Genomic DNA, 59942 nt, shown 5'->3' with positions numbered 1-59942 from the left:
TTAAGTATTTAAATTCTTAAAATAGGAAAAAATATACTTTTCATTAATGTTAGTGTATCAAGTATAAATTTTAGTTGCTTGTTTTAAAAAAGGTTTATATTTTTGACACCAAACCATATATATTAAATTCAGTATAATATACTTAAATTATGATAATTTCCAAGCACGAAAGCTAACAATGGCAATAAGATAGACAAACAAGAAAAAAGCACAACGCAACAAGGGCACCCAGACATGCGTATTGCACAACTAATGCATGTTATTATGCATGGGATGGTGGGCAAGCATGACAAGACACGACATAATACGACTTGGGACAACAATGCATGCTTAATACTACCTCCGCCCACGAATATCTGCAACATTTGCCAAATTTGGATGCTTGGAGTATCTGCAACAAAGTTTTTTCTTTCCTTTTTTGGTAATATTTAACTATTAATTACCCACTATTACTCACTTTTTAGTTAGTGGTCCCCTCCACCACCTATTACCCACTACCTAAAACCCACTACAAATACCAAATATACCCTTATTTTTCAACACTTAAATGTTTAGTTTATATATATCATCATATGAGTAATTTTGTATTTTTACCTTTCTCTCTCATTAATTAAACCCACCAAAACTCAATTAACACTCCCCTAAAAGTTTTACCTAGGAGTCCACCCATTTGTACTTTGTTGCAGATATTCGTGGACGGAGGTAGTATAATAAAATTTGGCCTATGCACATAAGCACGAAACAAAACATTGCAGTGACACATGGGCTTAGAATGGACCATGTCTAGTTCACCCATTTGAAAAAATTTGGCGCACACAACATATAGCTACGGGTGCAAATGAATCGATACATACATCCTTACGATCACAACTCGTTTGTATTACACTAAGAACAATATAGATATATTATTGTTAATTATTAATGTTAATATCTTATAAATAACGATTATAAAATAAGCTTATACATACTATATGCCACTTTTTGTGCATCTGAGAAGTGTTTTGCTAACAAAAATATGAAAAGATAAATTTTAACATAGAGTTTAGTACAAAATTAATAATAAACTTTTTCATAGGTATATACAGTTTATATAATGGTGTTAATGTTAATTATGAAATTTTGTCAAAAATTACCCAACATTTAGTTTTTCAGCTAACAATAAGCAAACCTATCAATCTTGAATAATTCAATATTTCGACCCCTCTCTATTTGAAATTGTGAAGAAAAAAAAAAAGAAAAATTAACATGAATAATCCAAACAGCAAGGTGTCTTCCCACTTTAATCCCAACTATAATTTAACCTTGAATAATCCTAATTATACACTAACCTTTCCCTAATTAATCTTTATCATTAAAATACTTGTTTAGCCGGTAAACTTCATAAAATTCTTGCTTTATTTTTTCTGTTTCCTGTCTTCTTTCTTTAATTCTTTATATCTAATCATGGATTATACCTCCATTAATCATTTTCAAGCTCTTTAACTCTTTTTTTTTTTCTCGTTTATTCTTAGATAATCCTTCCTGTTTCCCTTAATTATTTTTTTCTCTTATTTTATCTTCTCTGAACACAGCTTTTCTGGACGTTTTCCCAAAGTAAGCCACATTTGGTAAATATTTACCAAAATGGTTGCGTGGCAAAAGTATTTATCAAACTAAGCTTCTAGGCTAAAACGTTGTCTCTGTCGTCTGATATTTTCTAAAAAAAAAATTCAACTTAAAAACGCTGTCTGAGACAACGATTTAAGTTGTTGACTTTTTTTAAAAAAAAATTGTTTCTGGTAATTACAGATATTATAAATTGTAAAGGAAAAAAAAAAGTAGACACATAAAACGCAGTCCCAGACAGCGTTTTATGTTGTACATAAAGCGCTGTCAGAGACAGCGTTTTATGTACTCAGACGGCGTTTTATGTTGTCAAGGACAGCGTTTCTCTGCAAGTCTGCATTGCACCAGCAGTTTGCAGCCTTTTCTCCAATTTCTGACCCAACACACCACCCCTTGCCTTGATCTGGCCACCACAGTCAACCACCACCACCACCACCAACCCCTAACATCGACCACCACCTTTCGCCAGTTTCGACCACCCTTATGCATTTCAAAACAATCCAACTACCCCCAACAACACTTCAACCACATCCACCACCAGCCCCAACCTTCCCACCACCGTCGACCATCACCCCCTGCTTTGATCTAGCCACCACAGTCAACCACCACCCCCACCACCAACCCCTACCATCGACCACCACCTTTCGCCAGTTTCGACCACCCTTATGCACTTCAGAACAGTCCAACTAGCCCCAACAACACTTCAACCACCTCCACCACCATCCCCAACCTTCCCACCACCGTCGACCACCACCCACCACAACCAACAACACTAAACCACCATGAAGCACCACATTAGCCACCACGGCCATCGCTTCTACCCCGTTTCTGATTATGGATCTCAAATGTTTGTTTGTTGATACAAATCGGCCTAGAAGGATCTGTTTTGACTGACATAAGTCTGGTTTGGATAAATAAGGAATCTAAACATCAAACCACGTACAGATTCATTCAACAAACATGTATTATATTGATAACATAATCGTTATATACAACATTTTAGAAAATGTTTGTCTGCAACAAATAAATCATACAATACTATCCCTACTCATCAACTGGGGATAAAGGTTGACTATCGTCCCTCCGTCTACGACGTCAAATGTAATGAGACATGGTGGTGAATGGGTCTCAGCGCGGTGGGGGAGTGAGCTAGCTGGACGATGTGTCCTCCTAAGTCCCGGGGGCGCAGTAGTGTGGATGATGTACTCCTCTCCGTCTGTGGATGTCGTATGATCACCTGCACCGCTACTCTAGCCGGGGTAGAACTGTGCCTGGAAGGGGAATGCACTATCCTGACCGTCCCGCTGGTGGATGAGATGACCGTGTCTCTGTAAGGAAGTCAGGAACATATCTCGCATCCGCTCGACCTTGACTCTGGTGGGTCCGTCTGCAAGGGCAATTGGGAGTGCATCATACATGGACACCATATCCGCCGCCTGTAGTAATCATCGATCAGTCAATTACATGATGTATTAAAAAATAAAAAATGAGGACAATAAGTACAATAAAAGAAACTTACATATCCGCGAATGACGTCATGTGCTGGCTGGTAATGGATGGACGGTGGTGCGTAGCTGGGGTTGATGAAACGGCGTGTAATACGCCTGTACCACACCATGTACGGATCGTGAGGATCCATATCACCCTGCATCGGGTCACCGCCGACGACGAACTCCAGTCGTTGTTGCCATGGCTTAAGGAAACGCCAATGCTCCAATGCCCAGTTCGTCTCCGCCTTTCCTCGGCGGTCAATGCCGTGAAGGCGTACACTAGTGTCACATTACTGGGGAATAGTCTGGTGAAGTTGGAACTTTCGCATGACGCGGTCGGGTAGGTGAACCTCCATAACCTCGAAACAAATCATGGGGACTCTGGCACGCCACTCTGCCTGATGCTACAGTAGATGTGCAGGCAAAGCATCTACCAACTGAGGTTCATACGGATCCCAGGTGATCTGCAATAACACATCAAAATGAATATTATGATTAAGGTAGTCCACATACGGTATACAAAGTACATAATTGTTTACAAATATCTAAAAGGTTTCCACCTGCTGCTCAGTGAGTTCTCGGGTATCTCACTGAACCAAGGTTCTCGGGTATCTCACTGAACCAAGGTATGTGAGTTCTAACTAAGGGCTCGCCAACTTCCATCTGTGCAGGTTCATCATCCTCCTCTCTGTTATCATCCTCATTATCCATTTCCGCATACACATCATACACCGACAATTCATTATTCACAATATCATCAAAATGATTTGTCTTTTCTCGAGACGGTAATGCTTGAACATCATCCTGCATAGGCGAATAGCTATGCAATTACATCGGGGAAGATGCCACGGTGTTCGATGACGACGGACCAGGTTGGCCGAACATTGTCACACATCCCCCCGCATGTGCCGGTGAAGCTATATGAGAACTTAACGGCAAGTGAAATTGGTCGTCCTGCAGCATTCGAGTGAAAGTTCCCATCCCATATTCATTCGATGGAATGTGGTTTGAGGACACTTGGAAGGACGCGCTGTTGTAATCAGAAACATATGTAGATTGTTGTTCTGCCCCAGTACTTTGTTAGGTATATATAGGCACCATTTCTACATATATCTCATTGGGAACACCCTTCATTGCAACAATGCTCCTCAAAGCTTTCAAATGTCTGTTCGTAGAGACAGGTAACACTTGAACCCCATGACCAGTATCAAACCTCATTTTAATGTCCAGTTCAACATTCATTGGGTTTGAACCAATATTACTATGAACTTCGTTCATCAAATCATTGACTGTCATGTTCGGTTCAAGTGTTAGTGGTTCCATATTCCCTCCGATATACTCAACATTTGATCCATCGCAAAGAATTTCACCTCCCCACCGGCAAAACAACACTACATTTTGTCCAGTCATATTCTATATAACAACCAAAACACATTTTACTTAAGGCCGTGAAATCATCCCTAAATCACCACGATCAATATAAAAAAGTTTATATTTATAAAATAACTACTAAGAACCCCTAAATAACCATTATTACCTAACAATGTAGGTCATTACAATAGTTCAAACACTAAGAATTATCAACCATTTTCAACAATTTTCAACATAACCAACAACAACAATTCATCATTATCCAAACTATTATCAACGCTAACAATATCAACACTAACAATTCAACAATTACCAACACTAACAATTACCAACACTAACAATTCAACATTATTAACACTTACAACTCAACATCATCAATATTTTAACCCAATTACAAAAAATTAGAAATCACCAACATAAACCCTAGAATTTAAAAAACATACATAGTTGAATGAATACCTATTTCGAGGTGAGGGGAGTGTAGGTTTAGTAGGCTTTGGAGGGCGACGGTGGAGGTGGCGGCGACGCTCTTGACGAAGGAGCACAAGTATGAGAGAGAGAGGGATTAAGTTATGGAGTTTGGGAAATAAGGGGTTTGCGAATGAATGAGGAAGATAATGAAATACGTTGTGGGCTGTGAAAAAAAAACGACAGAAACGCTGTCTGAGACAACGTTTATTATTGAGCGTTAAACGCTGTCTCAGACAGCGTCTTTCCATATATATATATATATATATATTTTATAAAACCTTTTTTTTTTATATATATAAGGCAATTACAGTTTTTTTTTTTTAAAAAAAAGTCAACAACAAAAGTCGTTGTCTCAGACAGCGTTTTTAGACTGAATTTTTTTTTTAAAAAAACCAGGCATAAAACGGTGTTCGAGACAGAGTTTTAGCCTGGAAGCTTAGTTTGGTAAATACTTTTGCCACGCAACCATTTTGGTATATATTTTGCTAATTAAGCTTACTTTGGGAAAACGTCCCAACTTTTCTAGATGCAACTCCTTTAGCCTTTTATTTCTACAAGATCTTACACGTTGAGATACATTGTGAAATGTCATTCACAACATTTCGGCAATCATCAAAGTAGTCAGACAAGGAGAAAATGTTGGATCGAATTTTATGAATGCTCATTTTAGCCGTTACGTATTTCAAATTATGAATTCCTCTTATTATCTGTGCTTCTAAACTTTGAAGAAGAAAAATTAGATCCTTTTTTTTTTTGTTTAAGAAAGGAGATTATGGGTTAGTTATTTTTGCAATCGTATATAATGTATAACAATTAGTGGACTTAGAAGTAAGAAAAACTAAATTAATGCATAATTCAAACCAATTAGTACTACATCTTACCACTATAGCAATAGATTAAATCCGTAATCACCACATTTAAGATTTTCTCGCTACAAATGGAACACTTAATTGATGGAACTCGTAAATGACAACAAACTAGTATGGGAAGTAAATAACAATTGCTAATTATAATGGATAGCATGTGGCAATTGCTAACATCACCATAATTTCCAACTACATAAGGGTTAACAATGGCAGAGCAAATTGTCGAAGGATGGATTTTTTTTTATAGGGGTTTGAGTTGAGGAGATAGAGAGGAATATCTTTTACTAAGGTAACCCACTAATGTTATTTTATTTTTTACCAGTTCTTTGGGTTGCCTATATTGTTAGATTAATTTGGGAAGGGTTAGTGTATAATTAGGATTATTCAAGGTTAAATAATAGTTGGGATTAAAATGGGAAGACACTTTATAATTCGGATTATTCATGAATATGTTAATTTTAAATTGGAAAATTTGTCAAAAAAAGCCTGTTAAATGCACCATTTTGTGAAAAAAAAACCTTTTAAAAGCTTTCTCGTAAAAGAAAACCCGAAGTTAATTTTTTTTGCAAAATAAAACTCAATTGTGAAATTTTGTTGTTGAAGAAAACCTAATGCCTCTAATTCACTTAATTAAGTTCTAATTTCTTCTAATTATCCTCTAAGTCTCACTTAACCATTTATTAATTAATTTAACTTATAAATAAATAAAAAGATCCAAAAACCACCACCCCCACCCCCACCACCACCCCACCACCGGTCAGCCACCCTTTCCCCCTCCCCTGGCAGCAGCCCCCACCCCTGGCGACCCACGTCCCCCCTCCCTAAACCATGGCACCAGCCCCCTTCTTCTTCTTCTTCTTCTTCTTCTTCTTCTTCTTCTTCTTCTTCTTCTTCTTCTTCTTCTTCTTCTTCTTCTTCTTCTTCTTCTTCAATCTCTCTCTTTTTCTCTCTCCTCAACCTTCAACCCCAATCCCCCAATCCTCCAATTACGCACCACTCAGCCACAAAACCACCATATCTGTAAGAACAGACCTCAAGTAGAGAGAAGATAAGTGCATAAGAACACCCCGACGGTTTTTTACTTCTTTTGCGGCGGAGAAGACATGAAATTGGGTTATGCGACGATAATTATAGCGATTGGGGGCTGCTGCCAGGGTTAGGGACGGGGGAGCGTTGCAACGGGGGAAAGGGGAAAGGGAGGGGGATCGGCCGGCGGTGAAGCTGGGTCGCCGGGGATGGGGGTTGCTGCGCAAGGGGAGGGGAAAGGGTGGCTGACTTGTGGTGGGGTGGTGGTTTTCTATTTCTTTTAATTTATAAATTAATTTAATTATTAAATAGTTAATTAAGAGTTATAGAGTAATTAGAAGGAATTAGATGTTAATTAAGTGAATTAGTGCTACTAGGTTGTTTTAAACAAAAAAAATTTAACTTCAGGTTTTTTTTTTTTTTTTTTTTTTTTTTTTACGATAAAGCTTTTAAAAGGTTTTTTTTTTCGCAAAATGGTGCATATAAAAGGTTTTTTTTTGACAAATTTTCCTTTTAAATTTGATGTTTACTTGAAGACAAAACTTTATCATTAATGTAAAGTAGGAATAATGAGATGACTTTAAAACCATATCTCAACCTACATTAAATTTCATAAAAATCATTTATATTACCAAATACTTCCAACTATATAAACCAAAAAAGGAATATATCTTCAATTATCATCGATATCATCTACAATCGATAAAAAAAAATGGAAACAAAGTCAATAAATTAATATTATGCATGTTTTAGATGATTTCGGTATCAAATTTAATTAATACGAAGTAGCTAGTTGTACATTGATGGGTACAACCAATGGCCCAACTTTTAATCTTAACCCAAAGTTGTTATAAAGCCCTTAAACAATTATGATAAAGGCCAACCCAATCACCAACTCCTTATGACCTCACCTTATAAATGTAAAAAATTCTCCTTTGCCCAAATTTATTTGACAATTTTTTAAAAAAAATATTCTCGCTGCTCCAAAAATAGCAACATACATATATCAGTTTCACACTTTCATTCAAAATCAATAATCCCCCAAAAACCACAAAGAATTTTAAATTGTAGTTTCAATGAATACGAAAGAGAAAGAGGTAAATTACCAAATAATAGGAGGTTTTGCTAAGTGTGGCCGTAATAAAATTGTCAATTATTGTTGCGGCAAAAGTGGTGGTATCGCCACCACTAATTCACCATAGAACTAAAGTGGAAAAGACTTTGTTGACAAAAAAACACCACCACGAGTACACTACATTTTCTATCACATTTAACTTAATTACTACTTTATGCATGTAGAAGATTGAGACCTCATTAATGGTAAAGAAAGAGAGTAAGAGAGAAAATGAAATATGAATGATGAGGTAAGAGAATATATAAATTTGTTCAATATGTCAAATGGAAAAATAAATTTACTCATTCATTGTAAATAAGGATATCTTCAAATTTGATCATTCATGTAAATGAGCAAATAGTGTTAAGCCAATCAAAAAAGATCCAAAATTTCAATTTCTTCTATCAAAGATTCCAAGCAATTTCTCTCACTCTCTCAAAGCAAATTTGCAATGTATAAACAGTTGACATATTTTCTCAATTTTTATAAATGAGTAAATTGTTTTTGTTCTTTTGCAAAAATGAACAAATTTATTTTGCCCATTTGCAAAAATTTTAACCGTTAGTTTACATTAACTAATATAAATTTTTCTCATTAGTGACAAACGAAAAAAAAAAAAAAAAATCTTAAATGACATTTTTCCACAACTTCATATGTGTAAAACAAAAGAAAAAAAAAATCAAATATTTTTAAGAATCGATTGTTTAGAATTTGCTCATTTATCTATATGATAGAAGAATAAAACCTTAAGTGTAATTCTTAGACTTGGCCAGTAGCTTTGTCCTATTTTATGAAAGATATACTCTTTGTATTTTCAATTTTAATATAAATATTTTTCATCATATATGGGAAAGAAAGTCTACGAATTATGTTTCTTTTTTTGGGAGAAAGAGGGGCAATGGGTAAGCCCCAAAGAAAAAGAAACACACATCAACAAAAAACAAGCGGAAAAAAAAAAAACTAAACAACCATGCTACGAAACTACCCAACTCCCTCCTATCCAAACCTTAAACTCAATCCAAGGTCTGAACAAGTCAAGGTCTTGTAAGAGCACTCCCAGCAGTGAATGAAAAAGCCCTCACGAGTGAAAGTTGAGGTGTAAAAAAAAAAAACCGTACACTACAACAATGAGGGGAATTCCTCTCATGGTTGAGGAGAATTAAAAACGCTCAAAACTTGAGGGGAAATAAGGATGAACAATGACTTTGTGGGGCCCACGAGCTAATGATGCCAACTGCTTCAACTTGCAGAGAAAGCAGCCAAAACGACGCGTTTTGTGCTTCCTCAGGCCAAAACGACGTCGTTTGGTTGCCTTCTCAGCAAAAAAAATTTAAATTGCCTGGCAACTGGCGCGCGTCAAAGCAACCAATGAGATTGCGACACGCGTCAGTGCCATTTAATTGAGCCAATCAAATTTTTTTCTCTTTTTCCCAACGGTTATATTCAATAAAACGGTAATATTGCCGTTAAAAATATAAAAAAAAAAAAAAAAAAATTCACCAACGGCCAGAAAATTTTATTCTCTATAAATAGACATGCATTTTGATATATTTTGATATACTTTCAAAAACCCAAAAAATCTCCTATATTCACTAATTTTCCAATCCTCACTTCTTCTTATTATTATAATTATTAATTACAGTTTTCTTAAAAAAAATTATTATTATTATTATTATAATTATAATTATAATAATAATAATAATAATAATAATAATAATTATTATTATTGTTATTATTATTATTATTATTATTATTATTATCATTATTGCTGTTGTAGCTGTTTTTATTTTCTGAAAATATAATTTAGTTATTGTTCTTTTAGTAATTGTTGATTTTTTTACTAATTATTGTTTAAAGCTTTATTACTTTTCTACTTTATCAACTTATGGATCCTAACAACCCTGATTTTCTAATCATTTCTCTGATTTGGGTGATGATTATGTCACTGATCCTCGATTTCAGCTTTTCCTACAAAGGCTTGGAAATACTTCTTTGCAAAATTCAACACAACAAACACCTCATCAAACTCCTTTCCAAAACACTACCTATGAACCACATTCACCTCTTGTTTATCAAGGGATCATCTCAATTAGATGATGAAATGGAAGAAACTGTTCCAGACACTCCTCAATACTCTCCACTTCCTTCAAGAGTGTCCGTGAATCAAAGCCAACCACTTAAAAAAGCAAGTTGAATGTGGTATGTTGCGGAGGATGAAGCTTTAATTGGTTTGTATCTTCAATTCAGTGAGGATGCAATTGTTTGTACAAACCAAAAAGCAGCTGCGCTATGGCGAAAAATATTTGCAGCATATGATCAAGCGCAAGCTGAGAAACCCCACATCCTACCGCCAAGACCTTTGAGGAGTTTAGAAAGCCGTTGGAGAAGGATGGCAACTGATTTAATACAATGGAGTAGTTGCTATGACGAAGCTGGTAGGGCAACTGGAAGTGGTTACAACGAAGCATACCGAATTAATAATGCAAGTAAGTTATTCTATATTTCCTCCAAGCCTACTCCACATAATTTTAATTGTCACCATGGTTGGGAAATGGTTAAAAATGACCCGAAGTGGAGGACAAAACTAAGATGGGCATTGTCAAGAGAGGAAAGATTAGCTTGTGGTGATGCTGTCGAAGATGACAGTAGTGGAAGTGAGAAGCGGTGTAGAACTGATGATGAAGATGTTGTTCCTGTTACCGGTTTCAATTCTGGGGGTCTTCCTTGACCTGATGGCGTTAAAAAGGCAAAGTCCAGGCGTAATAAGGGAAAAGGAGTGGCTGTTGAAGTCTCAAACATTACTGTCTCAAACATTACTGAGCAAATGCAGCAGAATAATGCAACGAGGGAAATCGAGGCACAAATGCGGTTGAAGAAGTTGGATTTCGAAATGGAAAGGGAAAGAAGGAAGCAAAAACAAGTAGAGCTTCACCAAAAACAAGTCGAAATTCAAGAGAGAAGGCTCAACTATGAAATGCTGCAAGATCTAATGGCAAAGGGACCGGACCTAACTCCTGATGATGAAGAGGCTTACAAGGAAGAATTACGTGCACTACTCTATGGTAGAAGGAACATGTAATTTAGATCAGCTTAATGTGTTTGCTACTGTTTTATTTAATTAATGTTCAATGTAGTCCTTTCACTAGGCGAAAAAACAAATTCCCCACCGGTTCAAACCCCTCCTTTCCCACCGGTTTTGAACCGGCTTATATTTGGGGGGTGCTAAAACCCCATAGATTTCGCACCGGTTCAAAACCGGTGGGAAAAAGGACTTTTAGCACCGGTTTTTTCTTAGAACCGGTGCCAAAAGTCCCCAAAAAAATTTTAAAAAAAACTTTTAGCACCGGTTCTTTTTAAAAACCGGTGCCAAAAATGCCCTAAAAAAATAAATTTTTTTTTTTTTTTTGCATTTTTTTCACTAAAATTGATATATAAAAACTAACATATATATAAAGTTACAAAATTTACTTCTAATACTCCAAAAACCTGTTCTAATGAAGCATATAAACAGCAAACATCTAACTAAATTAAATAGCCCAAACTAAGCAGCTCAACAGGCTACAAAAATAACAAAACACAGCGCAACACCAAAGCAGCAGAGCAAGCACATCAACTCAGCATCACAGCACCCCAGAAACCGCAACACAGCACTACAAAAGGAAGCAGACAGCAACATAGCAACACCAACACAGGAAAACTCGACATCACAGCACAGCAGAAACGGCAGCTCACAGCAGCTCTTAGCAAGTTAGCAACAGCAGCTGAGCAGACACAGCCCGACAGCTAACATCAACAGAACATAAACAACTACACAGGAGCATTGATCTTCAGTCCTGAACTCTTGCTGAAGAGCAAGATGCTTTCATCCTTTACCTCTAACTGTTCAGCAGTTGATGCTATTCTGATAGTGAGAATAGTCAATCAATCTGCCTTGTAAAATAGGTAAGAATCCAACTTAACAAAAGAATCAGAGCTCTGACCAATGCCCCACAATATAAATAGGAAGATTATCTCAGTACTAGAGTATGATTGCATGAAATTCAGAATTATGGAAATTATTATGAAAAGACTGCAGTAACATGCAGTTTACCAGAAAATCTAGACAGGAATTGACATACATACCGCATAAATTTGGAAAATTCGATGGCCTGATATAGATACTCCCCGAATTTACTGAAATCAGGGGGAACAAAAGTCAAATAGCTTTCAAAATCTTGAATAATCATTGAAGTTTTTACATTTATGGATAGCTCATATCACCATAGATGTGAATCAGATTTCAATTTAGCAAACAACAACCACTTATAGCAATAAGACAGCTCACCAAGGTGAAGAAAAGAAGCAACACTATAAGGGGTATGCTTATTTCAGCACAACTGCCATCATATTGACATTTCTAGGTCTTTTAAGATATATACAAGTAATCTTGTCTGTAGATTGTTAAAATTGCTTCATTGTAACCTTGATTCACATTCAAGAAATACAGAAAAATATCATACACTAGAACACAGACCGTTTATGGTACTGTTCATGAAAACCCTTGTCCTCTTCAATACTTGGTCTATGTTGTACCTAGAACTAGAAGATACCCAATTTTGTCAAACACCACAAAGTCAAAACAAAAGGGGAAAAATGCTGACAAGATTCTGACATCCTGAAACAATATCTTCACAAGCATTTAGATATAGCTTTTAAATTATTAGGACACAAATTTGAAAAAAATAATATCTTCTTTGTAGTTTCATTTCTAGGAAATACCTAGAAAAGCTGATCGTTTCTATTAAACATACAACCAAGTGAAGCGCAGTCAATTCGCAAAAGTTACTTATAATTGAGCTATGTTAGATCAATTGAGTAGATGTATATATATACCTTTAAAATTTTAAAACATACATTTATAATACAGCATGAGTGTTACTGAAACTCGTTCAAGAGGATTAACTTGTATAGACATGGTATATTAATGTCAGAACACCAATTGTTACCCACCCTTACAGATGTATTTATGATAATAACAAAGATAAACTGTAGCTTAGTGATCTCTTCAAGCAATATATGAAGATACATTAGGCACGTACACATGTAAAAAAGCATGAATTAAAGACCATAAGATCACACATAATTTTCCAAAAACAGCAGGTGTACAAGAATTAGACCTTCTCCGGTGGGAGATCAATTCCCAAATTTCCACGAGAGAGGATAATGCCATCAGCTTCTTGTAGAATCTCATCAAAATGGGTCAATCCCTTTACAAAGAAAGATAAAAATGCACATATCAAGCTGATCAACTGAGAGAACACAGAACTTCAAATATAAAAAATAATAAAAGAGAAATTTCATGTCTTACTTCAATATTTTTAATTTTTGCAAAAATTTGAGTCTGCTGTAGATCACAATGATTAGAAAGGAACTCCCGAGCCTACATAGAAAGTAACAAAAGCATATTTTGGACTAGTTGTGAAGTCACTCTAAAATAAAATATCAAATACACTTGTTTTCAAGACAAGTATTGCCAAAACCCTGAAGTCTGAACTAGAAGTGTCTTTACCTCACGGATATCTTCAGCATGGCGGGTATATGACAAAGTGAGGAAATCAATATTATTCCGAGCACCCCATGTTTTTATCACCTGAGTCAATCGTTCAATGAGAATATGTAGTAGAAGATATATTATGAAACGAAACGCATAAGGACTAGAGAAAAAAGTTCATTTTATTATGCCTGTTACAGTTGAAGACAAACAACATGCATCTTGATTTAACATTGAATCAAACTTTCATATTATATTTTCGTTTCCTTGGCTGCCTTTTCTACTGACAAGAACAAAAACTTTGCACTGAATGGTGAAGCAAGAATTACTACCTCTTTATCCTTTTCTGTCAGGGTTGGTCGATCTATATAAATTTGGGAGACATGCAAAGTGTACAGAGGCCCAGACAATGTAGCTGAATTCTTGATGAGGCAGACCACATCTTCTCCTTTCAATTCAGACACCTGCAGTGCAGATACAGAACCCATTATCTCCACTTGATGCTATTCCCAATTAAAAAACAATTTTCAACGGCCAACTAACCAATACACATTTCAAACTTTAGGTAACAGAAGATTGAATAGGCAGCACCTATTAAAGACATAAGATTTATGCTCTTGATTGGCTTTTACTTCTTAGTTGCACCAAGTATTGAACTCTAAAACAAGGCTAGAATTAATATCTTTCCTTGAAAATTCATACAAGATCAGCTTATTGGGAGTACATATGTGTTATTCATAACATAACAAAATTTTGCAGATACTATGAGAATTACATACATGACTAAATGTCTACATACTTCAAAACTCCACTACCTATATCCCTAACAAGACCCCAAAATCTGGACAAACAACCCAATTATGAAATGTCTGCAAGCAGATGTTTTCTAGGTATTGACGGACCAGGATTAGTTATCACTATGGGAAATGAACTCACGACTAAACAAATTCACGAGTAAATCCATGAAAAATCAATCCAATAACACAACCATATTCGACAACCCTAAAACAACAATAACAAAATCAACCAACAATTCATCAATCGCAAAGAAGATCAAAATCAAGAACAGCTAAAAAAAACAAAATTAAAACCGAAAGGAAGCGAAATCGAAGCAAACCAGGAGCAGGTTCAATGGAGGTGAGAAAGCTCAGATTCGACTTCAATGGAGAATATAGAGCACGATTCAATGGAGGCGGAGGTGCTGCTTCAATGGAGTGAGAAGGCGGAGGTGCAGCTTCAATGGAGTGAGAAAGCTAGGGCAATTCGGGATTGTGGGTGGAGAACGAAGGCGAATACGAGAGGGAAAGTAAAAGTACAGAAGAAAGAAAGAAAGAAAGAAGAAAAGCAGCCCGGTTTTTTTTTTTTTTTTTATATTTCGTAATTCGCACCGGTTTGAACTGGTGCGAAAAATATGATTTCCCACCAGTTTATTAGGAACCGGTGGGAAAAATATTTTCCCCAACCCCGCCCATTTCTTTTCCCACCGGTTTTCAAGAACCGGTGCGAAAAGTGCGCTGCGCAATTCATTCTTTCTACTAGTGTTTTTATTTTAATTAATGTTAAGATGTACGCCTTTTTATTTACATTAATGTGAAATGAATTATGTTTCTTATAACATTAATTATGCAGTAAATTATTTACTTTATGAAATTTGTTTTTAATAATAATCACATGTACTGGTTAATGACAAATATACAACTCCCAATAAAATCTTCACAGCTTTATGTTGAAGAGTCATATCAACTGAACACAAGTAATGATAATGATATAGATTATTGAAGAGTCAAATCAACTGTTCAAGTGTCATAGATCACATGCATCAATAATTCAATTGCAATTCACATGCATCAATAATTCAATTGCAATTCACATGCATCAATTTCATTGCAGAGATTGCATTGAAGTGTCATATGTACTATATATACATGCATGACACATCAATTTCATTGCAGAGATTGCAATGATACATGAATTTCAATTCAGAGTTACTCACATGCAAAATCAGAGCAACTCACATGCATTGATAGTCACTTGGACTATATATACATGCATGTGTTATTCAAAACGGAAAGAATCCCAAACAAACCAACTATCAAACCATAACCAAAACATGTCTTTCATTTCCTCCACCTCAAGCTCTAGTTCTTCTGATTTCTCAAATAACGTTGAATTTGATCGGTTAGTTGATGATTATGCTGCTAACCACCTACCTCAAATTTTAATTCCCCAACACTCATCACAAGAATCCCAGCTTAATAATGATATAGCAAATGTCCCGGAGTCTTAAAGGGATAGGGAAAGAGAAAAAGGGCATGTGCAACTATATAACGATTATTTTCCGAGTAATGCAGTGTATTACGACAACCAATTTTGCCGTAGATTTCGTATGCGAAGATCTTTGTTCTGTCGCATTATGAATAAAGTGGTTGAAGGGGATCAATTCTTCCAACAACGTCGGAATGCAGCTGGAAAACTTGGTTTATCATCGTTGCAGAAATGCACCGCTGCAATAAGAATGTTACGTATGGCGTAGCCCCTGATGTCGTGGATGAATATCTACATATCGGCCAAACAACCTCAAGGAATGCATTGCAACATTTTTGTCAGGGGGTTATTTCACAATTTGAAAGTGAATATCTACGTAAACCTATGAAGATTTAAGGAGAATCCTTCATCAAAATGAATTGCGTGGGTTTCTAGGCATGAATGGTAGTATAGACTGCATGCATTGGGAGTGGAAGAATTGTCCTACAGCTTGGAAAGCACAATATGCTGGTCGTAGCAAGACTGCAACCCTCATTCTTGAAGCCGTTGCTGATCAGGATTTATGGATTTGACATGCGTTCTTTGGAATGCCTGGCTCATGTAATGATCTTAATGTCCTTTACCGTTCACCGGTGTTTGATGATGTTTTACAAGGTCGTGCACCACCAATAAATTTTTGGGTAAACGGACATCAATATGAGTTGGCCTACTACTTGGCAGATGGGATTTATCCGAAATGGCCAACTTTTATACAAGGTATTACACATCCTTAAGTTCAAAAAGACAAGTTGTTTGCTGATCAACAAGCAGCAATTCGGAAAGACGTTGAACGGGTTTTCAGAGTTTTACAAGCTAGGTTTGCTATACTACTACAACTAGCACTGGCCTTCGACGAAGATATTCTTTGTGACATTATGAAAGCCTGTATAATAATGCACAACATGATTGTCGAGGATGAACGACACAACTACACACGGGCAGATGTTTTGAGATGATACTACGAAGAAGATCGACCACAACGTACAGCAGCGCGGTCGGGACTGAGCACAAGTGCCACGGTGAATAACAACGAGCCATTTGAATTCAACGTCGGGCGGCCACCCAACATTAATTTCAACGCGTATTTTCAGAGGAGGATTGCCCTTCATGATAGAGAAATTCATTCGTCTCTCAACCAAGATTTAGTAGAGCACATATGGCAGAACTTTCGTCATAATACAGTCGAATAAGCAAAGTTGTAGAATGTAATCGTATCGTTTTTAAGTTTAATACTCGTCCTCGTGTATTATTTTAGCTCAAACCGCTTTTATTAAGTTTGTAATCGTACTGTTATTTAATATCCGATGTATTTGTATTGCCGTTTATGTGTTCATTTCAAAAATCTGCTTCTTATGTAATCGTTTAAGTTTAAGAAAACATCTTTCGTAGAATCTATAATTGCTGTAATTTTTTTTTTCTTATTATATTCTAATAAGAACGTTAAATAAAAAATTATATTGAAAATGTTCTATTTATTAATTTTAACCGTCATTAAATAAATAAAAAAATAACAAAAAAATAAAAAATTACCAAAATAATTAAAAAATTATTAAAAATTATTACATTATAATTAAAACGTAATTATAAAAAAAAAAATTACATATTTTTAATTGTATTGGAAAGTTAAATATGTAGTATAAACATTAAAAAAAAAGGATAAAAAAAGGTGATGTGTATTTATAGTGGGGTATAGTAATAGTGGAGGATAAAGTGATGAGGAGTTTTTTTTTTAGAGCATTGGTGTAGTAAAAAAAACCTCTCATGAGAGGAATTGGATGGAAAGAGAGAGAAAGTGGGTAGAGAGAGATTGAGGGGTTTGTTTTCTCCTCACTCCTGATAATGGTCTAATGCCATATAAATCCACCAATAAAATAGCATGAAGAAAAAAAGATCAATACATAATAACATGATGATTACATATACTGATATACTTAATAATATGAAGAAAATAAACTAACATAGAGAATATAACTTTGGGGTAAAGACATGATAAGATACTTAGTAACACAATTGCAATAGATAACTAATTCTTCTAAAAAAATTAACTCATCATCACCTAACAATTTTATTATTTTTTTTACGGGATAACCTAGCAATTGAATTACCTTCATGCACTATCGTAACTTTTCGACACAAGCACCTCATATAAATTAACGATTCCACCCTTTGTAATTCACTTGAATCAAAGCATTACCATAATATAGATTGAAATTAATCAAGTATGTTTGAATTTCAATTCTTGTAGGCATTTTTATTTATTTGCACTCTTATTATTATACCACTTTCCTTTAACTTTTGTTTTTCTATTACACATTCCTCATTTATGACTCAAAATTATTGTCCTCATCATCAAACCATAAATCCCATCACTTGAAATAACACTTCACCCATCACTTGAAATAACACTTCATGATCACTCATGTTAGCATCTTCATCAACCCCAATTCTTAAAGTTTCAAATCCCGATTTAACCCAATCTGAAGAAGCTCAAGACTTTAACTTGTATGAAAAAAAATAACATGACCCAAATTTGAAATAGTCTCTACTTGACCGAGCCGAGTCCAATCAATCAATAATCAATAACTATATACTAAAAGACACACCAGCAATGACACGTGTCGATTTCTGGTGTGTTCTTAGTATATTTTTTTTAATAATTAATTACTAAATTTTATTTAAGGAAGTTATTTATAAAAAAAAAAGTTTGTTTTTTTGTCAACTATACAAATGAGCAATAATATTTACCATTTTTATGTTGATACTCAATTAATTACGGAATAATAAGGAAATATATAATTTTTTTCAAGAAGATGTATTTTTGGTGGAATATTTTTTAAGAATATGATCTTGATCAAATATTCCATGTTACTTCAATTTTGTTCAAGATATTAAACAATTTTTATATTTTATGCTATAAATAAATTAATTTGTCAAGGTAATTAAAATAACGTATCGTGCATGGTACGGGACCTAACCTAGTTTAATACTAAAACAGACACCACAAGTGACACATGCCACATCTTGGTGTTGTATTTTCCCTCAAAAACTCCCCATCCTTTATAGTCAAAATCTTTTTTTTTTTTTGGAATATTTGTATAATACTACTATAATAATTTTTTTCCATATATTTTATATTTTCTTTATAATAAATGTATTCTTTTTTTAGTTAGTGTCCTTTATAGTTCTATGCACATTTATCTAAAATATTATTCCAATTTTTTTAATCATCTTGTAAACAGAGTATTATAAGATTTTGTCAAAAAAGTTAATAATAAAAGATTCATATAATTGATATTAAAGAAATAACTTTAAAACATCACTTAATTTTTTTTTCAAATCCCTCTTATATTTGATTTCAATCAAGTACGAAGAATGTTGATGCAGTCTTCTGTTTCATATCTGATCTTTAGCTTCCATCATCTATGAGCAGTCATCTCTATTTGTCACTTTGACTTGAGGTGATGAAGGTGCGATTTTTATCTGAGAAAAAAAAAATGAAAATTTTGTTTGTTAGCTAACACCATGATGCTCCTAGCCCAGCTCGTGTGATATTCTGGATTCACCACTTAAGTGTTATCTGGTTTGAGGCCAGCAATCAGAGTTTGAGTTGTTATATATGATCGTAGTCCATAACACTCTGCTATTCAACCTTGGTTGATGCGTCTTGATAGATTGGAAGCCAAGCACCAGCAACAATAAAACATAAACATCAAGGCTTTTCAGATTTTCTAGCCTTTGAAGTCATGAGACCAAATTTTTATTGGCCAAGTTGTAATGTTTGAATTCAGAACTATTTTTCTATTATTTACAAAATGGAATCTTTGCAATATTAGAGTTTTATCATGGAGCATGAAGGAGTAGTAATGAAACTAAACAACCAGGAGTATATATGAAACTAAACAACCAAAAGGACTGAAGGAGTATTAGCCAATGATGCAAAAAAAAGAATCAGTTATAGCTTTAATCATAGGCTTCAGCATCCATTGGAAATTCCTGTCTTCGCTTCCGCGAATATTGGCTACAGGCCTACAGCTTGAACATAATTGAAAGCTATTTTTTTAACTTGAGTCGTGGAAATAAAGCCTTCACATTGTATGATTTTGTTGATGACCTCAGTAGCACTATATATATCTTCAGGGGTACCAGTCATTTCAAGTGGGATTAAAGGAGTTGGCATGTGAATAAGAATGTGGATATTGACTCGGAAAAAATGGCAAATATGGGTGATATTCAGTCCACCTGACCCTATAGCATTTTGGCCTGCATGGATGTCATTGAAATTCTATGTGCTCTCAACTTAAATTGACTTAGTATTGCAGATATATTTAGTGCACCACCTCCAAAGGTCACTGCAATTCAACGCCGTTTCTTATATCTAAGGCTTTGAGATATGCTAACGGGTCTTTTGTCAATGTCGCTGTCAATTCCTATAGGTATATATCTTTATTTGTATTTGGAGGGGTAAAAATAAAAATAATAATAATTAGAGAGTGCATTACAAATTAATGGTGATTTTCAGTATGATTCTGATGAATATTGAAGAGGATTACTATAATTAGTGCTACTGTGTGTAAGGGAGGGATGAAGTCGATTTAGGGTCTGTTCTGATTTACTGAAAACAACTAAACTGAACTGATTGGGACTGAATTGAACTGAATGGAATAGAGCTTAAATGAATTATTTATGAGAGAAGGAAATTAGGAACTGAACTGAACTGAACTGATTGAAGCTGAACTGAAATTAAGCTGAACAGAACATGACCATTGGAGTTTAATTTTGTAATGGTTGTTGTGTACATTAATAGTAGGATTGATAGGTTTCACTTTAAGAATGTCAAAGATGATTGTCGAAGAAATTAAAAATGGAAAAATCGTTTAAACGAAAATGGGGTGAAACGGATCAAAACTTAGTACTGAGTAAAAGGGGAAAGAAAAATGTTGGTAAATTATGTTGTAAGGATGAACATTCAGACTATGTAACTAGTGGCAGAGTTAAGTAACTTAAGTTCAAAGCGATGAAGTAATTTGACCCTATTAATTATTTTTAAAAATAAAATAAAATAAAATTTTGTGTAATATAAATAGTTTCATGTAATTATTAATACATAAATAATTTTAATGTAATTTGACTCATGTAATCGAATAAAGTTATTATGCAATTGCATTTATATGATTAAAATGAATAAATTTATTTATATATATGTAATCGTGGAGGCAATGAGAACGAAATTTCAAGAACGGCTGGATAGATACTTTGTTAATCTAGCTTGGAGTGATTGCTATCCGGGTCTTTTGTCACGCACTTGTCCAAAAGAAAATTTGACTACGTACCTATTTTACTGTGTGTCAAGGATGCTTTAAACGCTCCTAAAAGCTTTAAACACTCCTAAAAAAAGGAAGTTAAGTTTTACCGTTTTGAAGAGATGTGGTTGCGAGATGATAATTATGCTAATATTGTGTCTGATGCGTGGGAAAGTGGGGGTGGTTTGTGCTCTAAAATTGTCTTTACTTTAACAAGATTGAGTGCTTGGAGTAGGGATGAATTTGGGGATTTTGTTAAAGTGATGAAAGATTGTAGAGGAAAGATGGAGAGTCTCATGAAAGAGGTTCAATCAGAGGAGGTGATTGCTCAAATGCGGGCCTTAGATGACCGTATGGATGAATTGGAAGGAATGGAAGAAATGTATTGGAAGCAAAGGAGCCGTTAAGAGTTTTTGAAAAATAGTGATAAAAATTCCACCTTCTTCCATATGAAAGCAAAGCAGAGATCAAAAAGGAACAACATTAATAAGATAAAAAATGTGGATGGGAGCATATTCATTGATGAGGATCGGATTTCCAAAATGTTTGTGGATTACTTTGAGGATCTTTTTGCTTCTAATAGTCATGTAGAGGTGGACCCGGTTATTAACAAAGTGGAGGAGGTTGTCATCGAAAGACAACGCAACACTCTAGCAACTCCTTTCACCGCAGATGAAGTTCGGGTTGCTCTCTTTCAAATGCACCCTACCAAAGCTCCCGACCCCGATGGTATGTCAGCTATTTTCTTTCAAAAATTTTGGAAAATAGTTAAGATTGATGTTGTTGGGAAAGTGCGTGATATTCTCAATAATAATGGTGACATAGGTTCTATAAATCAGACTCATATTGTGTTAATTCCGAAACAAAATTTGTGAGTCTCCAATTGATTATAGACTTATTCGTTTGTGTAATGTGATGTACAAAATTGTCACCAAAGTGCTTGCTAATCGGTTGAAAGTAGTTCTTCCCTCTATGATTCATGAGTCTCACAAAGTGACTTTGTTCCGGGAAGATTAATCACGCATACGTTGGTTGCATACGAATGTTTTCATTATCTCAGAAAAAAAAAAAAAAAGAAGGGGAAGAAAGGCTACTTGGGGCTTTAAGTGGATATGAGCAAAGCCTATGATCAGGTTGAATGAAGTTTTTTTTTTTTTTGAGAAAATGATGTTAAAATTGGGCTTGATGGATAAATTTGTGGGAAGGATTATGCATTGTGTCAGTACCGCATCTTTTGATGTACTAGTGAATGGGCAACCGTCAAGAACCTTTAAGCCAAGTCGGGGGCTGAACAAGGTGATCCGCTATCTCCTCTCCTGTTTATTATATGTACGGAAGGTTTGTCGGCTTTGCTTAGAGATGCTGAAAATAGACGACTCATTCATGGTGTTAAAATTGGTCGGAATGTTACTCCGATTTCCCATTTGTTTTTTGCGGATGATAGTCTATTGTTTGTGCAAGCCACTGAGGATGAGGTTGACAAAGTGCTTAACATTCTTTCTACTTATAAAGTTGCTTCTGGTCAGAAACTGAATATGGACAAATTTGAGGTGTCCTTTAGCCGAAACATAGAGCAAGAACGGAAAAACATTTTTCAGATGAAGTTATCTTTTAAGGCTGTCGAAGGACATGATAAATACTTAGGACTACCAACATATATTGTTAGTTCTAAAAAACAGAGTTTCCAAAATATTCAGGATAGAATTTGGAAGAAACTAAAGGGGTGGAAAGAAAAATATTTGTCTCAAGCACGTTGTGAAGTTTTGATCAAGTCAATAGCCCAAGCAATTCCGACATATGCAATACAATGTTTCTCTATCCCTCTGAGTATCTTAAATAAGTTGAAAAATTGTGCCGAAATTTCTTTTGGGGCCAAAGAGGGGATGAAAGAAAGATGAGTTGGATGGCTTTGGGAAAAAAATGTATATTCCGAAAAAGCAAGGTGGTGTTGGTTTTCAGAATATGAAGAATTTTAATAGAGCTCTTCTTGTGAAGCAAGCATGGCACATCCTTACAAAAGATGATTCTTTAATGGTGAGAGTTCTTAAGGGAAAGTATTTCCCTAAGACTACGTTCTTGGATGCTACGATTGCCTCTAACTCAATCTACACTTGGGTGCGCGGGATATTCTTTTGAAAGGACTTAGGAAAACTGCAAGAAATGGGGCGACAATTGATATATGGAGGGATCCTCGGGTCCCTAATATTCCTGATTTTCGTGTAGCAAGTGCTGGTGGTTAGAGTCGAGTGAGGTCGAGACAAGGATTGTGCGTGACCTCTGGGATGGCAGAAATTGGAATATACAAACTCTCACCAACCTTTTCTCTCCGTTAGAAGTGCAAGAAATTTGTAATATCCCTATCCTTCTCTTTGATAGTCCGAATGTATGGACTTGGTATTTTACAAAGGATGAAATTTTTCTGTGAAGACCGCATATAATCTGATATAATTAATTATATTAAAAAATAAAACTTATCATGCATGACACGGGGCGTAAACTAGTCTTGTGACTCAATTGACACCTCTACCCCATTTCCATATCTCTTCTTTTCAGCAAATCCACTATTTTCTTCCATATAGCAATATATGTCTCATATAATCAACTGTGTTTTTTAGTTTTATTTTTGTCAACTAGACTTTATGGTCAAGAAAAAGCTTTCCAAATGGGATTCAGTACTAGGCTATGTTAATTGACTCAAATACCCCTTGATACAGTCAGCCTAAGCCAACCTCTTAAACAAGTTGCAAAGCAAACCATAGAGGATTAAGTGATATTTGTTTTAGCGAATTAAGTAAGCTATTTGAGTATTTCCGTTTCAATGTAATTGCTTGATTGTCCTAATGTTGTGCATCTCTACTGCATATGTTCATTTCCTGCTTCAGATCAACGTTGGCTGCAAAGTAAAGAGAAGTGTTTGTTTTTTGATTAATTTTTTTTTTTTTTTTTTTGGGGGGGGGGGGGGGGGAGGTGCGTGTGTGTGTGTAAATTAGCAGATAAACTAGTGTGCTGATAAAAAGCCAACAGATTTGCTATACTAATCGATATAAGCTCAAGGAGAGCAGGAGGTAGTAAAGACATGGGTAGTGAGAATAAGTGAAGCTTTAAACATACAGAATTTTATTCCAAAATATGTACTTGGATTTATGCAATGACATAATCTCATCACCCAAAAATAAAAATCAGTTCTGAATAGTTGGATACAATCTGGCTTTCACTATTACAGAGTAACTAATCGAAAGAAAACTGTATTAGGACAATGGATTTTGGACCCTCATCAGTGGTTTGATTGACGCGATGATTATATAGCATATGATGTCAAATTATTCCTTAAATTAAGACGTCTAAGCGGGATGATTTAACTGAAAGCAGGAAGTACACGAAAAACCTTGAATCATGCCTCAAAGACTCACAAATCACAATAATCATATTTCAGAACTGTGGATCAATGCTGATTCTAATACAGTACATACAAGAAATAGCTTCAAAAATCAAAACATTTAGTAGTGCTGAAAAGAATATGGACTTATTAATGATTCTTCTAATTCTCGAAATCTACGATACACTGTCTCTGTCTGGCTTTGTGGTAGTGGCAGTCTTCGTACCTCAGTCATATACCTGAAATTCCAAGTTTGACATGATAGATCAGAATTAATGAAGAAAGTTGGCAGTCTTGGCAAAAGATTAGTATACAAGTTTCATCTAACTGTAAGCATAATAGTTAGTAAGCAGCCTTTCACTCTATTTAGACGAGTCATGAAGTGCAGCAAAGCCTGTTATCCTAAAAGGCAAAGTCGCCATATTTCTATTCGAACATCAATGTTGCTATCCAACAAGAATAAATCCCAAGATAATAAGAAACAAATAGAATACATCGAGGGAACACTGGCACCAGCTGCAAAAGGAGAATCAGTGCATTTAGTCAAGGTAAGTTCAGCATGAGTGGGCTATGCTTACATTTCTTTTCCAAATATCTACATTCTTTGCAGGGTTTTCTTGAGCACAAGGTAAGTTTCCAATAATTTCCTTATCTTGTGCCCAACACCATTTGGACGTTAAAATATGCTTCAAGTTTGAGCAAGATCACTACTTGTAATTGCTTATAAGAAGCCAACAAGCCACATCACTGAGTTTAGGCAATGCACAAAAAAGATCACAAAAGACAAGACAATAATGCCACAAGTCTACAAGGACAGGTTTGTCAGAAGAACATTTGAATGGAGGAGAGCAAGACACAAGGAAATCAATGTTTAAGGGGTAGCAAATCAGACTAAGGCCTTCCTGTAGACCAATTATGGTTGAACTAAAGTTCAATAGTAACCAAACAATATTCTTAAAACAGAAATGAAATCTAATTCCAACTCTGCATAAAACCAAAAGAGGAAAAGGCTCTGGCAATTGACAAGGAGCTTCCAAAGATGGTCAACATCCCAGTCATTCCTCACATATCTCACCTTGTCACAAAGGTATCAGGTTCCAAAAATAACAAAGAACACCGGACCCACCACCCTCTAGATACCATATGGTCAAACCAAATTCCCACGGTGGTACAAACTTACTCAAAGCCACAATATGTAACACAACATCCAATGTCTGCCAACAGTCATTTGATAGAATAAAAAAAATTAAAAAAAGGATTGGTACCATCTTTCTTTTCTGAGTAGCAAGCAGACTAAGAGAAAAAAAATTACTCACAGACAAAATGTAGAAAATTATATAGAAAGAGAAGTACCTTAGTGCATGTAATCTAACTAACCCAAATTTTATAGAAAAATAAAAAAAAAAAAAAAAAAAAAAAAAAAGGAATTGCTACCTATTTGCAGCACTGGTGATCTTATCTCGGACCCCTTGGTTACCACCAGCAGTTTGATCAGGTAGGTATGTTCCTAAGACTAGCGAAGCTCCAACAGAACTTGTACCAATTGTCTGTGCAAAAATAGACATAGCCCATTCTCGAAGCACCACTAGAACTGAACGAAGAAGCCGTAGCTTGAGCATTGGTGATGTTAAAATTGCTCCATTAGATAGCAAGTGATCATAAGTGTTAAGGACAGGCTCTGCAGCACCTTTGCAGGCACCAAGGAGAGCTCGCGGAATCTCATCATCTCCAACACACTCAACTCCAGAAGTAGATCTCTCCTGAGAAAAAAACAGAAGTTCAAATTAGTTGATCCACAGCTTCAAAAAATACAGTTATTGTAAGCAACATTACTAAAGGTCATTCATGTAAACATCAATACCAGTGCAGCCTTCTCCAAATGGAGACATAATGTATCTAACGGCAACATAGCTCCATCTCCAGGATATAGACGAGGACCAACCCTCTTCAAAACTGAAGAAGCTTCGGCTATACCACCCCTTGAAAGAGACTGGTCAATAAGTCTGGCCCAAGTTTCTCTAATAATATTGCTGTCAGTATCACCAGAATAGCTTGCAAAATACAACATTTCAAGACAAACCTGTGGATCATATACAGAGCCAAAACCAACTTAAGATTGAATAACAAAGCATAAAGGAGAGAAATTAAGTTATGCAGTGAAATTTCCAAAATGTCTTTAAAGTAAAAGACATTTTGATTTGAATCAAAGAAAAATGCTACTCCCTTGTCCCCCAATTTATTGCTTGATGAAGAAACTTTGAAATAAATAAGTAAACTTTCACCTCAAAGTTTAAGCAAAGGATCAAATTGGCATTAAGGATAAGGATTTAAGAACATTCAAAATCATAATTTAGCCAGAAAATTATAGCTTTCGGTTAGTAGTTAATATGAACAAATCAGATGCATTTTCGTATACTTTACTGAAGGGGTGGTCAGGAGAAATGGAGAATCTCAGGATATACTTGCTCCTGAAAATTCTACGTCAGTTTGATAGTGCCAAGAAAGAAGCCCCACAAGATTCTTAACATACTTCTCCAATAGTTCTTCCTACAACAGCATGCAATCTTAGGGTTTTTATTTTACTCAAATCGATTCTAAATATGAAGGATCCCTCCCCATCAAAGTGGAATTTCATCAGAAAAATTGTGTAACCCTAGAAATCAAAAGTACTTGTACTTGAGTGGATACAATTTTATGTTAAGAAATTTAGAAAAAATGCTCCAGCTAAATAATTATTCAAGCCCTACACTATAGTACTATACCAAAGAAGAAAAATAACAGTGAAGAGACCACAGGAATGATTTTCCAATGCTAACATTACTTAAGAGAGCACAACTACTTTTTGTGCATGGTGGCATGCTATGCCATAAGACATCAAATTCCAAAGGAAAAATCTTAACCACTTTTCTTTGACAGCATTATAATATAACTTCAAAAACTCAAAATTCTTCCAAAATAGAAAATCTTAAAAGCATATCCCTAAACAAAGTATTCCTCACAACTATTTATCAACTATCAGTCGCATCAAGAAACTTTATTGAAAACAAGTGTCAAGTATCTAAAAACTGTACTTCTCACGGTACCCATGTATTCATAGCATATCCAACAACAAAAATTTGTGGCAGCTTTCAAGAGATAACTATGCCTCACAATCATATATAGAAAGGTAGAATGAAACATACTCCAAGACAAGCATTATGTATTAAATTCTATATGTTCAGGGGAGGGAGAAAGGAGGGGGGGGGGTGGGGAGAGAGAGGGGAGTATCAGCAAATGAGAGAGAGGAGAGATCTACCTCCCAAAGTTCATAAGGAACAGCATAGTCATTATACAGCTGAGTGATACTCTTCAATTCTAATGATAACTCTTTCACCTTCTCCCTCATGGTGCTGGCCAAATTAACTTCACGTCTTTCAGGAGTCTCTTCATTCTCACCAGACTCTGATGTTCCAGTGTGTGATTCTAACCGTGAGGCAATAGCCTCCAGTTCTTCTCTGATCTTTATCTGAAAGCGCACTACAGCAAGCTTTCCCTCAAGTAAATCAAGCAATCCATCATCATAGACACCTTTTGCAGAACTCGCATAACCATCACTATTGCTTGCATTTTTTGCTTGTAAAACAGCATTATTTAAGTACTGACACCTGACATGACAATGTGCAAAAACTAACCATGTATACTTTGATTGGCATATCAAGAAATAGTAAGCAATCAAGAAAAGATAATGTTATGGTAGTAGAATGGCTAGAGCCTCCCTCTTCATTATGTCATCCCGCTCTATAGGGTCCAACAAAGGATGTTTTGTTTGGTTTTATTTTTAAAGTTGTTTAATGGGAGGGATATGTGTTAAAATACAGAATTAGAGCACTAACCTCTGCTCCAAGCTGGGGACATCTCTATCCTCTATGGAACGCCTTTCTGCCAGCTTCAACAACACATGAGCTGCAAGCAAATGCTGGCGTTTCATGATGTAATAACGTGCCAGGAGATCTAGATATTTGGCTTGATTAAAAGAATTACGGACACCCGTATGACCCATTGCTGAAGTAGGGTATGTAGTTGATGAAGCAGTATGTACCTGTAAGTTAGAAGACCGCACCCACTACCCGTGAAAAAAAAAAAAAAAAAAAATATATATATATATATATATATATATATATATATATATATATATATATATATATATATATATATATAGGAACAAGAATTTTAAAAACTAAAATAGAAGATCACACCCACTGTACATTGTCATACAACAAAGAAGAAGATCAAACTAAATGATTAAAGGTCCAAAAATTATCCATTGAAGGCAATACCAAAAGCAGGAATTGACACCAAGAAAAACCGAGGAACAAAAATGAAAGTAGAAGTTTCAAATGTACCTCATCTTTGTATTCAGAGGCTGCATGCTGCAAAAAAGGAATCAAATCAGGACCTCCGAATTCCAAAAGCTCATTCTCCAGACCCAGATCAACCATAGTTCGGTAGAGATACTCATGAAATATTCTATCAGATGACTGGACAGCGAGCTGAACAATTTGACATATATACTTCTTTCTAGAGGACTGATCAAGAACAGATCTTGCAGATGCAGATTTAGTGGGAGAACCAAATGCTTCTCCTTTCAGGTTACGTAAAGCACCAGTAACAATTTCATAGCATTGTTCACGCTGAGCAAGAGCACGTTCTCGAATTGCTGGATCTATTTGATCATTAGATGCATTCCCAGCAGGATCAAGAACCTGAGCCTTTTGCAAAGGCAAGTGCACAACAGCTTCATAGAATCTGCAACTCCTTGATTGTTAGCAAGTACACTTGATTAAGACACGTACGGAACAGAATTTTGGTATAAGCTTACCTCAGGTCCTCAAATCTTTTACATATTGTGCGTAAGTCTGCAGACTCAGGGACCTGACTCAAAAAATTAAAGGCCTCCCTAGCAAGAGCTTCCCTCTCTTCAGCATCAGAAGATATAGCAGCTCTCTCAAGACATTCCACAGCTAAGTAAAATTTATGATCAGACTCCTTATAGTAACTTGAGCAACCTTCCCGCAGTTTCCCACTAATATCATCCACAGTCCCCCTACCATCACGACCAGTATAATACTGTGGGAATAGAGAAGCAAAAGAACAAGATTAATTAATGCAGAAGGAAGACACAACGAAACTGAGTTGGTACTCATTTTTTAATGTCCTCAAGCAGTATTACCTCCATCAAGGCAGAGACAAGCCTAGTTGGTAGCATATCACCTTCCTCAGAGCAAACAAGCTGATGAAAAGTCATTTGAGTTAATGCACGCCTTAAGTCAGCGTCAAAACCTTGAATTAACCGTGACACATGATGCAATGAAAGCAGTTGTAGCAGAAAAAGAGCTTCACTGGATCTGAGAAGCAGCTGCCGAAGGCATTCAATTGCTCTTACCTGCAGGGTACAGGTAAAAAAAAAAAAAAAAAAAAAAAAAAAAAAAAAAAAAAAAAAAAAACTCAGATAAGAATCATTATTTTATGGTTAAGAAGGGAAAAACAGCAAAAGCAGACCTCCTCAGCAGCAAGTTCTGCAGAATTGTAAGGTAGCCGCTGTCTTCTATTAGATGCAAGTCCATCAGCAGGCTCCATATTACGAGAATAACCCCCAAATAAATGTCCTGTCATGCTTCTGTCACCACCCCCTAGCGTTGAACCACTTGAATATAAAATCGAGCCTGTCAAATCCCCAAGGCCAGCAACACGTGCATACATTCCTCTCCTTTGATTCTTACGTAATCTAAAAAATTTCTCTAAGGAACGGATTTTGTTTTCAAGAACTTGCATAGCTGAAACAGATAGTCTGCACACTATAACACCATTTTCAGATTGATCAGAGTCTGAACCACCTTTTATAACCATAACAGGAAGCTGCCACAGTGGAAAAAGCAACCTTGCCGTGCACAAGCACAACCCTTCATAGGCACCTGAAAATACAGGCTCAGCCTCCTGAACTACCTGCCCCATACTAAACCCACCAGCAGCTGTTCTTGTGTTTGACAATGCATTACTACCTTCTAGTTGGGGCATTCCCACAAATCTAGGGTCCTCATATGCCTCAGCAGCTTTTTCAGTAATAATATTGCCTGTAATATTTTCTGTATCAACTATTTTTGCAGCCAGCATCAAGCACATTGCAGCAGCTTCTCCTGCCCCAAAACGATTAAAAAAGTCTTCTAAAACTGCTCTTGGTGAGTTGGATTCCAGCAACCTTCTAAGGATGTCAACTGGCCTATTAAAAACTAACTCCATCATGCCCATGGTACTGAATACAACAATCCGCCTCCTTGGTAAAATATGCTGAGTCGAAAGGTCACCTCTGGCCCATAATTTTGCAGACGCTTTCTCCAGCGACTCACCTGAGCTACCCAAACCAAAGAACTCAACTTCTGAATAAAGAGACTGCACCATTAATGCAGTGTCTGGTAAGGGTAAAACATCTGCTACAAACAACATTCTGCCTTCTACAGGCAGAGAAGAGACAGTTTCCCGCAAAGCACGAGAACTCCTGACACTAGTTGCCATATTCCCTGAAGGAGAAGACTGAGCAGTGTAATCTTTGCAAACAATAAGAAGAGAGGATGCATTTGGAGGCGAGGAATCAGAAAGCACAAGAGTTCCAGCAGAATGATATGCTGTTTCAACTTTCAGAGAGAGATCCTCACTCTGAGCATGACCAATAAGAGGAACAGAGCCAAAACCAAGTGCACCAGTGACCCCCAGAGGAGGAGAAGGTCTGATTGAAACAAATTTCAAACAACTTGGCCTATGATGGTTACCAGAATATTCATGCAGACCTCCAACTGAACCATTAAACCCACAAGAACCAGTAGAAAAATACATTCTTCTCCCATCAGATAATACAGCAACGAGGTGAAGAGATTTTGACTCTAGTGAAGATAAAGGTGAAATGCAAACTATAGAGGGTTTTGCAGATCCACTGGCAGCTCTTGCCCCTGTTGACTGTCTACCTCCATAATTTGGGTCCCTCTGATTTATAAAGTTCCTTTCCTCTGCCACTTTTTTGAGAGGTCCTTCTCCATTTTGACCCAACTCAAAAACTTGAAGTTTCATAGCTTCAGTTCTTGCATAGAATATGTGCCTTTCATTGTCAAAAACCATCTCAACAATTGGATCAACGGCTCCAAATTTAAAGACATTTGGCACAACCCATCTGGACAGATACAAAAGCAGAGTATAAGCAAAAAATATATTCTTTAGATCATGGAATGGCCTCGGTTCAACATTAAAGTAATTAAACAATAAACATGTGGAATAAGAGTATATAAATCATAGAGTAATATCAAAGGACATAGCAAGTTGTACAGAATACATTATGACGAAGTTTTATCCAGCTAGACCAGATAGATGATATGTACCTTGAAAGGACGCTACCAAGACCTGAAGTAAGGCATACTTTACGGCAACGTTTTTGCCAACCAGATCCTGTTGTGTATAACAGCTCATAAATGTTACCATCACGACCAGCTAAGAAAATACGACCTTTATCAGTGCACGTAATACAAGTCATTGTGACTCCCTCAGATGGAATTGTATATTCAGAAAGTGGCTGTAAGGAAAGCTCCGCATATGGATCAGTTCCATCAGCTGTTCCTGAACAGCAAACTCCTACAAGAATTAACTGAAATATTATCTTGTTAGCAACAGCACCCAAAAAAATACAAGGGAAACATCAAATTAAAGGCCAGAAGAAGTAAACGCATACTTGGAAAGTAAGAGACTCCATTAGGCACATTATTTTAACATCAAATTGACCATCGTACATTTAATAATTTATCCAATAAGAGGTGAAACATAATTTTTTTATTCTTACCTTTCTAATAGAACTCCTATTCACGCTTTAATGAAATAATCTCCTCATTTACAAGGATGAAATGGCCACTCTTTTAAAAGTCGCATTTATACGACTTAAGTACCAAATTTTAGAAGTGAGCTATATCAGTTACAAAAATCACAAATGGGCATAACTTTCTCTGGTGATTTATATGATCTTCTTTGTTATAGGCTGAAGTATCGTAATGACAAGTCTAGGTCTTACCAAGTTCTCACTTTTTTTCAAGACAAGAGAATGTTGGCTAAATGAAAAATTAAAATCTCACGCTTATCCAAACTAAAAAGTAAATTCATCAAAGTAAAGAGATTGTAAATGGAAAAAAAAAAAAAAAAAAAAAAAAAATCACTTTATTTTGTACCAAAGATGCATGAAAAAATGTTGAAATTCAAAAGGTGGGTGAAGACAATGTTTCGTATGCAATATTTTGTTTCAACCAGGCAACAAATGGAATAGTTCTAGAGTTCATAAATTCATTAAACAGCTCTAAGGGAGCACATATAAAGAGATAGAAAGTAAAACTGCTTACAGATCATTGGAAAGAATGTAGAAAATAAAGTAACCTTTTCAATCTCTTTCTTTTGTTGCGGAACAAAAGAACTTATAACATAAAACCCCATCGCATCAACACATGTAAAAATGGATTTAAACAAGAAATATGTATTTATTTGGTTGAATGAATGCAACTACTAAGAAATAGTAAGATCCATTATCGGACCTTCATCTTATTACAATTACAATATTACATACTAAACGACAAGTTACTATTCAAGGAAAAGCAAGAACACATTCCAAAATAGTCAAGATACCTGTGGTAGGCTCAAATTCTTTTGGTACCTTGTACTACAGCTAAAAGGAATGGTCCTTAAACATGAAGAGTGATTTTCAAGGGCCTCTCAGTATCATTGTTGAATTTAATTATTAATTGAGAATCAGATCTGCGTTTCAAAATGTTATATGTAAAAGGCAGAATAATGAATTAAAAATCAATTATGCTAATCTCCCTTATGCTGTACCACCCCCACCCCCGGCGCTGGTTCCCATCGCCGTATCCCCAACCCACCCACCACTGTCACCTCATCCTAGCCGACCACCCTCAAGCGACGAAACCAGCCCAGCAGACCACCCTTCTCTGTCGAAACCAGCCCAACCGTACCCCAACCTCAGCCCCGATTTGGTTTCTGGGTATGGGTTTGGGTTCAGTGAGGGTGAGAGTAGGGCGATTTGTGGGTTTGGGTATGGGTGTGGGTTGGGGTTTCGGCGGTTTGGGTAGGGGAAAGGAGTTCGGCGACGGTGGTGGGGGTGATGTTGCTGTTGTCGGCTGGCTGGTTTGGGTTGGGGTTACGGTGTTTCGGCGACGGTTTTGGGGGCTGGGTATGGATGACGGTGGTGGGGGTGGTGGCTGGGTTGGGATTTTAGGGTTTTACTTTTTTTTTAAAAAAAAATCTTTTTTTTTTTAAAGGAAACATGGTCATTAATAATACAACCTTTGGCCGTTTTTTTTTTTTTAATAATACACCTTTTGATTATTTTTCAATATTACAACCTTTAAGGGGTCTTAATTTTAAACAAGACAAAACAGGATAAACAATTTTATCATGCCACATGTCGTTATATGATTGGCTTAAATAAGTTTTTTTTTATTCTCTCTCCTTCCCCAAATTCCACCATTGCTCCACCCCCTCTCTCCATCCCCACCACCACTGCACCACTCGCTCTCATCCCCACCACCAGACCCGCCCCTCCCCCTCCCCCTTCCCCTTCCCAACCATCGCTGCCAACCCCCGCTACCAGGCCAAAACTCCAACATAACCCACCAACCAGCCTTGATTCCACCCCCACCCTTCTGCATCCCCGATTCCACCCTTCCCGACCACTGCAGCCAACCACCACCACCAAAAATTCCCACACCGACCAACGAGCCGGAATTCCCCACCTGACAAACCACAACTCCCTTTCTCCCTCACGAACAGCAGCCACCAGCAGTTGTTCCCTCTCCTCGCACCGACAATACCAGCCCCGCATCACCAATTCCCCAATTGCACACCAAATCATAGCCAACGCCACCAAATAGCACCAATCCGCCACCCCCATTCAGCAATTAAATCAACATCAATTGGTAATCCAAATAAAATCAACATCAATAACAATCGCAAATTAACATCAATTGGAGGGGGAAAGAGAAAGGAAGAAAGCGGCGAGGTGGTGGGTTTTTTCTGGGTTTCGACGGAGAGGGGAAAGCGGCGAGCTCGTGGGGGCACCAGGGATGCGAGGAAGGGAGATGGGCTGGGGCGGGGGATGCGGGAAAAGGAAAGGGAGGTGGGCAGGGGAAGGAGTGGCCGGAAAGGGAGGTGCAGCGGGGAGGGGAAGGTGGCCAGAACTCCAGAAGTATGGTCGTATGGAGGGGGAAAGAGAAAGGACGAAGAAAGAGAAAAGGGAAAAAAAAAAAAAGTCACCAATTATATGACGACACGTGTCACGCCCAACCTGTTTAACCGGTTACAAGTTTTTTGTCTTGTTTAAAATTGAGACCCCTACAGGTTGCAAACTTGTAATATTCAGGTATAATCCAAAGGTTGTATTAGTTAAAAAATGGGCCAAAGGTTGTATTATTCTTGGCAATTTTTCCTTTTTTTAATCCAATAGATGATTGACACATGTACAGTGTGGGACCCACTCAACGGTTTTTTTGGATGGCAAAGTTAAGTGGTGAAACCAATTTTTTCGTTTTTTTTTTTTTTTTTTTTTTTTTTTTTTTTTTTTTTTTGTGGTGTTAATCAAATTTTGGGTTTTTGTGTGGTGTTATCATCTAAAAAAAAAATCGGCAAAATTACAAAGGTACAATTTGAGCACTGTAATGTCTCCACCCACTAGCATATAACAGATGAACACATAATAGATAATCCAGCTGACCACTTCAAGTTCCATCCAATCAATAGAATGCCAAAAAAAGATTTAGCATGTTTCACATCCAAGTAACAGAAAATCAGACAATAATATGGGAGTGAAAGGAAAGAAAAGCATATCAAGAACAAGCGAGTTGTCAAGTGGCATATGCAAAATGTTGTTTAAGTTGATGCTTGGTAAGAGATCTAACTGATGAAAGGTTAGAACCAATATATCATCTTTAAAGTAGTCCTCCCTTCTTTTTTTTAATTCATTGTTCCACTTTCACTTTTGCACTGTTTACATGTCATACTTTTACCATCTTTTCAACTAATAGATAAAACTAAGTATAAGGTAAATTATTATTTGATTTGTCTCCATACAAGAATATGAATTATCAAATTTTTATAATTTATAATAATAGCCTTATAAGAGTTAGAGATAACTATAATAGCCGAAGTCATTCATTGACAAACATGAAAGTCAAAATGGAACATTTATTAAAACCGGAGGGAGTATTATCTGGATGATTGCGCAAAAAATTCAAATACCTCAGCAGGTGTAGCCAACACCAAAAGATGCTGTATAGCTTCAACAAAAACACCAGGTTTAGATTTAGCTAGGCCCACAGCACATATAGCTTGTTCCTCTCCATTGTACTCAGGACATTGCCCATCCCTACACATAGATTACAATGAGATTAAATAAGACTAATTACTCAAAGGCAGAAATCAAACATCAAGGCAGATAGAACATGCAATCTTCAGAAAATGAAATGATCCAACAGATTTAGTGAGTTTTACAAAACACACTGTATATTCTTATTCTCTTTGACGTTATACAATTCATGCACTTCCTTTTTCCGATAAAAAAACACTGTCTCTCAAAACCTAAGATTCACACAGGATGATTGTGGTGGTGGTGTACATAATACCAGTGGTTGTGTAAAAGACTAAGTAGGGCAAAAAAAAAAAAAAAAAAAAAAAAAAAAAAAAAAAAAAAAAAAATCATTCCCTGCCTGACTGCCTCCACCCCCATCCCCCATATAAAAATATAAACTAAAACTAGAAAAAAAAGAACAACAAAACATAGCTATTTTCTCCTCATCACTAAACAATAGGCTAGATTATTTTAAATTTACTAACCTAAACTTTGTACATTCATATGCCCTTTAATGATATGGTTAACTAAGATTCAATACAGACTACATTGGTAAGATGGAGATATAAAAAATTAAAAAGCGAGGGAAGTCTAAACAATAAACCCCCCACCCCTACTTTGTCTTCCTCTCTCAAATTCTTTAAGAAACAGAAGGTCTATGCTCTAATATTTTCTTTTCACAAATTGATGTTTTGATTTTTAGATAGGGTTTAATATTACTATAGTGCGAATTTAAGACTTCGTGCCAGTTCATTTTCACACCATTCCTCTTTTTTCTCTAGTGGCTTTGTGGTCTCCTAGACAACGTGTCCAATCACAAGCCAAAAACATGGCACAGATTACATGCCTGAATAGGGGTCGTGTCATGTCAACCCGAGTACGAAGCCAAAACAGCTGTGACGAAGTAAAATAGTATATCAGTAAACAGTATAGCCACTGTTAAGATACAAACCAACACACAAAGTCACAAACCATACCATGATTGAAGGCGAGTGCAAAAAAAGGTTGAAAAAGAAAATTACTGACAATGAAGAATGAACCCAGCACATGACCAATAAAAACTCATATAGATCAGATTAACACTAAGCCAAGCTTGCAATTTGTTAATGTTGAATATAGCAATTTCAAATAAACAATTAATAATCAAAATAATAATTAATAAAAGTATCCACGAAAGTGATGGAAACCCACCCCCTGAGCATTCTCCATGCCAATCATTTTGTTCCTCTAGGTTGCCTCAAATTAAAAAAGAAGTATCATGAAAAGATGCAAAATATTTATCAATGTAATTACCACTTGTCAAAACGCCAAAGAAATAGAGAGTTGTCAACTGATGCCCATGCCCTACGTATCTCAGGAAAAATTCCGCATAGAGCAGTTCCTTCACCACCAGCAGCATTATATCTCTCCACAAGAACATTAGGTAACTCCCAGCTATCTACCACTTCAACTAATGGAGGCCACTGCAATGTAAATAAGCATCCGTAAGTTTGGATTATTCATTTTAGACCAAAAACAAAAAAAAAAAAAAAAAAAAAACAAAAAAAAAAAAACACACAATCAAGAATTGAATGTCGAACTTTAATCGAAATTCTACAAAACACAAGTAAACTTGCAGCAGACAACAAAATCACCTTACACAAATCCCAATTCTCGATGTGAACTGGACCTGTTAATCATTATAGCGATATATAGAACCTTAGCAGACACACAAATGTTTCGGTCAAATTAAAAGTTCCTCAACTTTCTATTGGCAAGAGATTAGCAACATGTTCTAAACAATTTAATCTTAGCATAAAAATTAATCACAATATTCACAACATTACCCTAAAAATTACAACTAAATAGATAGAACATGTGCCTCTGTTACCTGACCAATAATCTGCTACAAAATCTAGTCCGGGTAATTTGTACTCTAGATGCCTTGTGAGAAGGCATTGTTGTAGATAAGAAGTCTACATCCACAAAAGCCCACCAAAATCAATTTTTTCCATGCTGATTTACAATTCCTCCCTACATCATACATCATTCTTTCAGCCATTCAGGGAATGGTTATCTTCAGATCATCACTAATCAATGATCTGGTTTCCAGCAAAATAAGCACCACTCTGAGATCTAAGTACACTCCAGCGTGCTCATTCTGCTCACAATATATTTCAGCTGTCCCCTGATGCAGGATTAACGTGGACTAAATATTAGTTATTTTATTAGTCATTTTAATTTTTAGGCTTGGATTATTTTACAAATTAAATCAAACTCAGGTAAATTATCTATTAATCCCAAGTTTTGGATATAGTGGGTTGAAAATAGATAGAGATAGGATTTTATTTTCAACTAAACTCGTTAATAATTAGGTTTGTTTAGTTTTTTAATGTTTAGTTATTTATTTATTTTAGAAATGTTCTAGAAATATAATTTGTCCTATATAAAGGGATTAAGTTGTAAGTTCTCATATTGAATCTTCAGATTAAATCAATAAAAGTTCTTTTGTTTGTTTTAGTTTAAAACAATCGTTTTATTAACCTGGTGATTAAAGTCATTAAGCTTGTCAAAGTGCATTAATTAGTGGATGGCATGGCCTTTAAACTACAGTGTAATCAGCTTGTGTTCTTGTTTAATTCTTGGCGGTTCCTTTACTGAAAAAGGCTAAATTTTTCCTTGTGTGCATTTGATTCTTTCAATTATACACATCATCCTCAAAACTGTACAAAATTACATAAGGTATCCAAATTCTAGGTATTAAGGATCATATTGTGCATTACTCTAATTCTAGAAGCTAGATACCTTGATGAGAAAAGTGAGCATAAGTCTTAAGCGATTATAAAATTAAATAGCACAGAAACTATTGTAGACCCTAAAGTGCGGGAGTTAAAGCAAACATAGGACTTTAAGCTAGAGGTGAAAATAATAAGGATGGTCAGGTGAGAAATCATACCAAAAGTGATAAAGTCAAAATTGAAGTAATAAGAGATATGATTGGAATAGCAAATACTGAACAAGATGCCAGAAACAAGAATTGAATAATTTGGAAACATAACGAGAAGACACCAAAGAAAAAAGATATTTTCACAATATATAAGATGAATAGATAGTCTGACGAAAATTGAATGAGGTGAAATTTTAAGGGAGGAACTAATACTTTTACAGCTCAAGGAAGAAGCATTTATCGATAATAAGCAGCAACATATAAAAACTGAGGTAGTTATTCCTATTCACTCAGGATAGACTTTTTTTGCAATAGAGTGAATAGACAATAACCCTGTGGTTTGACAACAAACATGGAAACCGCTGGCCCATAATTTAAAAAAGGATTGACCCAAGGTTTACATAAACTTTCCATCATAAAATTATTAATAATATTGACATGGAACAGCCTTCTAGATCCTCGTTTAAGTTGTTCATGCAATCATGCCGGCATGCCCTAATTTTGATGAAATGTCTTGAATATGATGAAATTCTTTTCAGAATTTCAAAATTTGATTCCCAAAGATACTAAGTATAGGGAAAAACAAGCAGAATGAAAGATGCTTTTAAAATGCTTAGGGGTAAAGGGATTATTTTTTATTTGGGCCGGATAATTCACGTTCACTGAATAGTCTCTATGTTTAACAAGCCTAAGTGAAGCTAAGGACACTTAGGTCACCTACAATGAAATAACAAGTTAGCATGATCTTCTTTATATTGTCCAGGTTCTTCATATTATCTATGTTGTTAGATAGGTCCCAGGTCTACTATGTAGTATTGTATATAAAATTAAACAACACAATGAAGTGAAAGATTAATCCTTTTAAATAATTACACGTGTAAATATTTTTTCTTTTTTTAAAAAAAAAAAGAAAAAAAAAGCCATTTAAACAACCCAAAAAAATTAAGATTGTAAAATGTATTAGTCATAAAACCTTCTAAACTGTTTGCTGATTCTTACCAAACAAATGTTCAAAAGTTAGTCTCAATGTTCACATAGCCTAGTCCCCATGCTAATCCTACCCTCACAACAAATTTGTGGACTTTCATGATCTTCTCCTAATTGTTCAGGTTTTTTAGGTCTAATAAGTTTCTCGTTTGCTTAAAAATAGAAAAGTGAAAAATTGTTATTGCCTTAATGTGGGTTGTGCTTATCATTCCTTATCAAATCATGTGAAGATCATATACCCAAATTGTGTGACGTGCCTAAAATGTTGAATATTATCTTGATCGTAAGATTTATAGTTTCGGGGGCCAAAAAATCTAATCTTTCAAGACGATTTACATGTGATACTGACATTGTTTTTCTTCAATTTCTTAAATACAAATTAACCAAATTTCCTTGGGGCTTGTTTGTGATCGTCGTTTTTTGTTTTACGTTTTCAAAAAAAAATAAATCAAAAACAGGAAACAAGAAAAAGTTGTTTCCACTATTCTGTTGCCAATTTTCCAAATTATCCAGATTTTATTAAGTTTGAACAAGTTTTGATTCATTATTTGACATACTCGTATAAAGTGATACCAAACGGATCCTTACATCTCCACTGTCTCCTTTCTTTACCTTTTCTCATCATTCACTTCTTCCAAAAAAACTAATGAGTAATGAATCAATTTGACATGAAAACAAAACCAATGTTCAAAAATATTTTCCTCAATAACACTTAAAACACAATTCCAAACAAGAATCATAATAAATTGCTCGACTTAAAGCACAAACTACATTCAAAAAGAGAATGTAAATAAGCAGAAGCAAAAAAGGATTAATTGGGTTAACACACTATTTCAAATTACATTCACTTGAAAGTAAACCCAATCAATGAATTCAAATTAAATTCACTTCAAAGCAAACCCAATTAATCTTATCATATTCCCTAAAAACATCAATTGGGTTTACTCACTACTCAATTAACCAAGCAAAAAACACGAAAAAAACTAAAACCCCAGAAAAACTTAAAAACCCAATTCACCATTAACAATTGACAATACCTCTTTAGGGTGAGTAGTGTAAGGGTGACTAGCATATCTTGCAGCATCCAACGCTTCATCGAGGTCGATACGAGTAGAGACGTCTCTGCTAATGCGGTCACTGACGACAAGACCAGCATGAGTGACATCTCGCAAAGCAATTTCTTCATCAGTTGACATCATTCTACCTGCTCCACTTCACCCTCACCCTTTGAAAAACCCAGAAATTGGTTAGTTTTAGAGAGAGAAAAAGAGAGGGAATAGGAGAGAGAAAATGTGGGTGGGTGCATGAATTGAATAACGGAGTTGGGCGCCGAATGCCGATAGTTTGGAGTGAGGGCGTAGAGAGTGCGGAGAAAGTGTGTGAAAATTGGGGGGGAAACCGCGCTGAAAAACCCCCTTAAGTTTGTTGTGTTTTTAGGGTGTGAGGAGATTTAGACTGTAACATTTGGAGGCAACTTCTATAGTCTAGCATACGAACTTACGAAGTACTCTATTTTTTAATTCACTCTATTTTCATATAAACAGTTGATATTGTGAAGAGGGAGCCCCAGTTAATCTCAGGGATTAACAATTCTAGTTTATCTCCTCTCACAACTTTATAGATGGATTTCTTGCCTCTCTATTATTTTACTTTTATCATTTAAAAAATAAAATAAAATGATTAGATTGTGAGAGGAGATATATTCACAGATTCATCTCAGAGAGAAACTTGAATTTACCCTATTGTGAAATATATTACGTAGTTATATTTAATTAACATTATATTTCATGATAAAATTTTGTATGTTACTACTTACTCGTACTATAAACTATAGTCAAAATTAGTATATGAATAATGAAAAAAGTCAAATGGGTAATTCGGAAAGTGCTTGGATTAGATAGTAAGATGGTGGACATTGAAATCAAGAACATTAAGTTTGATATCCTAAGTTGTAACTATTTCATCTATGTTAATGTTTGTTACGGACCCCCAGACTTCAAGTCAACGCAAATTGACAATAATAGTCAAGAGATTGACCTGTTCTGATTAACTCTCCTTATTTATTTGTTGCCTAGATAAATTGTAAACGACAAGAGGATTATTTCTAATTAATTTGAGGTTTTGAGTTTGGGAACATATCTTACCTGGTGAAAACTAGCCTATTCCAAACTAATAAGTCAGAGTCTAGTAGGCTTTAGATTTAATGGGTGAGATATCCTCAAAAAGAGAAAATTCCTTGAAAGTTTTATGTTTTGCATCTATTCTACTAAATTACTTGGCAATAATGTAGGGTTTTAGGTACTATAACCGGAATTGCATGAATCATATTCATAAGCACCTAAATAGGATCTACAAGCATAACACATAAAGAACACATAGTTGTATTGAAGCGTGATTCCACGAGTGATCGAGCAAGAACAATAAGGAGAATAAGAACCCCAAACGTGATTCCTCTACTTGGTCCATGGGCAAAGATTGAACCTCCACTAATGTTAGTTAGTCGTGATTGAACCCTTCAATCAACCTTCTACGGAGAGGAGAGGAACGAACGAACCACGAACCAACACCATTGTGCGCCACTAGGGGCCAGCGTCCGTACTGTACGGACAGGGAGAGAGGAGGAGGGAGTTCGGTTGCTTGCTTCACAATCTACTGCTTAGCTGTAATTTCATGAATAAGTATGTATTTCAAGGTTTTTATGAAGGAAACTTAAAGAACTATATATAAGCTTTTAATGCTAGTAAAAGGGAAGGTCTTAAAGTGTTGTTTAATTGAATTTTGAAGGTTTTAAAGTACGTTAGTATTGCTGTAAATTATATTGTTTGGGTATTCATTGAATTATTATTGTTTGGGTTAGGAGAGGACTTTGTAGAACACGATTTCTAGTTCTTAAAGTGGCCAACCAGCTCGTTTACTCAAGGTGCATACAAGGATACGAAAACCTTGACTTTAGGAGCATGTTTAAGGACTTTAAAAACTTAGAATCATGTTAGGAAACTTGTAGATTGGATGAAATTGTTTGGTAGTGAGTTTGATTGATGATTAATGTGATGATTGGTTTGATTCATGTATGAGAAATGCGTATTGATTTTTCTTGTAAGTATTATGTAATAACTTGCAAGATGAGCTTAGAGGCAAAGGTACATGAATATATGGAATGAATTATTTTGTTATTCGTTCATTATTATTGAAATGGAATAAGTAAAGGAAGAATTAAAGTCTTACAAGACGAGGTCGAGGATTTGAGGTGCATTATGCACTTAAGGTGTTTATACACCGAGGTAGTTAAAGGATTCAATGATAAATATTGATTGTCACTAATAAATCAAGAATTGAATTGGAAATTTGAATTGCTTGAATGATTAATGTTTGATTGGTTGTATTATTTTGCATTAGAGCATCACCAAGTTTAAACTGGTAAATCACGTAAAGTGCAAGAAGGATGAGCAATAAAACTCTGGATTTGTGCACATCTAGAATATTGACAAATAGGGGTTGGGATTCACAGGGTATAAGCAGTGTACTTTTCAAAGGTCGTCTGATATATGATCCTCTTGTTTTCAAATACTTTTAAAACTATAAGGAGTTAGACGAGATCTCATACTAGCTATGGCCATGGAGTCGCGCCCGTCTGCCATTGGATGTCTATTAATGTTTCCGAAAGGAGTCATAGGGTTTTTCTTTTATTGATGTTCCGAAATGGAGCACGGGGAGATAACCTGATCTATTGCTTAATCCAATCAATGAATGAAATGAATTATTTATTATTAATTAGTGAAGTCTAAGTAATGTTAACAGTTGAGACATGTGCTTGAGTCAATAATTAAACTGTGTGTTGGGTTTCGTAGTGACCCTCACTACGCGGAAAGAAACCTGCCAAGACCCGCCCCCATAATAAATGCAATTAACAAGCAAAACATAATTAAAACACAAGAAAGGATAAAAGATTATACCTTTGACGCGTGCTTTGCTCAACTATGAGCTCTTACTTGAACCCCGAAAATACGAGGTCTCCAACGGGATCGTACCCTCGAACCCGACCCGAGCGTCCTAAGTCTCGAAGGTTAGTCGAGACTCGGACAAATAAAAACTATGAGTTTTACGAATTAAGGTTTACTCAAATCAAGAGTTGCCTTTTTAATTCCACTGAAGGTTGTGTCTTTCCCAATACCCATGCCTTTGGTATTTATAGGGAAAGGCACCCTTGATTTCCAATCTCCCATCAATGTGGGAGAGTTGGTAAATTCAACAATTTATTTAATTCCAAATTAAATAAATAATTAAATCAATCACAATGCAACAAGTGTCAAGGGGACAGAGAGAGTTAGGTGAGGACCAAAGGCTTAGGGGGGACCATTGCCTTGATCCCCAAGCCATTGCTCCAAGCAATGGTCCCCTCATCCAAAACCACCTCAAGCAAGGGCTGCTGGGCTGGCAGCCAGCTAGCACGCCAGCTAGCAGTGCCAGCTAGCCCAGCCAGCTAGCACCAGCCCAGCCAGTAGCCTCGCATCCCAGCCAGCATATGCGTACTGGCGCTAGGCGATGCTTGTGCTGCTGGTGCGTGCCAGTGCTAGGCGCTGCTAGCTGCTGGCGCTGGCCCTTGCCTCTCTTGCCATCGCACACGCACTGCCCCTTTCGCACTTCCCAGCATGCGTGCTGCTAGCGAGCCACGCATGCCGCTGCGCATCGCCTCGCCAGCCACACACACAAGCATGCGAAGCTTGGTGCTGTGATGCTGCAATGGCTTGCGATGGCCCCTAGGCATAAGCACACGCACACGCACACAAGGCCCAGCATGGTGCTGTTGTGCAAGGCTGCTTCTGCGATGGTGCCTACGCACACATACACGCACAAGGGTGTTGTGCTTGGTGCGTGGCCTGCGATGGTGCAAGGCACACTATGGCCTGCGATGGTGCGAGGCATGCACGCGCACGCACATGCGCCAGTGCCCAGCACTGCGATGGATGTGCTTGGTGCGTATGGCCTGCGATGGTGCCTAGCACCCAGGCACGCATGCTGCGATGTAGTGCCATGCGAAGGCACGCATATGCACAGCCATGCTGCTGCGATGGTGCCTAGGCTTGCGCCTAGCACACACATGGTGCGCCTAGGCTTGCGATGAGCTAGCCTAGCCTAGCTACGGCTATGCTCGTACTTGTTGCTTGTGATTTTGTGACGCTCGGTCTCGACGCCCTAGGCTCGATATCCGACGTCTATATTCGTAAAACTCCGTCGACTCATTAAATCCTTCGGATTAATTCGTCGTCTCGGATCGGTTGTTCGATTGGGTTCGACCCGAAGGGTTCAGTTAAGATTAAGCTGTAATATTAATTGTACCTTAATATTACTGATCGGAAGCGGCCTCCACCTAGGCATTCCGATCACTTGACCTTACTGAAGAATTAGCTCTGTAATAATTCTAAACCCTCTATTAGAATAATACACTTGTTGGAAGGACACCATTCCTTTCAATCTCCCACTTGTCCTTCCGGACAAGTATGCATATAGTGTATAGCCCATTTCCTATGTCGCTTAATGTCTCTTCGTGAACTATAAGGTAAGATTCATCGTCATCCTTACTACGTTTAGAAGTGTTTCTCGATCTCCGAGTTCGACTGTCAATAAGCAGATGATTTCTAAAATCCATCTGAGCACGGCCATGCATTTTCACAGTCTCGCTCATCGAGCGGCCTTGTAAACAACAAAGACATATTCCCTATTGTTAATAGGGGGACATTCCCAGTCTTGCATTGTAAGTTTCTCTTACTAAGAGGACCTAATCTCCCGAGTGTTCCCGTTATGATCCCCGGTTACGGCAGACGTTAGGCAACATCAAAGAGACTAGTTCTTGAACAAGAAAACTTCACAATACTCATGGTCGAGGAAACGAGTTCCGATAGCTATAATGAGAAATGTACTTATGACAATTTGAATCTCTTAAAGTACTCTCATAGGTCGATCCAGCGCAGTTCCATACTGGTACCTGTGCAAATGATTTATGACCATCATGTCCTAGCAGCACAAGAAATGGTGCTGTAAATCATACTACACACTAATCTCTGGTGGTCATCAATCGTCCATCAGTTAGATGACCTCGATTAGGGATAACTTTCGATTTAAATATTCAATGTTCACTTAACAGGTGTTCCTTTATCCAAGACATGGTCTTGATACCCTGTTTTGAATATTTCCATAAATCGAATGGACTCATTATTTAATTCTAAACCACAATTAAATAGCAATGGAGTGAATGATAATTTTGCACAAAAATTAATTACTCCATTAATGAATGGTTTCAATACAGTGTCTTACATTAAATCAACCAGTTTAATTAAAACACATGTATAGGGAATTTCAAAGCCAATCTCCAACGTGCTTGATTCCCATTGCCTCAACGTGCTTGTTGTGTTTCACTTGAGGCAAAGGTTTAGTCAAAGGATCGGCTACATTATCATCCGTGCCGATCTTACAAATTCTGATTTCACCTTCAAATTTCCATTCCCTTGTCATGTGAAATCGCCTTTGGACATGTTTGACCTTCTGGTGTTCTCTTGGCTCCCTGGCCTGAGCGATAGCTCCATTGTTGTCACAGTAAAGATCTATCGGTCCCTTGATGGAGGGTACAACACCAAGTTCACTGACGAACTTCCGAATCCAAACAACCTCCTTAGCAGCTTCTGAAGCAGCCAAGTATTCGGCTTCAGTTGTAGAGTCTGCAGTTGTGCTCTGCTTGGCACTCTTCCAGCTAAATGCTCCTCCATTTAGGCAAAATATGTACCCTGACTGTGACTTGAAGTCGTCTCTATCAGTCTGGAAGCTAGCGTCGGTGTAACCTTAAACAACCAGATCTTTGTGGCCACCATAAACCAGGAATTTATCCTTGTTCCTTTTCAGGTACTTCAGGATATTCTTGGCCGCAGTCCAATGCGCCTCTCCTGGGTTTGATTGGTATTGGCTCGTAGCACTCAAGGCATACAAGACATTTGGCCTGGTACATATCATGGCATACATGATCGACTCAATTAGCGAAGCATATGGAATCTGATCCATTCTCTCTTACTCAACAGGTGTCTGTGGACACTGTTTCTTGCTGAGAGTTACGCCATGGGACATGGGTAGATGCCCTCTCTTGGCATTCTCCATGTTGAATCGTGTCAGTACTTTATCAATGTAAGTACTCTGGCTCAATCCAATCATCCTCTTAGATCTATCCCTGTAGATCTTGATGCCCAATATGTACTGTGCCTCTCCTAAGTCCTTCATTGAAAAGCACTTTCCCAACCAGCCCTTTACGGACTCCAGTAATTTTGTGTTGTTTCCAATGAGCAGTATGTCATCGACATATAGGATTAGGAATGCGATGTCACTCCCACTGACCTTCTTGTATACACAAGATTCATCTGGATTCTTGATAAAGCCAAATTTGCTGATGGCTTCATCAAATCGCAGATTCCAACTCCTGCTGGCTTGCTTTAGTCCATAAATGGACTTCTTAAGCTTGCAAACCTTTCCAGCGTTGCTCGGATCGACAAAACTTTCTGCCTGTGTCATGTACACAGTTTCTTCCAAAATCCCATTTAGGAAGGCGGTTTTGACATCCATCTGCCATATTTCATAATCGTAATATGCAGCAATTGCTAGAATAATCCGGACAGACTTTAGCATTGCGATCGGTGAAAAGGTTTCATCATAGTCAATCCCGTGGATTTGTCTATAACCTTTTTCCACCAGTCTAGCCTTGTATATCGATACATTTCCATCCTTGTCTGTCTTCAATTTGAAGATCCATTTGCAACCAATGGGTGTGTAACCCTCGGGCAAATTCACCAAGTCCCAGACTTGATTTTCAGACATGGAGTCCATCCCGGATTTCATGGCCTCTTACCATTTAGCAGAGTCGGGGCTCGTCATAGCTTGCTTGTATGTCGTTGGCTCATCTCTATCCATAACTAGGATGTCTTGATCATCGGTTAAGACAATACCAAGGTATCTGTCTGGTTGAGATCTTTGCCGTTGCGACCTACAAAGGGTAATAGGTTGAGCATTTACATTGTCTGTTTGATTCTGACCAATCTTCCCAGCTGCTTCCAAAGCACTTAGATTGTCAGTTTTATCAGGTTGACATTGTTGCTCGTCCTCTCGAACTTCGTCGAGTTCGATTTTGCTCCCACTTGTCATTTTGGAAAGGTATTCCTTTTCCAAAAAGACACCAATCACGAGCAACAAACATTTTGTTCTCGGATTTATTGTAGAAGTAATACCCTTTGGTTTCTTTTGGGTATCCCACAAAGAAACACTTATCCGATTTGGGGTGAAGTTTGTCCGAAATTAATCGCTTGACATATGCTTCACATCCCCAAATCTTGAGAAAAGACAACCTAGGAGGTTTCTTAGTCCATAATTCATATGGAGTCTTTTCAACAGCTTTTGACGGAGCGCGGTTCAGTGTTAGTGCCGCGGTTTGTAGCGCATGTCCCCAGAAAGAGATAGGAAGTTCACTAAGACCCATCATTGATCGAACCATGTCTAACAAGGTTCGATTCCTCCGTTCGGATACTCCGTTCCATTGAGGAGTTCCGGGAGGTGTCAACTCTAAAAGAATACCATTTTCTTTCAAGTGATCGTCGAATTCATGGCTTAAATATCCGCCACCTCGATCCGATCGAAGTGCTTTAATTTTCTTGCCAAGTTGATTCTCAACTTCTTTCTAAAATTCTTTGAATTTCTCAAAGGATTCAGATTTATTCGACATTAAGTAGATATAGCCATATTTACTAATGCTTGTTAACGAAGTTGAACATTTAGATGTCTTAATTAACGGTATCAACTTTTGTCTAATCATATGTAAAAAAAACATGCAATTTCCATTGAACATATACTTGCAAGACAATTTTGAAACAACTATTGTCAAAGTCTTACATTCAAAATTACCTAGGTGTTCAACACCATAGATCATAGTATGTTCAAAAGGCATGAAAAACTAAGATTAGTTTAATTACATGTCATAGACAAAATAGTGCATGCAAGCACGACCGAAAAACCATCTTCATCGTCTACTTGTCCATGCACCAACACTTGATAAGCTTCTCACTTGGTCCCTGAAATGGCAACATAAAGTGAATCATACTTGGTATCCAATACCTATGATAAGCTTAATTCACAAGTGCTTAGGAAGATACCTGAGGCAGATGCTCCATTCCTCTCCTCTTCTTCCTTAAAGAGCTTGCATTCTCTTTTGTAGTGGCCTTGCCCACCATAATAGAAGCAACGCATCTTCGCCTTGACCTTCTTGAACTCCCTTCTCCTTGCTCTTAAGGGCCTTTCGGTCATTCCACATGTGGTGGCTCGGCTGAGTAGTTGCACCACCTCCATTAAGGAGCGTGTCTCCTTTCCTGCAGCTATATGCACTCTAAGTGCATCATAGCCCGAGTGGAGCGAAGCAAGCAAGATATGCCCCGCCATCTCATCCTCCAATGAGATTTCGAGAAACTGCATGTGTTTGAAGAGCCTAGTCATTCCAAGCACATGAGGTCAGAGGGGCATGCCGGGTCTCAATTTGGCATTGTAGACCTTGGTCCAAAGCCGACGCCTTTCCTTAGCAAGACATCCCAAGTTTGGTGGCTTTATCCTCATGTTTGAGAGTGACCTAGTCAAGTCAAACACGAGTCCATCAAATTTGCCATTGTCACTCTTGGTGACTCTTACATTGACAACGTCCTCAAGTGCTTTGAGGAACATGTCCGGAAGGTAGGAGGAAAGGGTTTCCTTCCAATCTTCCGGGATGGAATTTGCCATAAGTCGTGAGACCCTTTTGCAATTGGAAGACCATTCTTCATGAGCCTCATTGGTCATGATCCCTTTTGTAAAGAAGCTTGGAATGGGAGTATCAAGAGTATACTCCAAGGAACAATTCCGGAGAGTTCTCCTGAGTTCCTCCTCCCATTCCTTGAAGTTGACCAAGTTTAAAGAAAAGGCCAACTTTTCGGGGAGTTCCGGGCACATTTGGTTGTTGTTTGAGTTACTTTTAGACATTGTTCTACAATTGAAAGAATTTGAAATGAAAAACCATTCATATAACCAATAAGTTGAAATTTAAAAGCGTTCATGCATATTTTCAATCTTATTGAGCATTTTATCCACGCATTTATAAAATTGTCCCTTTTAGGCGAGAATAAAATGATTCCGAGATCCCAAAGATCAAGAAATGGTTAAGCATGCTTTGGCTTGTCTTAATCATTAAATATCTTAAGATAAGCAATCCAATTGCTGATAGCTCCAAGCTACTCTCGGTTTGATAAAATGTCGCATCTAATGCATCCTTGACATTTTATCTCTTTTGCCACGACATCTAAGGACTCCTTACTGATATCGTTGAGCTTAACCAAGACAACTTGTATACCTAGTATACCTTACTTTCCTAGGGAAGTAGTGATGCCTCGCTTTGGCGTAGCCCATCACATACGCACTTAGTTCGGTAAGTGTTGTTCTGGAACGGCAAATTTTAGCTCAATATTATTAAGGGACCTAGGGTTTCTATGTTGGTTTGATTTAAGTGAACTTAACTAATCGTCGCAACATATAGAAATCCTAGACATGCATCTAACATTCATACATAACAACAATATATATATATATATATATATATATATATATATATATATATATATATATATATATATATATATATATATATATATAAAGCATAAAAATAGATGCATTTGGAAACTAGCATGACCCCTTGAAATCTTCAATTTCCATGGGTCTTCGTCTTGGCTCGTCTTCATCGAAACTCCGTCTTGAGACATCTTGGCCAAAATAAATAAACTAGCTAGAACGACTAAGATTAATCTAATAGTACAAAAATACTTAACGGTTCGCAGACCGTATTTAGATTTACAAAATACACAACGGAACGTAGTCCGTATTTTCTATCCTAGTCGAGCCCCACTCATTGCCATTTTCAATAACCTGTTTTGAAAACAATCTTCCATTCACCCATTCACTATTTGTGAATGGCCCATGCAAATTACGAAATACATAATTAAACACGCAAAACTAGTAACTAACTTAGGTGGTTAATCCAATTAACGCGCCTAATTAAAACTAGTCAAAGTTGTTTAATTCATTATTTCTAAAAGCAAATTGCTCACGTAATTAACTAAACTCCCACTAAATTCCGCATCCATACTTAATTAATCCGATTAATTAAGTCGGCATAACCCATAATTTGTCAAAATCAAAATTTTGCAAAAGCCGGAAAAATCGAGGTCTAACCTCATTAAAATAATTACATAAATAATTTAAAACGGCAGAATTTTCGCAAAATTGCATAGCTCAAAATTAAGCAACGAAGCCTCACCCAAGCATGGTGCATTGCGCACCATGGCTGCTAGGCAACAGTGGGTTGGCTGGCTAGGGCTTGCTGCCTCGCTGGCCAGCAGCACGCACAAGCATCTCCATCAGTCCTGCGCCATACAGCACCAGCAGCATCAAGGGCTATGCTGGCGCTTGGTGCTAGCATGCTGCGCGCAGCACAGCACACTACGCTGGCCAGCACCACGCATGCCTGCTCGCATGCTGGCGCCTGCCAGCAAGTGGGGGCTGGCTGGTGCTTGCTATCACGCTGTTCAGCAGCGCCCCAAGCAACCAGAAACCAATGCCACTGCCCCAAGCCCAGCCTTAGCACCCCTCGCCACACAGCCACGCACAATTGATGCTCAACCATGCGCGCACCACAGGCAGCCTACATGTGGGCTGCTAGGTAGCCCGGCTAGCCTTGGTGACGCTTGCGGTTTTGCATCGATTTGCGTGCATTTCACTCGAAATTTTAATTCCGATTTATGTGTGGCATAAATTAATTCTAAATTACATTTTTAGAATCAATTTGAGGAAAAATAAAATAAAATAAGTCTAACTTAAATAAATTTAATTTTAGTGGTGCACAAGCCTAAATCATCCAAAAATTTATTTTTTGAACAAATTTAGGTCTTTCTTTATGCTTAAAATTAAATGAGCTATGTCCATAATTAATTTAGCCAATATGCAAATTAATAATGGATTTGACAAATGGGAGTTGGAAAAATAAATTAACCATCCAATGATAAAATTTTCCAACTTTCATACTTGTGTAAAATACCAAGATTACATCTTCCAATATGAAGATTAATCAAAATTTTACTAATAAGTATTTGAACTTCATGGATTTTAATCAACCAAACATGAAAAATCCAAACTTTGTTCAATATGGAATTTAGGGTTAGAGTTCCAATCATTTAAACCTTTAAAGATTAGAACTTTAACATACTTGGGAACTTAAAATTACACATTCACATCAAACATTCACACATTATTGCAATTAATTTGCAAAATCGTGAAAAATCAAGTTTATGTGAAAAAGGCATATCAACTCAAGCACTAATTAAAACTCCATAATTATGCTCAAGGATAATTAAAATAGCAGTAGATTAGGGATGCAATAATGCATTTAATCTAACCTTGTAATGCTTGCATTAATCAAGGCTTAAAAAGATTTAAAATTTTCGTTGAAAAACGAAAAAACCCCAAAAACTTGGGTTTCTGGTTCGAATTTGGCTTCTTGACAGGTCTCAAAGAAGATTGAATTTGTTTCAGAATGTCGATTCCACCCAAAAATCACTATTTTTTGAGCCAAAATCTGGGTTCGGCAGCCAAATCGATAAACAAACGAGTTTTAAAATTAATTAAAACGAGCTTCTAATCTAATTAGAAAAGCAAAACCAGAAATTAAATCTTACTTTAAAACACCTTAATTAATCAATAATTGCAAAAATTAAAAGGAGCGTGGCTCCGATACCGCTGTTGGGTTTCGTAGTGACCCTCACTACGCGGAAAGAAACCCGCCAAGACCCGCCCCCATAATAAATGAAATTAACAAGAAAAACATAATTAAAACACAAGAAAGGATAAAAGATTATACCTTTGACGCGTGCTTCGCTCAACTATGAGCTCTTACTTGAACCCCGAAAATACGAGGTCTCCAACGGGATCGTACCCTCGAACCCGACCCGAGCGTCCTAAGTCTCGAAGGTTAGTCGAGCCGGACAAATAAAAACTATGAGTTTTACGAATCACGGTTTACTCAAATCAAGAGTTGCCTTTTTAATTCAACTCAAGGTTGTGTCTTTCCCAATACCCATGCCTTTGGTATATATAGGGAAAGGCACCCTTGATTTCCAATCTCCCATCAATGTTGGAGAGTTGGTAAATTCAACAATTTATTTAATTCCAAATTAAATAAATAATTAAATCAATCACAATGCAACAAGTGTCAAGGGGAGAGAGAGAGTAGGGTGAGGACCAAAGGCTTGGGGGGGACCATTGCCTTGATCCCCAAGTCATTGCTCCAAGCAATGGTCCCCTCATCCAAAACCGCCTCAAGCATGCGTGCTGGCGCTGGGCGATGCTTGTGCTGCTGGTGCGTGCCAGTGCTAGGCGCTGCTAGCTGCTGGCGCTGGCCCTTGCCTCTCTCGCCATCGCACACGCACTGCCCCTTTCGCACTTCCCAACATGCGTGCTGCTAGCAAGCCACGCATGCTGGGCATCGCCTCGCCAGCCACACGCACAAGCATGCGAAGCTTGGTGCTGTGATGCTGCGATGGCTTGCGATGGCCCCTAGGCATAAGCACACGCACACGCACACAAGGCCCAGCATGGTGCTGTTGTGCGAGGCTGCTGCTGCGATGGTGCCTACGCACACACACACGCACAAGGGTGTTGTGCTTGGTGTGTGGCCTGCGATGGTGCAAGGCACACTATGGCCTGCGATGGTGCGAGGCATGCACGCACACGCACATGCGCCAGTGCCCAGCACTGCGATGGCTGTGCTTGGTACGTATGGCCTGCGATGGTGCCTAGCACCCAGGCACGCATGCTGCGATGTAGTGCCATGCGAAGGCACGCATATACGCAGCCATGCTGCTGCGATGGTGCCTAGGCTTGCGCCTAGCACGCATGGCGCGCCTAGAACACCATGGTGCGCCTAGCACACACATGGTGCGCCTAGGCTTGCAATGAGCTAGCCTAGCCTAGCTACGGCTATGCTCGTACTTGTTGCTTGTGATTTTGCGACGCTCGGTCTCGACGCCCTAGGCTCGATATCCGACGTCTATATTCGTAAAACTCCATCGACTCATTAAATCCTTCGGATTAATTCGTCGTCTCGGATCGGTTGTTCGATTGGGTTCGACCCGAAGGGTTTAGTTAAGATTAAGCTGTAATATTAATTGTACCTTAATATTACTGATCGGAAGCGGCCTCCACTTAGGCATTCCGATCACTTGACCTTACTGAAGAATTAGCTCTGTAATAATTCTGAAATCTCTATCTGAATAATACACTTATTGGAAGGACACCATTCCTTTCATTGTGTGTGTTGATTGTTTATTAGTATATGCTAGGAATTCTTTGATATATTTCGTAGCTTGTATGTACTCAGCGTTGCTGATTGCGTGCTTTTGTGTGTATTTTTCTTGGTCATGGCCTTCGCCCTTCAATGACCCTGTAATGATCCAATTTTTACACTTGTAATATTAGAGAGCAGATTAACCACATGTTTTTACATAATCAGAACTTACATCAAGGTGGTGGGATTTTGAGTGGAGTGTTGGATATTTTCACAGTTTATTTCATTTCATAAGTTTGGATTTAATTAAACTCTGGTTTGATTTATTTACTACTTTTATTGAGTTTTGAATAAGGGTCTTATTGGTTCCAGCTTGTAAGACTAAATTTGGTTTTGATTTTTGGTTTTGAAACTTATTGATAACTGTGTTAGTTTTTCCGCTGCTAAATTCTAAACTAGCCTTAATGTTTGAACACGTGGCGGTAGCACGTCGGTAATTATCTTGTAGATTGTTAAAGGTATTTACAGGTTTTAAGAGAGAATTATTGTGGTGTTATATCGACCCTCTTTTTTCTTATAAATAGAGGTCATTTACCCCGTTTTGATTCACCAACAATCATTATCTAATCCCTCTCTCTAAGCTAAAAGCTTATTCTTTCTCTCTTTCTTTCTTAGCCTAGCCTAAACACATCCCAACACCTTCTTGATATCATACACCATACTTCCTTCACGAGACATAGAATACTCCAACCCCTTCCCGAAATTGCCTTCGACCTCGACATGAAAGGTTGAAAGTTCTGAGGGTTTGGTCTCAAATCTATATTTTAATTCTTATGTGATTTATTTGGTTTATTTTATTTAATCTTTCTTGAAGTTATTAACAGTGTATTGTTTTGATAGAAAGAGATACGAGGCATCAAAGTAAATAATTCAATTACTTAACTATTCTTTTGATATTGAAATCATGCTTAGAATATTATTTTAATTTCCTAGTATCATGTTAGGATGCTTTTATGATTTCCTAGTATCATGTTAGGATGCTTTTATGATTCCTAGTATCATGTTAGGATGTTTATTTTAATTTCCTAGTATCATGTTAGGATGCTTTTGTGATTTCTAATATCATGCTTTCTAGTATCTTATCTAGGCTGAAGTTTTGATTTTTATTGTTTAGTGACATGCTAGGATTTGTTATTAATCTGTTTAGTATCATGCCTAGGATCTTGCTAATATTATTTTGGAGATATTGATATTATGATGGTATATGGTTATGATAACGATTGTTGTGTCAATAATTATTATGTTGCTTGATTATTTATTATTCATTGTTATTGCTTGATCACGCCCTCTTTCTATAGGCTTAAAGGGAATTTGTACTTGAAAACACGCATAATAAGATAATTAATAATTTGATTTAAACTAATATGAATTTAATTCAAGTGATCGCTGATAGTAGATTAATTTGTGCATTAAAAATCAACCAACATAGATTTAACAGGTTTAGGGTTAACTTGTTGTGTGTATGTTAGTCAAAAAACGCACATGAATATTATAAAATTAAGTAGAGGCTGATTTAGGGCGGGTTCAATCTCTTTTAGGTTGAATTCATACCATCATTCCGAATATCCAGTCATGGTTCCAGATCACTATGGAGTTAGCGATCTTCGTGATCGTGAATGGGGTGTAACCTCCACAACCGTGAACGGTTTACAAGTTCCTAAAACTTGTTGGCGACTCTTTTATCTTTAGCTTCCTTTCCTTTGGATGCCACCATGCTTAAATGCATGATCACAGTTGGGCTCAAGGTTGATCGATGTTTGAAATATTCCCTACAATCACATTAAATTTTAAAATTAGGGTTCTTCATGAAAATAATCCCCAATTTAATTTAACTCTTAAATTAAATACATTGATTATGCAAATTTCATAATTTATACATGAAATCAACTAGGTTAAATTCATGAAGTATAAAACAATTGAAAATTTTCAAAAACCAAAACACAAAATCAAAATTTTAGGGTTTAGGGTTTTGAAATTTTCGGATCTAGGGTTAAGGTTTTCGAAACTTTCCAGTGCAATAAGGCAAAATCTTGGTCCTCTTTATGGCTATTTTGAGCAAACTAAATCACATTTAATCAATTCTAAGAGTTAAATCATATTTAATATAATAATTGAACCATAATTAAATTATTCTCCCTCTTAATTGAATTAAAATTTGAGGACACCAAAGATTATGATCAATATGCGTAAATGCAAGAGGCTAACCAATACCACTGTAAGGTTTTAGGTACTATAGGCAGATTGCATGAATCATTTCATAAGCATCTAAATAGGATCTATAAGCATAACACAAAAAGAACACATAATTGTACCTTTGAAGCGGGATTTCACGAGTGATCGAGCAAGAACAATAAGGAGAATAAGAACCCCAAACGTGATTTCTCTACTTGGTCCACGGGCAAAGACTGAATCTCCACTAGTGCTAGTTAGTCGTGATTGAACCTTTCAATCAACCTTCTACGTAGAGGAGAGGAACGAACGAACCACGAACCACCACCACCACCATCGTGTGCCACTAAGGGCCGACGTCCGTACTGTACGAACAAGGAGAGAGGCGTGTGAGAGAGGGGGGAAGGGAGTTTGTTGCTTGCTTCACTATCTACTGCTTAGGTTAATTGCGACTTGTATACATAACCTAGGCAAGACATCTATCTATATATCACATATATAATTAGAGTCCATGTGAAGCTCAAACTCCTAACCCAATCCAAACTACTCTAGCCTTACAACTTACATGGCTTGTCATTACCTCATGAGGCCCATTAATGGGCTTCATATACTTGTTCAATCCAATACCCTTGTGTGTGACCTCATAAGATCCATTTTATTAGACTTTGGACTATTTGACTAGTCCAAATATCATTTATCATATCTAGCAACAGACAATGACGACCCAAAATAATGAACTAATTATCTCCATAATAATGATCCTTGATATATTTAGTAATTGCACTTGACGAATACATAAATCCTTCAAATAATTATAAACTTCAAATAGAATACTAATTTGTCACTTTTCACTTGTTTCTTCCTCTACACAATTTATAGCATACACTTAGGAGCCTCATGCTCTTTGTGCTCTACAAAATAAAACCTTACATGAAAATTCTTCTTTATTTATCTATTTGAAGAATGTCAACTAAATTAAAGATGCATATATCGCATGTTTGAAGGAAAGTTTTGATAGTAGTCTTGAGTGAGACTCATGAAATGAAGTGGACAAAGACTATTGGCATTCTTGGATGGAATTTAGGAAATCAAAACTCGTGTCAAAACACATTGTTTATGATATTCTCCACATTAGGCCAATAATGTGGTGTCAACTCATCATAGTGATCCGTTTTCTAATAGCTAGTTTATAATAATATTATGTATGTAATTTTTCCCCGTTTCTCTAATGACAATATGCATATGTGTGTGTATGTGTGTGTTTTCAAATCGTAAAAATTTAACTTATAAAATCAAAATTTTAATTTTATGTATTTTCATTAGAGGACGTGTAAAAATCACATTCATGATACTATTGGGAAATCAATTGTTAGCAACAAATAAAAGTTGCAATTTGATGGAGCCAAATCAAAATTCTAATTTTAATTTTTTTTTTTACGCAAAATAATCCTCAATCACATTTCCTTTTAAACTCTAACTCAACAGAATCAATTCCAAAATTCCTCAAACCTAATTACCCAAATATTGGTACAGGACATGTAGAAAATCTAACATAATTTCTACAATCTCAAAACATTAATCCACGTACTTAAATTATACTAGTCAAAATGTTAAGCAACCTTGCTTCCATCATACCCCTTTATTGGTGAATCAACGACATTCAATTCCATCAAATAACATTAATGTAAGTGCTACTATTCAATTACTCATCGACTTACATGCCACAAATCAAGTCAAAGAGGAGATGGAAAAAGGGTTGTCTTGGTCGATAGAAGATTAAACACTTAATTAGCTTCTTGTTATTGCAAGTTAAAATTTTCCTCCGTTCCAATAGTATTACAAGAAGATGAATTTACGCATCCCAAAGCACATTATATATGTTAAATATTTATAGTTGTATAAAAGTAAATATTATAAAAAGTTGGGATAATTGCAACTTTGAAAAAAGAAAAAGATTAAGGGATAAGGGAGGCATGCAAATGCTTGCAAACAACATTGGTGGGGAATTAATATTGCTCTCGGTAAATTTGCAAGTTGTTATGCCAAATATAAAAATAGAAGTAATGGGTACAGTGAAACATCAAAGCTGTCGGGAGCATGCACGTTGTACCACAAATTGCACATTTCTAGATTTCAATACAATGATTTGTAGGGTGTCTTTGGCAATTCTCCAAAGTTTCAAAATGAACTAGCAATTAAGCGTAAAACATGTGGTGGTATCAAATCTTCAAAGAAGAATAAGTTATAAAAGAGACAAATTACTAGTCATTTACCACTTTTCTTTTCATTATGTAATATTTGAGGCCGTCCTAATTTCTCACATTAAGAAACAAAACTCGTTAATCAAAGGGTTAGATTTGTAATGTTATGTAGCGATTTTGCCCCCCGAAATAGCGGTTTTAGGGGAGAAACTATAAGTCAACGTCTATATTAACAAAAAATGTTAATATAAGGGTAATTTTGTATTTTCTCAGCCATACCCGTTTTCTCTCTCCTCTATTTACACCATCAACCCATCAGCGTCACCACCGCACAACTGTACACACTACCCACTGCACCATTGCACGACCACTAGCACCACCGCACGACCACCGTACGATCATTAACACCATCTCGTGATCACCCCAACCATTATCACCATCGCACGACACCAACGAGCATTATCACCACCACCACGACCATTAACACAACTGCACGAGCAAATTCCTTTCCCTAAAGTGTTCATATGAGCCCACTTTACATGCTTTGAAACTAGGGTGTATTGTCTTTTGCTTGGTCGGCCGGTTAGATTATGGCCGCGAAGGTGGTCGTGCAACGGTGTTTGTGCAAAGGAGAGAGAAGGAAATAATTTGGGAGGGGAAGAAATAGAAGGATATTAACATAGTTTGTTAATATGTGATATCAACTAGGTCTAGCTCAACTTAGGGTAAAATAGTGATTTCATGTAGCAGTTATACTAAAAAAAAGTTGTATTTATTTGCAATTTTGCCATTTGAGAAACACATTTTGGCTATCAATAAGAGAAACTTGAAATTTTTCGTAATATCTATCTCTATGCAGGAAATTAAGAATAAAGAACTTTTATTCTCAATCCTTTTTCCTCACATTAACCCTGTTCTTAAGAACAAAACCCTCCATAAGAACAAAACCCTACTAAATTAAAACCTCAGTCAACTATACCTAATAAGTAACACTCTATAAGAACAAAACCCTACTAAACTAAAACCTCAATCAACTATATTAAAAAAGAAATCCCAACTCTCAAAGCAATTAATGAGACGAGCTTTAGCCCCCATAATGACCATCATGACTCCACTAAAACAGTAAAACATGATCTCTCCTAGCGGCCGCAAAAAATTGAAAACTTTATCGTCTCCTCCAAAATTACATAACCCCAAAAAAAACACATTCGCACATTGCCATTCACCAAAGCCTAAAAGACAATAACAACACCACTACACATTTCATAGCCCTTTTATTTCCCCATTTTTCAAAACCAAAGCGACAGAAAAAGAAGAAAAAAAGCGTCAACAATGGCGATGTCG

General features: G+C 36.8%; 3 protein-coding genes and 1 long non-coding RNA gene across 5 annotated transcripts in view; 2 read left to right on the top strand and 2 right to left on the bottom strand.

The window, feature by feature from the left end:
* Positions 1–10137: 10137 nt before the first annotated feature.
* LOC110718053 (glutathione S-transferase T3-like) lies at positions 10138–10671 on the top strand. The gene has a single exon (XM_021896856.1). It carries the CDS (start codon positions 10138–10140, stop codon positions 10669–10671), a length of 534 nt encoding a protein of 177 aa, XP_021752548.1.
* A 688-nt stretch (positions 10672–11359) lies between these two features.
* Positions 11360–15033, bottom strand: LOC110718124. 2 transcript variants are annotated; one of them, XR_002510838.1, is made up of 7 exons: positions 14591–15033; positions 13806–13937; positions 13492–13572; positions 13291–13362; positions 13100–13189; positions 12066–12116; positions 11363–11844 (listed from the first exon to the last, which is right to left on the bottom strand). It is a non-coding gene; the product is annotated as an uncharacterized LOC110718124 (long non-coding RNA). The 2 variants fall into 2 exon arrangements; XR_002510837.1 differs by having other exon boundaries at positions 11360–12116; positions 14591–15030.
* Positions 15034–24171: 9138 nt separating this feature from the next.
* Positions 24172–41240, bottom strand: LOC110718175 (nuclear pore complex protein NUP155-like). The gene is made up of 13 exons (XM_021896982.1): positions 40826–41240; positions 37169–37338; positions 35767–35893; positions 31857–32119; positions 29992–31651; positions 29663–29875; positions 29312–29559; positions 28836–29238; positions 28326–28531; positions 27749–28097; positions 26315–26533; positions 25888–26213; positions 24172–24692 (listed from the first exon to the last, which is right to left on the bottom strand). The coding sequence occupies exons 1-13, from the start codon at positions 40985–40987 to the stop codon at positions 24575–24577; spliced, it is 4464 nt and encodes a 1487-aa protein (XP_021752674.1). The 5' UTR covers positions 40988–41240; the 3' UTR covers positions 24172–24574.
* An 18452-nt stretch (positions 41241–59692) lies between these two features.
* The window catches only part of LOC110718206 (dihydrolipoyl dehydrogenase, mitochondrial), a 4809-nt gene continuing 4559 nt past the window's right edge, over positions 59693–59942 (top strand). Inside the window, exon 1 of the mRNA XM_021897014.1 lies at positions 59693–59942. This exon is cut by the window's right edge and continues 264 nt beyond it. Within this exon, the coding sequence (XP_021752706.1) occupies positions 59931–59942 (12 nt within the window). The 5' untranslated portion in view covers positions 59693–59930.

This window comes from Chenopodium quinoa, unplaced genomic scaffold, assembly GCF_001683475.1.
Source record: "Chenopodium quinoa cultivar QQ74 unplaced genomic scaffold, ASM168347v1, whole genome shotgun sequence".
NCBI classification, from domain to species: Eukaryota; Viridiplantae; Streptophyta; class Magnoliopsida; order Caryophyllales; family Amaranthaceae; genus Chenopodium; species Chenopodium quinoa.
Note: the sequence above shows the minus strand (reverse complement) of the source record. Positions and strands in the feature narration are given on the sequence as shown.

Coding starts and splice junctions, on each gene's coding strand:
- LOC110718175 (XM_021896982.1), bottom strand. CDS start 40,987: ATGATGTCAACTGATGAAGAAATTGCTTTGCGAGATGTCACTCATGCT. Junction 26,534..27,748: donor TTCCTTATGAACTTTGGGAG/GTAGATCTCTCC, acceptor TATGATCCACAG/GTTTGTCTTGAAATGTTGTA. Junction 26,214..26,314: donor ATTTGGAGAAGGCTGCACTG/GTATTGATGTTT, acceptor TTTTTTTCTCAG/GAGAGATCTACTTCTGGAGT.
- LOC110718053 (XM_021896856.1), top strand. CDS start 10,138: ATGTGGTATGTTGCGGAGGATGAAGCTTTAATTGGTTTGTATCTTCAA.